Source organism: Arachis ipaensis, chromosome B8, assembly GCF_059453495.1.
Source record: "Arachis ipaensis isolate K30076 ecotype BB chromosome B8, ASM5945349v1, whole genome shotgun sequence".
In the NCBI taxonomy this organism is placed as follows: domain Eukaryota; kingdom Viridiplantae; phylum Streptophyta; class Magnoliopsida; order Fabales; family Fabaceae; genus Arachis; species Arachis ipaensis.
In genome coordinates, this window is record NC_142443.1 from 53,313,477 (window position 1) to 53,385,565 (window position 72,089).

Genomic DNA, 72,089 nt, shown 5'->3' on the forward strand with positions numbered 1-72,089 from the left:
TCTTACCCATTCTCTTTACTTTTTGCCATTTACTTTTATGTTCATTTCCCCAAATCCCCATTTAAGATTCTACAATTTACTTTCCGCCATTTATATTTTGCTCTTTAATTCCAGCATTTACACTTTCTGCTATTTACTTTCTCGCCATTTAATTTCCTGCCATTCTCAAATCAAATTCTGCTTAGCTCAACTAGAACATTCCTCCAATTAAAGTTGCTTGACCAATCAATCCCTGTGGGATTTGACCTCACTCTATTGTGAGTTTTTACTTGACGACAATTTGGTGCACTTACCGAGGGAAAATTATTGAGAGACAAGTTTCCGTGCATCAAGTTTATGGCGCCGTTGCCGGGGATTGATTTTGTATCAACAATGATTAAATTGGTGGATAACTAGATTGAGCAATTTTCTTTTGTTTGATTTAAATTCTGTTTGAGTAATTTACTTTCAGTTTTAGTTATTTCCTTCCTTTTACCCCTACCCGTTAGTGGTGTTCTCGTAGTTGTTACAATTTAGTTCACTAACCCACTAACTGTTTGATATATTACATCACTCACACTAACAGCATTTTTTTTAACAAAGAATACTCTCTATCTTCCTTTTGCTTTGGCCTTGTTGGTTATATGACAGGTAGAAGAAGCGGGGCTTCAACTTCCTTCGATTCCGAACCTGAGAGGACCTTCCTTAGACTAAGGAGGGAAGCAAGAGGAAAGGGAATTGTTGGTGCTGAGGAAGAGGAATAGTATTTTGAACCAGACATGGATGAGAATATGGAGAACCATCATGAAGAAGAGGCTCACAACCATGGTAGAGAAGGTCCAGCAAATCATGCTGGGTAAGAGAGAAGAGTTCTGGGATCTTACATCAATCCAAACCCAGGAAACTGTGGAAGTAGCATTCAAAAGCCAACCATACATGCCAATAACTTCGAACTAAAGCCACAGCTCATCACCCTTGTTCAGAACAAGTGTTCATTCGGAGGAAGTGTCCAAGAAGACCCCAATCAACATCTAACCACATTCCTGAGGATATGTGATACTGTGAAGTCTAATGGCGTTCATCCCGACACCTATAGACTGCTTTTGTTTCCCTTCTCACTCAAGGACAAAGCATCCAAATGGCTGGAATCCTTTCCGAAGGAGAGTTTAACAACCTGGGAAGATGTGGTGAACAAATTCTTGGCGAGATTCTGTCCTCCTCAACAGATCAACAAGTTGAGAGCCGAGGTACAGACCTTCAGGCAACAAGATGGTGAGACTCTATATGAAGCATGGGAGAGGTTTAAGGACTTGACAAGAAGGTGCCCACCAGATATGTTCAACGAATGGGTTCAGTTACACATCTTCTATGAGGGTCTTTCTTACGAATCAAAGAAGGCAGTAGACCACTCATCTGGGGGATCTCTGAACAAGAAGAAGACCATTGAAGAAGCCATAGATGTCATTGAGACTGTAGCTGAGAATGACTACTTCTATGCTTCTGAAAGAGGCAACACTAGAGGAGTAATGGAGCTAAATAATGTGGATGCACTGCTGGCCCAGAACAAGCTGTTACCAAGTAGCTGGCTGACCTTACCAAGAAGATGGAGAGGAACCAAGTAGCAGCAATCACCACCTCATCAGCAACTCAAGAAGGAGTAAATACAGAGGCAAAGGGTGATCAGGAACAAGCCAACTACATTGGAAACTCACCTAGGCAGACCCATGATCCATATTCCAAAACTTATAATCCTGGTTGGAGGTACCACCCAAACTTTGGGTGGGGAAATCAACAAGATCAAGGCTAAGATCAGAGACGCCACAACCCCAACAACAATACAGCTTACCAACATTCCACACAGAGATCATATCAGCACCCACCTAACAACACACCTCAACATCCATACCAAAGCCAAAATGGCCATTCTCATCCCTCCAACTCCAACTCACCATCATCCGAAGATAGACTCTCAAGGATTGAGACCCTACTTGAAGGCATATGTGAGGAACTCCAAGAGAACAAGGTGTTCAAGGAGGAGGTGCGAGCTAATATCAAAAACTAGAGAGACACCATTAAGAGGCTAGAATTTCAAGTGGGATACCTCTCTGAGAAGATTCCCAAATCTACTGACAGCTTTTCAAGTGACACAGAGAAAAACCCGAGAGGTGAAGCAAAGAAAGTAAGATGGGAAGACTGCAAGATGGTTACTATAAGTGATAAGGGGACTGAGGAAGAGCTGAACAAACCCTTCGAACACTCTGGAGATACTTCAGCAGAGAAGCAGGAAGAGGGTCACCAAGAAACCAAAATTATACAGAAGGAGATGCTGAAACTCTATGCACCTTTTCCCCAAAAACTCAAGGGTGGTGTAGAAAAGAGAATATACTCGAAATTTCTTGATATGTTTGCATCTCTTCATATGAACATACCATTCATCAAGGCTCTCCAACAAATGCCCTCATACATTAAGTGTATGAAAGAGCTGCTGACCAGGAAAGGCTCACTCAAAGGAGGGCAAACAATAGTATGAATAAGGAGTGCAGTGCTCTCATTCAACCAGAGTTGCCTACAAAAACAAAAGACCCAGGGAGTTTTCACATCCCCTGTGCCATAGGAGAAATAATGTTTGAAAAAAGACTCTGTGACCTGGGAGCAAGCATCAACTTAATGCCTTTATCCCTTATGAAGAAGCTGCATATCAATGAGCTAATGCCCACAGATGTAGTCATCAGGCTGGCTGACAAAACTCAAAAACAAGCAGTAGGAGTGGTTGAAAACGTGTTGGTAAAGGTTGGGAACTACTTCCTTCCCACAGACTTTGTCATATTGGAAATGGAAGAGAGTCACCTTCACCCAATCATATTGGGAAGACCATTTATAGCTACAGCTAGAGCGCTCATAGATGTGGAGTGAGGAGAGCTAATACTGAGGATACATGACGAACAACTCACATTCAATGTCTTCAAACCCTCACAAGAAGCAGATCAGGAAAGCAAGGAACCAAGGGGAGAGCACGACAAAGTACTGGTGGAAGAAACAAGTATTGAAGCATAAGCTGTACACCTGGAAATCCCTTTGGTTGATGAACAAGACAGCCAGCAGTTGTCACAGAAAAAGGAAAACCAGGAGGAACCTAAACCACCAGAGTCATATGAGACCAGCAACAAAATTTCTTAGGAAAAAGGGGTCACAAAGAGCAGGGCAACATCAAAAGGAACAAAGAAGAAGGCATCAAAGAGGTGGAGGAACAAGAAGATCCCTACAGAGGACTTCTCTCCAGGGGATAAAGTGATCTCAGCTTATTTCCCAGTTATCCCACCTCATCTCCCCACCATCCCATCTCAGCTACCTAAAGTTTTCACCATCAACAGGATTCTCTCCTTAGAACATGTGGAGATCCTTGATGAAGTCAATGGAGATAGATTTACTGCGAGGGGGGAAGATTTGAAGAATTACCAACCACCCTGACAAAGTCAGAACGTCAAGCTAGTGACGCTAAAGAAGCGCTTCATGGGAGGCAACCCATGTTTTATATGCTTTTAAGTAGTTAATAATGCAAGGTTCATGAATTCCAATTCAACTCTGACATATACTTGAATGAATCCTTTTATGCAACATATAGTGAAGAACAAGTTTGGTGTTCAAGGCACACTAAGAGGACATGAATGCAATTCATATCATGTCACTCTTAGAACCTTGAACAAAACTTTGTACACCACATGACCACAAACTAAGTTTGGTGTCACCAATGTTGCATACATGGACAATTCATTAGACAGTTGGTTTGCAGTCATGAATAGCACTTAGTTAGTTAGAAAAAAAACTTTAAAAAAATAGTTATCCCCTTTTGTTTTAAATTTTGCCGCCACTTTCCATAATTTCATTAATCACATCCCTTTTGTTTTGTAGGAGAATTCATGGGACAATTAAAAGAGGAAGGAACCGGTGGAGAGCATCCTTTTCGATGAAGGGAAATTCAAAACTGCATTCCATGAACTCGAATTCGAACAGATAAAGCTCAAAAAGATATTGCCTGAGTTAACATTCCAGTTTAACGAGGATAAGTACCCACAGATTCGAGAGAAGATTGAACAAAGGGGCTGGCAAAGGCTCACGAACCCGGAAGCAAGGATAAATGCAAACCTCATCAAAGAGTTCTATGCAAATGTGGTCAGAGAAGACAAAACCAAGGCCTACACCTTCAAAAGTTATGTGAGAGGAACAGAGGTGGACTTTAGCCCCAATGCCATAACAAGGACTCTTCAGCTGAAATCGCCACATTTTGACGAGCCCAGTTATCATGTAAGAATAAGTAATGGCCCCGACAATGATGAACTTGAAGAAATTGTGAACGATATGTGTGTTATAGGATCTGACTAGGAAAGGTATTCGGATAGGAGACCCCGGTTCATTAGGAGAGGAGACCTCATCTCGGAAGCCAAGGGATGGTTTGAGCTTGTGAGGAGATCTATCCTCCCAGCCGCAAACAATTTTGAGGTTAACACCACTCGAGCTACTATGGTACATTGCTTAATAAAGAGTGGAGGCATCAATGTGCACGAGATTATAGCTGAGGGGATTCAAGAGTCAGCCGAGAAGAATGATCCAGGTGCTAGACTTTGGTACCCAGCACCATCTTTAGACTGTGTACGAAAGCCAAGGTAGTCTTCGAGGACAGCAATCCAAGTTGGGTGAACCCTGGAAGGTCAGTCACGCTACAGCGAATAACTTATGTGGCACCCGCCCAACAACAAAGAAGGCCTTAAATAGGGAAAAGAACATCAAAAGAGGGACCTCACCAAGAAGAATCTCATCAAGAAGAATACCAGCAAGAAGAGTACTATGATCCAACCAACATCAACTTGAATCATATTCACGGAGCCATTGAGGAGCTAGCAAGGAGTTATATGGAGGGACAAGAACAACAATTGCACATTCAAGCCCAAAGGATAGATCGTTAAGAAGAACTGCTCTCTAATTAGATGGGTCAGCAGAGGGAGTGGCAGAAGCAACAAATGGAGCAGCAACAGGAGCAATACTCCCAGCTCACTCAAGCCATCAATCAAGTGACTGAAAGGCAAGAGCGTAAAGACAAACACCTTCAAGAACTCAACCAACGTCAGCTAGCTCAAACAAAAGCATTCAATGAGTTCAGCGTGCTCAATGAGGGACGACAACTACATAGGGAAGAGTTCAACATAAACACTCAAGCCAAGTTGAACTATATGTCTGGGCATATGCATAATTTGCACTCTACAATCCCTAGGTATGATACAGTCCAAAAAGATCTAACAGAACAAGAGGAAAGGAAGGTGAAACAGCAGAAGGAAACATTGAAAAAGAAGATGGAAGATACTGGCTTCTGGAAAAAGTTGATTGGAAAAAGCAAGGGAAGTGGGGGTTCAAGCACTCAAGAAAGACACAAAGAGGACAAACAAGAGGGAGAGCATGAGCACTCCCATGAGTAAAAGGTGGTGGAGTTCCGTCTTTGTTCCATCTTTTTCAAGTTTTAAATAAGGAAAATCATGTATGAAATAGAACATGCTTCCATGGTAATTTAGGATTTTAAATTCTACCTTTAAGTTTACTGCTTAGGTCTATTCTAGCTGTGCCAAATTATCTGCTGCATTTTCACCTTGCTTACTTGTATGCTTGTCCTTTGAAGTCAAATAAAAAGAGATGTTATGAAAGACCAGAGTGATGTTCAATTTGTGGATTAAAGTTCTTAAGCTTGTGGTGTAGTAATTACTTAGCTAAGTTGGTTTACCAACAAGGTAGGAAGGCAACTATCTGTTCTGAATCATATGCTTGAAACACACCCCATGAGACTAGCTACATAACAAGATCCTAATTAGAAAAAGAGAAAGAAAAATGAAAGTTGAGAAATAAAGAAAAAGGATAAGAAATAAGGCTAGGCACCAAGGGTTGAACCTTAAGGCATGTGTCTGTGGTGCTCCTGTGCAAAGGATATACTTGGATGAATAAGCTCTCAGAGGTGCCTTATCACTTGGTAACTTAGGTTAACTAACCCGGAATTATCAGCTGAAAGTCCACTATCAAGAGTAACCTTTGCTACAGAACACTTAGTAACCCAAAGAGGTACTAGACACCAAGGCCTCAAGTAAAAAAATAACAAACCATGTGCCTATGGCGTGTATGTATGGGGGAAAGAGACTTGAGGGAGTAAGTCCTTAGGGGTGTCTTAACACCCAGCACCTTGGACCAACTGGTTCGGGAGTGCTGGCTGAAAGCTTATCTTAAAGAGTCGCCCCCTTACAAAGCACCTAGTCTAAAGAACACAATCAAACCTTGAAAAGAAAAAGGGATCAATAAATAAAAGTCTCATAGGGTGCAATCAAGTGAGTATTCCAGGGCATGGTAAAGGTCTGAAAGCCAATAAAGGAATGAACCTAAGTTGCTATGCATGAAACCCCATAAAACCAAGGACATGACTTCCACAATAATGATTCATTTCTCTTGTCATTTCATTCATCATTCTTATGTTTCAGTACTTGCTTAGGGACAAGCAACCTTTAAGTTTGGTGTTGTGATGCCAGGGAATTTTGGTCAGTTTTACTGACCTTTTCTTTACTGTTTTAGGGTAGTTTCATGCATTTTCTTAGTTAATAAGCAAGTCTTGGGTAAATAATCACTTACATCTTGATTTCAAGCAAACATTATAAATTTCATGTGATTTTATGAGAATTATGCATGAATTGAATGACAAATTGGATAATTCATGTCTTATAACTTGGATTAGAGCTTTGATGCACTTTATTTGCTTGATTTCAGGACAAAGGAAGCAAGGAAGAGCCACGTTAGCAGCCACATTAATCTAATAAACATGACCTCTAATGTGGAATGGGAATAAACTTGCAACGTTAATGAGAAAAGTGATTGCCAATAACGCCTTTGAGACCATCATGGCCCACGTTAATTGTCACGTTAACTACATTAACGTGATAGTTAACATGGAGAAAAAGGGAGCTCCAGCGTTAGTGGTAAAAGTGAACACCACTAACGCTCTAAATTGGCAATTAGCTACGTTAAGAGTCATGTTAACTTAGTTAACGTGAACTCTAACGTGGAAAGGAAGACCATGCCAATGTTAGTGACACTCACCTTTATCACTAACGTTGGACTAAGCCCAATTGGCCACGTTAAGAGTCACGTTAACTACATTAACGTGAACTCTAACGTGGGAGGAGCAAGGAATCGCCAACGTTAGTGACACTCACGTTTGTCACTAATGTTGGACCAAGCCACTATGAGCCACGTTGGCTGCCACGTTAATTGCATTAACGTGGAAGCTAACGTGGAGGAAGGAATGATGAGCCAACGTTAGTGACACTCACTTTTGTCACTAACGTTAAAGATGGCTATCACCACAACGTTAGTGGCCACGTTAAGACAATTAACGTGAGGCACTAACGTGAGAAAGGGCGTTTGGAGCGTTAGTGACAAAGGTAAGTGTCACTAACGCTCTCGAGGCTAAGGCATGCCCACGTTAAGAGCCACGTTAGTTATACTAACGTGGACTCTAACGTGAGAAAAGGGGGGCTAAGAGCAACGTTATTGGCAAAGGTAAACGCCAATAACGCTTGCGATGGACTAAGAGTTAACGTTAGTGGTCACGTTAGTGCCACTAACGTTGAAGTTAATGTGAACCATCTTGGGCTAGGAACGTTAGTGAAAAAGGTGATCGTCACTAACGTTCTCGAACCCACATTTCATTTAACGTTAACGCCACTAACGTCCTAGCTAAATTCCATGCCTACTTCACACTTTCTCTGCAAGTAAAGCTGAGCCCACTAAAGATTCCAAACTGCTTCAAACTCAAGATCCAAAGGCCCATATCCAAAGACTTGAAGAGCCAACTAGAAGATCAGAAGAGTAGTATATATAGGAGTAGTTTTGAACTAGAGAAGGAGCTTTTGGGGCATTGGGAGAACTACTCTCTGTATAATTTTACTTTCTCTAGAACTTCTAGTTTTACTTTCAGAATGTATTCTCCATCTTTGCTTTTCATTCCCAGAGCTATGAACAACTAAACCCCTTTGATTGGGTTAGGGGGCTCTATTGTAATTTGATGGATCAATAATAGTTTTCATTATTCTTCTTCTTTCTTTTCTGTTGATTTTACTAGAAAGCTTTCAATCTTCATCTAATTGGGTAGTTGTCTTGGAAAAGAAGCTATTCATACTTGGATCTCTTCGGAACCTTGGAAGAGGAATGAAGAGATCATGCTAGAAATGCTTTCTCATGTTGGACCAAATTGGGGTTTGGATGGATATAGTGACATATAATCCTACCAACACTTTGATTTGGGAATACATGTGGTATAATCAGTGACCACTCTTCATCTCTTCTCATGAGCAATTAGACCAAGAAATTGGCTATTCATCAAGATTTGAGAGATTGAATTATTAAGGAATTGGGATTCAATCACTTAATATTTCCAAGGAGATCAATGAATGCATTGATTGAGGAAGAGATGACGCTAAACTTGATCCAGAGAATACAACATCTCCTGAACCCAATGAATCCCCCATTTCTGATCTTACCCATTCCCTTTACTTTCTGCCATTTACTTTTATGTTCATTTCCCCAAATCCCCATTTAAGATTCTGCAATTTACTTTCCGCCATTTATATTTTGCTTTTTAATTCCAGCATTTACACTTTCTGCTATTTACTTTCCCGCCATTTAATTTCCTGCCATTCTCAAATCAAATTCTGCTTAGCTCAACTATAACATTCCTCCAATTAAAGTTGCTTGACCAATCAATCCCTGTGGGATTCGACCTCACTCTATTGTGAGTTTTTACTTGACGACAATTCGGTATACTTGCCGAGGGAAAATTGTTGAGAGTTAAGTTTCCCTGCATCAATATGCTCTGAGTTCTTTTACTTGCAGGCCGAGCTTATCAAAGGCGGATTTGAACAATTATGTCTGCGGAGCTTTCTTGGTCTACCAGTGTTCGGTGGAGATTGGCATTGGCAAGTATTATGGTAACGACCACGGGGTCATCATACCCCGGGATGATGCCCGCGGCGTCTTCTTGAGTGAAGGTGATATTGGGGAGGTCGACCAACCTGTCTCCTCCTCCAACATGGTACACCTCCTTAAGGTGTCTCTTGCGTGACGACTTAGAGATCCCTCCTCCTACGAATCCCCCATTGATCATGTGAACATGCCTCTCAGGGGTGTGATGGGGATGTTTAGCTTGTCCGACCTCTTCATCCCTTCTTCTTTTCTTTGGTTCATCTGTTTTATTGGCCAGGAACATGTCTATTCTTCCTTCCCGGGATAGCTTTTCTATGACGTTCTTTAGGTCTTAGCATTCGTTGGTAGGGTGCCTGTAGACTCGGTGGTATTCGTAATACTCTGTCCGACTTCCTCCTCTTTTATGTTTAATTGGACGAGGGGGCGAGATCTTTTCAGTGTTACATATCTCTCTGTATACATCCACAAGGGACACTCTGAGCAGAGTATAGTTATGGTATTTTCTAGGTTTTTCAGTAGGCTGGTCTTCTTTTTTTCTGGACTCTTTATCCTTATCCCGAGGTGGGTAGGAGAATCCGGATTTTTAGGTTTCTCCTAGTCGAGAGTTCTCCTCCATATTAATATATTTTTCTGCCCTTTCTTGTACCTCGTTCAGATATGTTGGATGCTTTTTTGATATGGAGTGGCTAAAGGGTCCTTCTCTTAGGCCATTGATGAAACCCATGATGGCTGCCTCTGTAGGCAAACTTTGTATGTCTAGACATGCTTTGTTGAATCTTTCCATGTAACTGCGGAGGCTTTCCCGATCTCCTTGTTTAATTCCTAGCAAGCTTGGGGGCATGCTTAGCTTTGTCTTTCTAGATGGATAATCTAGCTAGGAACTTCTTGGCGAGGTCGTCGAAACTTGCTATTGACCTTGGCGGCAAGCTGTTGAACCACTTTATTGCCATCTTGGTCAAAGTGGTCGGGAAAGCTTTGCATCAGATTGCATCTGAGGCATCCGTGAGATACATCTAACTTCTAAATTGTTGAGATGATGGCTTGGATCAGACGTACCATCGTACAGAGTCATGTCAAGGGCTTTCATGATCTCCTTTGTGAACGGATCTTGGTCCTTGTGGGGACTTTCTTCGTGGCTGGATTGGGTGGTCTTAGTTTTGAGATCAGCTTCGAGCTTTAGGAGCTTATCCTCCAGCTCTCGGCATCGTCTTGTTTCTCTACGAAGGTCTCGCTCGACCTCCCACTGCCGGTCAGCTTCTTGCTCCAGTTGTTTAAGGCGATGCTATTGTTCTTGGATAGCTTCCAAGATTTCTTTGTTTGGGGGTTGTTTATCCCCCTTATTTTGAGGTGTATCTTTTGGCATGGCTTCAGTTTTCTTATGCGGATTCTGTCTTCCAAGCCAGAGTTATGATTGTTGTCAAGGTTATTATCCATGATGATGGGATGACTTCCAGGTTCCCGGCAACGGCAGCAATGTTTCGAGGGTTACCTGAAACTGAAGATCGATCTCGTATGATATCTGTTATTGTGGCTGGAGCTGTCATGTCTGACTTGTTGGATCTGGTGGTGCTGTTGATCCTTGATCACCGGAGGGTGGTGGTACCTGCAAGAGACTCCGATGCTTAAGTTAGCACGTGCTTTAGGCAGGTTTTTGTGTAGAATCAGAGTATGAGTTATACCTGGGTGCTCCAATGTATTTATAGTAGTGGGGAGGGACCTTGCTTTGAGATAAGTTAGTTATCTTATCTTATCTTTTGTGGGTGAGTCCCCTTATCTTTGGCCAGCCGCCTTTAAGTGTGCTGTGATCTTCTACTTTGGGCCTACTTGGGCCCTTATAGCAATTTGGCCGAGCTCTTTGGGAAGAGGTCGGTGTCGACCAACCTTTGTAAGAGGTCGGTCATTTTTGTCTTCATCCAACCTGGATCGTTTAGCTCGACTCATGCTATGAACACTTAGGCTAGTGACCCGTAGGATAGGATTGAATTAAATTGGTTGTTGGAATTGTTGTATGATGATGTATGATGATTTGATGATTTGGGTTGTCGATGAATTGAAATGTTGATGTTGATAGTATGGTATTGAGGATTGAGACTGAAATGGATTATAATGATTGTTGGAGATGATGGAATGGAATTTGATTAATGTGTTGATTTAAAAAGAAAAAAATGAATGTATTGTTATGTGTTTGATAATGGAAATTGATGAATGTGGTTGGTAGAGGGATGATTATAGTGTTATATATTTGATATTGAGGTTGAGGATATTGAAGGGTGAATGAAAAATTTGGTATGAATGGTAGATTGTGACACAAAGGGTGAGGTGTGAGGTAAATTGGAGTTGGTATGGTTTCGGTTTGATTTTTGGTTGAAATATTTTGAAAGTTGAGGTTTGGCAAAATTCTGCATAATCTATTTTCTGGCAGCAGCTTCGGATGCTTTTTGGGAATGATCTAATCATCAAAATTGCATGGGATTAATTTTTCTCGAATCTTTTGATGTGTAGAAAAATTCTGAAAAATTTGGTTAAAGTTTAGCAGTTGGATGAGGAGATATAAATTTTTGAAGTTTGTTACTTTAAAACTGATTTTCTGCTGCTACACAATCAAACCAGCAACTTTCCAAGCCTATATCTCCCAATCCTGACCATAATTTTGAGTGGGACCAAACGGAAATTGAGACTTGGACTGTTTTCTTGTTTGTGTCAAAATTTTAGACTATTATAAATTTTGTAGAAGGAGTTGTGCTCGTTATAAAAATAGAGCTCTTAGCTTTTTTGACAGCAAAACTAGTTTTTGAAAGTAAACTTGTAATCAGTATAACTCTCTCCAGAAAAATGATTTTTCTATGAGACTTTGACTGATTTAAATCTCTATAGTCTAGTTTATTTCTGAAAAATTTCAGATACATCAAATGAAAATATGATTTTTGGTGGATTTTCTAAGAACACGGTAGCTTGCTGTCTTAATGCAGAGATTTCAAACTTAAAATTAGTTTTTGCAAGAGAAATGGTTTTTCTTTTTTATTTTATTCAACTAAACTATTTCAACTGGGTTTGAATCTATAGGATACTTCTGTTTTGAGTCTAGAGACAGAGAATTAGGCTTGTAAACTTATGTGATACCTATTTAAGACTTTTGGCTCATTTTTGGATATCAAAACGTAGAGAAGGTCCTAAGTGATTTTAACTTGGTAATTTGATAAAAAGTTAGAAAATGGAGGCTTAGGTTTCGGGTGTACTGAGAATGGGTATGGTGGAGTGAGAAAGGAGGATGGTGCTGGAATTAAGGAACTGATGAACTATGAGTCCAGAATGGAATTGCTTATGATGAACTTGAGAAATATGACTGTTTAAGGGTATTGATGGAAGAGATGATGGTTATGATGAGTTGAGGACTCCTAAAATGAAATGATGATCTTGATGAATGTTAAGAGTGTGCCAGGCACTATATCCTTGGAATGATTTTTGATGAGTTATATGTTGGTGTTGTTTTTCCTTCTCTGCCGCAAGAGTGTGCCAGCCACTATATCCTCGGATGGAGCATGCAAGTGTGCCAGGCACTATATTCTCGAAACGATAGTGTGTCAGGCACTATATCCTAGGAACAAAAGCGTGCTAGGCGCTATATCCTCGGACGTGGCAGAAAGGTGACATCCGAAAGGATGTGTTGGGTTGGCATTCATAGACCGACAAGTGATATCACAAGCCAATAGGATAGGCATTCATCATGTGCATTTTCTATCTGTTTGTATGCTTTGCAGACTTGATATTGTTTGCCTATATGTATAACATGTCTAATTACTACTTGAGTTATATGCTTTACATGCTTCTACCTGTGATTACTTGCATTGTATATAATTGTGTCTTTTGCTGGGATTGAGGAGGTTCGGAAAGCGGTGGCAATGGGATCGCATGGAGGATAAGTTGGTGAAGGCTGTGAGACAGTGGTGTTTGATTAGAATAGAAATTCCTTAAGATAGAGTACCCTATCTATTTATGTTAAAATATATATGATACTTATTTGTTTTTAGTATGCCTTAAGATTGAATCTTGTGATGGATATAAAGTCTAGGATTGCCTTTGGCGTCCTGGGGTCTTATATCTTACATCACTGGGCAATATTACCATACTGAGAACCTCCGGTTCTCATACCATATTTCTGTTGTGTTTTTCAGATGCAGGTCATAACCCACCTTGGTGAGTTGCTTTGATGGTGACAGGAGCGGAGGATATCTATCTGTTTTGAAGTCTTTTGATCTCTTTTGTATATGTCTCTCATCTTTTGTATTTTGCTTTGCCTCGAGGCTTGAATTTGAGAGAACAAAACTTGTATAAGCTGTTTTTACTGTCTTGTTTCATGTATGGTCTGTATATGGCTAGCCGGCTTAAACTCCGTGAGCCGTAGCTAGATCCTTATGATATTATACTATGATATTTTGATATAAGTTATATCTATTTCTTGTGCTTTAAGTTAGTTGCTCCGTTTATATGTTTTGCGCTTTTCATATCCTAACTTTGAGCTATATCCTTCATTGGGCTTCTAGATTATATTAATTCTTTCTACATATTATATGTATGAGCTTAGAACTGTCGTAATCTCTGATTATCCTTTGCTTTACGACGCGAGGTAAAGCTTAGGCTAATTAGGGTGTTACACATGAGACAAAATGGAATTGTCTCTTAAATTTTTAGCCACTGCAGTTTCTGGTTCAGCTTGTCTAGAATTTCCATTTTCATGATTTTGTATAGTTTCATCATCCTTTTGAGCTTGATTACCTACATCACGGTCTTTCAAAACACTTTTCACCAAGTTAGTATCACAAAATGTAACATGTATAGACTCCTCAATTATCCTAACTTCTTGATGATAAACTCTATATGCTTTACTAGTTGTGGAGTATCCTACAAATAAACACTCATACACCTTTGGATCAAATTTCCCTAAATTATCTTTGTTATTAAGAACAAAACATTTGCAACCAAAGATGTGCAAGTAATCCAAGTTTGGTGGGTAACCTTTCTAAAGTTCATAAGGAGTTTTCTTCAAAAATTTTCTTATGAAAGTTCTATTCAAAATGTGGCAAGCTGTGTTAATCGCTTTAGCCCAAAGGAATTTTGGAATATTGCTCTCACAAAGCATAGCTCTTGTCATTTCTTGAATGCTTCTATTTTTTCTTTCCACAACAGCATTTTGTTGTCGTGTGCTTGGACAAGAGAAGTTGTGAGATATTCCAAATTCTTTACAAAAGGATTCAAATAAATGGTTTTCAAATTCGGTTCCATGATCACTTCTTATGGAAGAGATCTTTAAATCCTTTTCATTTTGAATTTTCTTGAAAAAGATTTCAAAGGCCGAAAAGGCTTCATTTTTGTGAGCAAGAAATAAAACCCAACCAAACCTAGAATAGTCATCCACAATCACTAAACCATAATGTGTACCACCTACTCTTTGAGTTCTTGTTGGACCAAATAAATCAATATGTAGCAATTCAAGTAGCCTTTTAGTAGTGATGTCTTTCTTTGACTTAAATGAACTTTTTATTTGTTTTCCCATTTGGCAAGCATCACAAGTGATGTCTTTGTCAAACCTTATCAAAGCAAGACCTCTTACTAAACCTTTCTTTATAAGTTTGTTTATTTAAACATACTTGCATGACCCATTCTCTTGTGCCATAGCCACTTTTCAGATTCTTTAGAATGAAAACAAGCTACATTTTGATCCTTTAGTTCATCAAGGATAAGTCCATACACATTATTACAATACTTAGCAACAAAAAGTACTTCATTTGTATTTTTATTCACCACACAGCATTCAAATCTTTTGAAAGTCACTAAATATCCTAGATTACAAAGTTGAGTTATACTCAAAAGGTTGTGCCTCAAGCCATTTACCAAAAAAGACATCATCAATGAAAGTGGAGTGATTATTACCTACTTTTCCAACATCAACTATTTTACCTTTTCTATCATCTCCAAAGGTTACAAAACCTCCATCATACTTGTTTAGTTTGATAAAGAAAGTTAACCTTCCAGTCATGTGCCTTGAGCATCCTCTATCCAAGTATCACATATCCCTTTTGTTCTTGGATGCTAGGAAAATCTACAATAAAAACTTCAAGTTACCTTAGGTATCCAAATTAATTTGGATCCTTTGAAGTTAATCCATCTTGGTTACCCAAGTGCATTGAAATCACACACAACATTATAAATTTGGTTTCCCACAATTATTTTTTCAATGAAGCATTGTGAATATGAGTGACCAAATTTCTTACAGTTAAAGCAATGATTTTCTGGTGCATATTGCTGACATTGAGGTGATTTATTTTGCTGGAAATGATTAAAGGACTAAAATTTTCTGGTTTTTGGAAGAGGTGCATTTCTTTTGACAAACTGATTTTTGTTGTAATTGTTCCTCTTTGCAAAAGCATTCCAACCAGAATTCTTGAAAGTTTTTGGACTTTTCGAATATGAGGTTTTGTTGTAAAATGGTGGTTTTTTTAAAGCAACCTCATTATTCGAAATGTATCCCAGACCTGACCTATTTGATGTAGGTACGGTTCTTGATGGTGGCTCATTTTCACTAGTGTAAAATTCATCAAATTCCTCCTCATGTGTGGGAGTGATGAGCGGATAATTTATACACTTTTTGGCATTGTTTTTAGTAGGATCTAGTTACTTTTAGGGATGTTTTTATTAGTTTTTATGTTAAATTCACATTTCTAGACTTTACTATGAGTTTGTGTGTTTTTCTGTGATTTCAGGTATCTTCTGGCTGAAATTGAGGGACTTGAGCAAAAATCAGATTCAGAGGTTGAAGAAGGACTGCTGATACTGTTGGATTCTGACCTCCCTGCACTCAAAGTGAATTTTCTAGAGCTACAGAACTCAAAATGGCACGCTTCCAATTGCGTTGGAAAGTAGACATCCAGGGCTTTCCAGAAATATATAATAGTTTATACTTTGGCCGAGTTTAGATGATGCAAAAGGGTGTTGAACGCCAGTTCTACGCTGCAGTCTGGAGTTAAACGCCAGAAACACGTCACGAACCAGCGTTGAACGCCAAAAACACATTACAACTTGGCGTTCAACTCCAAGAATGACCTCTGCACGTGTAAACTTCAAGCTCAGCCCAAGCACACACCAAGTGGGCCCCGGAAGTGGATTTATGCATCAATTACTTACTTCTGTAAACCCTAGTAACTAGTTTAGTATAAATAGGACTTTTTACTATTGTATTTGCATCTTCGGATCATCTGGGGACGTCTAGTTCTTAGATCATAGGGGCTGGCCTCTCGGCCATGCCTGAACCTTTCACTTATGTATTTTTCAATGGTAGAGTTTCTACACTCCATAGATTAAGGTGTGGAGCTCTGCTGTTCCTCATGAATTAATGCAAAGTACTACTGTTTTCTATTCAATTCAACTTATTCCGCGTCTAAGATATCCATTCACACCCAAGAACATGATGAATGTGATGATTATGTGACGCTCATCATCATTCTCACTCATGAACGCGTGCCTGATAAACACTTCCGTTCTACATGCAAAAAAGCTAGAATGAGTATCTCTTAGATATCTAATACAGGGGACCGAGTCCGAGTTATTAGTATCTTCGTGGTATAAGTTAGAACCCATGGATGGCCATTCCTGAGATCCGAAAAGTCTAAACCTTGTCTGTGGTATTCCGAGTAGGATCTGGGAAGGGATGGCTATGACGAACTTAAAACTCGCGAGTGCTGGGCATAGTGACAAACGCAAAAGGAGGGTGAATCCTATTCCAGCATGATCGAGAACCTCCAGATGATTAACCATGCCATGACAGAGCATTTGGACCATTTTCACAGAGAGGATGGGATGTAGCCATTGACAACGGTGATGCCCTTACAGAAATCTTGCCATGGAAAGGAGTAGGACTGATTGGATGAAGACAGCAGGAAAGCAGAAGCTTAGAAGAACGAAGGTATCTCTATACGCTTATCTAAAATTCTCACCAATGAATTACATAATTATTTCTATCTTTATTTTCTATTTATTTATTATAATTCGAAAACTCCATAACCATTCGATATCCGCCTGACTGAGATTTACAAGGTGACCATAGCTTGCTTCATACCGACAATCTCCGTGGGATCGACCCTTACTCACGTAAGGTTTTATTACTTGGACGACCCAGTGCACTTGCTGGTTAGTTGTACGAAGTTGTGAAGTTATGTTTGGACCATGGTATTGTGCACCAGTTATTGGCGCCATTGCCAGGGAGAGAACGAACAATAAATTTTACAACCTCAGAGTAACAATTTCACATACCAAGTTTTTGGCGCCGTTGCCGGGGATTGTTCGAGTTTGGACAACTGACGGTTCATCTTGTTGCTCAGATTAGGTAATTTTCTTTTTGTTTTATTTTCAAAAATTTTTCAAAAATCTTTCAAAAATTTCTCATCTGTTTTCAAAAATTATTCTAAAATTTTTTTAAGAATGAATTCTAGTGTTTGATGAAGCATGTTGAAGCCTGACTGGCTGTAAAGTCATGTCTAAATTCATTTGGACTGGGGCTTCCAACCCAACATTATCAAGAGCAAGCTAGTTGTTGCTAATCTACCTGCTGCTGTTCCTGATCCACCTGATTTACATGCTAAAGCTTGACTGGCTATTAAGCCATGTCTAACCCTCAGATTGGAGCTTTAGACTAAGAGTGCAAGATTCCTGGAATTCACATTAAAAATTTTGGAATCCTTATTTTTCTTTTTCACATTAATTTTCTGATGAGCGGATAATTTATACGCTTTTTGGCATTGTTTTTAGTATGTTTTTAGTATGATCTAGTTACTTTTAGGGATGTTTTCATTAGTTTTTATGTTAAATTCACATTTCTGGACTTTACTATGATTTTGTGTGTTTTTCTGTGATTTCAGGTATTTTCTGGCTGAAATTGAGGGACTTGAGCAGAAATCAGATTCAGAGGTTGAAGAAGGACTGCTGATGCTGTTGGATTCTGACCTCCCAGCACTCAAAATGGATTTTCTGGAGCTACCGAATTCAAAATGGCGCGCTTCCAATTGCGTTGGAAAGTAGACATCTAGGGCTTTCCAACAATATATAATAGTCCATACTTTGGCCAAGAATAGATGACGCAAACGGGCGTTCAACGCCAGCTCTCTGCCCAATTCTGGCGTCCAGCGCCAGAAAAGGATCCAAAACCAGAGTTGAACGCCCAAACTGGCACAAATACTGGCGTTCAACTCCACAAATGGCCTCTACATGTGCAACACTCAAGCTCAGCCCAAGCACACACCAAGTGGGCCCCGGAAGTGGATTTATGCATCAATTACTTACTTCTGTAAACCCTAGTAGCTAGTTTATTATAAATAGGACATTTTACTATTGTATTAGACATCCTGGATCCTGGATTGTATTTTGATCCTGTGATCACGTTTTGGGGGCTGGCCTCTCGGCCATGCCTGGACCTTTCACTTATGTATTTTTAACGGTAGAGTGTACACTCCATAGATTAAGGTGTGGAGCTCTGCTGTTCCTCAAAGATTAATGCAAAGTACTACTGTTTTCTGTTCAATTCATCTTATTTCGCTTCTAAGATATTCATTCGCTTTTCAACCTGAATGTGATGAACGTGACAATCATCATCATTCCCTATGAATGCGTGCTTGACAACCACTTCCGTTTTACCTTCGACTGAATGAGTATCTCTTAGATCTCTTAACCAGAATCTTCGTGGTGTAAGCTAGAATGATGGCGGCATTCAAGAGAATCCGGAATGTCTAAACCTTGTCTGTGGTATTCCGAGTAGGATTCAATGATTGAATGACTGTGACGAGCTTCAAACTCGCGATTGCCGGGCGTAGTGACAGACGCAAAAGGATAGTAAATCCTATTCCAGCATGATCGAGAACCGACAGATGAATAGTCGTGCTGTGACAGGGTGCGTTGACCATTTTCACTGAGAGGATAGGATGAAACCATTGACAAGGGTGATGCCTCCAGACGATTAGCCGTGCCGTGACAGGGCATTTGGATCATTTTCCCGAGAGAAGACCGAAAGTAGCCATTGACAATGGTGATGTATCACATAAAGCCAGCCATGAAAAGGAGTAAGATTGATTGGATGAAGATAGCAGGAAAGCAGAGATTCAGAGGAACGAAAGCATCTCCATACGCTTATCTGAAATTCTCACCAATGATTTACATAAGTATTTCTATCCGTTATTGTTTATCTTTTAATTATCTAATCCAATCACATTTAACCCTACCTGACTGAGATTTGCAAGGTGACCATAGCTTGCTTCATACCAACAATCTCCGTGGGATTCGACCCTTACTCACGTAAGGTATTACTTGAACGACCCAGTGCACTTGCTGGTTAGTTGTACGAAGTTGTGAACCATGGTATTGGCATCATGTTTTTGGCGCCATTACCAGGAAAAGAAAGAGCGATGAATTTTACATAATTAAAGTGTAAATCACAATTTCTGCGCACCATGTTTTTGGCGCCGTTGCCGGGGATTGTTCGAGTTTGGACAACTGACGGTTCATCCTGTTGCTCAGATTAGGTAATTTTCTTTTTGTTTTCTTTTCAAAAATTTTCTCCTGTGTTTTCGAAAAAAAAATTTTAAAATAAAAATGTATTCAAAAATTTTATAATTTTATTCAAAATTTTTAAAGAATGAATTCTAGTGTTTCATGAAGCATGTGAAGCCTGGCTGGCTGTAAAGCCATGTCTAAATTCTTTTGGACTGAGGCTTCCACTCATAAGTATATGAAGTTGGATGAAATATCAGCTGTTGTATACATGAGAGGTATCTATGTTTGTTGAAGCTTGGCTGGCCATTGAGCCATGTCTAATGTTTTGGACCGGAGCTTTCATTGAAAGCTTGGCTGGCTAGTGAGCCATGTCTAATTCCTGGACTGAAGCTTTAGACTAAGAATGCAAGATTCCTGGAATTCATATTAAAAATTTTGGAATCCTTATTTTTCGTTTTCATAATAATTTTTGAAAAAAAATACAAAAAAAAAAAATTAGAAAATCAAAAAATCAAAAATATTTTGTGTTTCTTGTTTGAGTCTTGAGTCATGTTATAAGTTTGGTGTCAATTGCATGTGCATCTTGCATTTTTCAAAAAAAATTCATGCATTCATAGTGTTCTTCATGATCTTCAAGTTGTTCTTGGTAAGTCTTCTTGTTTGATCTTTGCATTTGCATGTTTTGTGTCTTTTCTTGTTTTTCATATGCATTCTTGAATTCTTAGTGCCTAAGCATTAAAGAATTCTAAGTTTGGTGTCTTGCATGTTTTCTTTGCATTAAAAATTTTTCAAAAATGTGTTCTTGATGTTCATCATGATCTTCATAGTGTTCTTGGTGTTCATCTTGACATTCATAGCATTCTTGCATGCATTCATTGTTTTGATCTAAAAATTTCATGCATTGCATAATTTTCATGTTTTTCCTCTCATTATAAAATTTCAAAAATAAAAAAAAAATATCTTTTCCTTTTTCTCTCTTAAAATTTCGAAAATTAGATTTGACTTTTTCAAAAATTTTTAAAATCTATTTGTTTTTATGAGTCAAATCAAATTTTCAATTTAAAAATCTTACCTTTTTCAAAATCTTTTTCAAAAATCAAATCTTTTTCATTTTTCTTAGTTATTTTCGAAAATTCAAAAATATTTTTCAAAAATCTTTTTCTTAATTTTATATCATAATTTTCGAAAATAACAATAACAATTAATGTTTTGATTCAAAAATTTCAAGTTTGTTACTTGCTTGTTAAGAAAGATTCAAACTTTGAGTTTTAGAATCATATCTTGTGATTTCTTGTGAATCAAGTCATTAATTGTAATTTTAAAAATCAAATCTTTTTCAAAACTAATTTCAATCATATCTTTTCAAAAATATCTTCTTATCTCACCTTTTCCAAAAATTTGATTTCAAAATATCTTTTCTAACTTCCTAACTTCTTATCTTTTCAAAAATTGTTTCAACTAACTAACTAACTTTTTGTTTGTTTCTTATCTTTTTCAAAACTACCTAACTAACTCTCTCTCTCTATTTTCGAAAATATCTTCCCCCTTTTTCAAAAATTTCTTTTTAATTAACTAATTATTTTAATCTTTGATTTTAAAAATTTTTGAAAATTACTAACATTTTTCAAAAACCATTTCCGAAAATCACTAACTCCTTTTCAAAAATTATTTTCGAAAATTTTCTTCTCTCTCATATCCTTCTATTTATTTATTCATCTACTAACATCTCTCCCTTACTCAAAAAAAAAAAGGATCTCTATTATTATTATTTTGTGCCCTCTTCTTTGTCATATGAGCAGGAGCAAGGACAAGAATATCCAGAACCTGAAAGGACTCTGAAGAAGAAACTAAGAGAAGCTGAATTACAACAAACCACCAAGCACCTGTCAGAAATTATCAAACAGGAAGAGGATATGGCAGCCGAAAATAATAATAATGCAAGGAGAATGCTTGGTGACTTTACTGCACCTAATTCTAATTTACATGGAAGAAGCATCTCCATTCCTGCCATTGGAGCAAACAACTTTGAGCTGAAACCTCAATTAGTTTCTCTAATGCAGCAGAACTGCAAGTTTCATGGACTTCCATCTGAAGATCCTTTTCAGTTCTTAACTGAATTCTTGCAGATATGTGATACTGTTAAGACTAATGGAGTAGATCCTGAAGTCTACAGGCTCATGCTTTTCCCTTTTGCTGTAAGAGACAGAGCTAGAGTATGGTTGGACTCTCAACCTAAGGATAGCCTGAACTCTTGGGATAAGCTGGTCACGGCTTTCTTAGCCAAGTTCTTTCCTCCTCAAAAGCTGAGCAAGCTTAGAGTGGATGTTCAAACCTTCAGACAGAAAGAAGGTGAATCCCTCTATGAAGCTTGGGAAAGATACAAACAGTTGACCAAAAAGTGTCCTTCTGACATGCTTTCAGAATGGACCATCCTGGATATATTCTATGATGGTCTGTCTAAGTTATCTAAGATGTCATTGGATACTTCTGCAGGTGGATCCATTCACCTAAAGAAAATGCCTGCAGAAGCTCAAGAACTCATTGACATGATTGCTAATAACCAGTTCATGTACACTTCTGAGAGGAATCCTATGAGTAATGGGACGCCTATGAAGAAGGGAGTTCTTGAAGTTTATACTCTGAATGCCATATTCGCTCAGAACAAAATACTGACTCAGCAAGTCAATATGATTTCTCAGAGTCTGAATGGAATGCAAGCTGCATCCAACAGTACTCAAGAGGCATCTTCTGAAGAAGAAGCTTACGATCCTGAGAACCCTGCAATAGCAGAGGTAAATTACATGGGTGAACCATATGGAAACACCTATAATCCATCATGGAGAAATCATCCAAATCTCTCATGGAAGGATCAAAGGCCTCAACAAGGCTTTAATAATGGTGGAAGAAACAGGTTTAGCAATAGCAAGCCTTTTCCATCATCCACTCAGCAACAGACAGAGAACTCTGAACAAAGTACCTCTAATTTAGCAAACTTAGTCTCTGATCTATCCAAGGCCACTGCAAGTTTCATGAATGAGACAAGGTCTTCCATTCAAAATTTGGAAGCACAAGTTGGCCAGCTGAGTAAAAGGATCACTGAAATCCCTCCTAGTACTCTCCCAAGCAATACAGAAGAGAATCCAAAAGGAGAGTGCAAGGCCATTGACATAAGCACCATGGCCGAACCTGTAAGGGAAGGAGAGGATGTGAATCCTAAGGAGGAAGACCTCCTGGGACGTCCAGTGATCAATAAGGAGCTTCACTCTGAGGAACAAAAAGAATCTGAGACTCATCTAGAGACCATAGAGATTCCATTAAACCTCCTTATGCCATTCATGAGCTCTGATGAGTATTCCTCTTCTGAAGAGAATGAGGAGGTTACTGAAGAGCAAACTGCCAAGTTTCTTGGTGCAATCATGAAGCTGAATGCCAAATTATTTGGTATTGAGACTTGGGAAGATGAACCTCCCTTGTTCACCAATGAACTAAGTGATCTGGATCAACTGGCATTGCCTCAGAAGAAACAGGATCGTGGAAAGTTCATAATACATTGTACCATAGGCACCATGATCTTTAAGGCTCTGTGTGACCTTGGTTCAGGAATAAACCTCATGCCCCTCTCTGTAATAGAGAAACTGGGAATCTATGAGGTGCAAGCTGCTAAAATCTCATTAGAAATGGTAGACAATTCAAGAAAACAAGCTTATGGACAAGTAGAGGACGTGTTAGTAAAGGTTGAAGGCCTTTACATCTCTGCTGATTTCATAGTCCTGGATACTGGAAAGGAAGAGGATGAATCCATCATCCTAGGAAGACCTTTCCTAGCCACAGCAAGAGTTGTGATTGATGTGGACAGAGGAGAATTAATCCATCAATTGAATGAAGACAACCTTGTGTTTACAACTCAAGGATCTCTCTCTGCATCCATGGAGAGGAAGCATAAAAAGCTTCTCTCAAAGCAGAGTCAAACAAAGCCCCCACAGTCAAACTCTAAGTTTGGTGTTGGGAGGCCACAACCAAACTCTATGTTTGGTGTTGAACTCCCATATCCAAACTCTAAGTTTGGTGTTGGAGAGTCTCAACAAAGCTCTACACATCTGTGAGGCTCCATGAGAGCCCACTGTCAAGCTATTGACATTAAAGAAGCGCTTGTTGGGAGGCAACCCAATTTCTATTTATCTAACTATATTTTTCTTAGTTATATGTCTTTATAGGTTCATGATCATGTGGAGTCACAAAATAAACAAAAAAAATAAAAAATGGAATCAAAAATAGCAGAAGAAAAATCACACCCTGGAGGAGCATCTGTCTGGCGTTCAACGCCAGAACAGAGCATGGTTCTGGCGCTGAACGCCCAAAATGGGCAGCATCTTGGCGCTGAACGCCCAGAACAAGCACGGTTCTGGCGTTCAACGCCAGAAATGGCAATAAATGGGCGTTGAACGCCCAAAATGGGCACCAACCTGGCGCTGAACGCCTAGAGTTGTGTGCAAGGGCATTTTTCATGCCTAAATTGGTGCAGGGATGTAAATGCCTTGACACCTCAAGATCTGTGGACCTCACAGGATCACCTCAGGATCTGTGGACCCCACAGGATCCCCACCTACTTCCACTCACTTCTTCTCACCCTCTCTCTCTCCATTCATGGTCATCCCTTCTGTTTTCCATTTACCATTCACATCCATACACCCACCTATCTTCAAAATTCAACATCTCTTTCCCACCCAATCCCACCCATATGGCCAAATATACACATCCCTCCATCTCCTCCATATCTTCTTCTTCTTCTTCTATTCTTTCTTCTTTTGCTCGAGGGCGAGCAACATTCTAAGTTTGGTGTGGTAAAAGCATAGCTTTTTTGTTTTTCCATAACCATTAATGGCACCTAAGGCCAGAGAAACCTCAAGAAAGAGGAAAGATTCATCTCAAGGGTCTATAGCTCAGTGGTAGAACATGTGGCTGCAAATCAAGAGATCCCTGAGATACCTCAGGGGATGCACTTCCCTCCACATAAATATTGGGAGAAAATCAACACCTCCCTAGGAGAATTAAGTCCCAACATGGGACAACTAAGGATGGAACATCAAGAGCACTCCATCATCCTTCATGAAATAAGAGAAGATCAAAAAGCAATGAGGGAGGAGCAACAAAGACAAGGAAGAGACATAGAAGAGCTCAAGGACATCATTGGTTCCTCAAGAAGGAAACGCCACCATCACTAAGGTGAATTCATTCCTTGTTCTTATTTCTTCTGTTTTTCGTTTTCTATGTGATGTGCTTATCTATGTTTGTGTCTTCATTACATGATCATTAGTAGTTAGTAACTATGCCTTAAAGTTATGAATGTCCTATGAATCCATCACCTCTCTTAAATGAAAAATGTTTTAATTCAAAAGAACAAGAAGTACATGAGTTTTGAATTTATCCTTGAACTTAGTTTAATTATATTGATGTGGTGACAATGCTTCTTATTTTCTGAATGAATGCTTGAACAGTGCATATGTCTTTTGAAGTTGTTGTTTAAGAATGTTAAATATGTTGGCTCTTGAAAGAATGATGACTAGGAGACATGTTATTTGATAATCTGAAAAATCATAAAAATAATTCTTGAAGCAAGAAAAAGCAGCAAAGAACAAAGCTTGCAGGAAAAAAAATAGCGAAAAAAAATAGAAAGAAAAAGAAAAAGCAAGCAGAAAAAGCCAAAAGCTCTTAAAACCAAGAGGCAAGAACAAAAAGCCAATAACCCTTAAAACCAAAAGGAAAGGGCAAATAAAAAGGATCCCAAGGCTTTGAGCATCAGTGCATAGGAGGGCCTACAAGAATAAAATTCTGGCCTAAGCGGCTAAACCAAGCTGTCCCTAACCATGTGCTTGTGGTGTGTAGGTGTCAAGTGAAAACTTGAGACTGAGCGGTTAAAGTCAAGGTCCAAAGCAAAAAAAGAGTGTGCTTAAGAACCCTAGACACCTCTAATTGGGGACTTTAGCAAAGCTGAGTCACAATCTGAAAAGGTTCACCTAATTATGTGTCTGTGACATTTATGTATCCGGTGGTAATACTGAAAAACAAAGTGCTTTGGGCCACGACCAAGACTCATAAAATAGCTGTGTTCAAGAATCATCAAACTGAACTAGGAGAGTCAATAACACTATCTGAACTCTGAGTTCCTATAGATGCCAATCATTCTGAACCTCAATGGATAAAGTGAGATGCCAAAACTATTCAAGAGGCAAAAAGCTATAAGTCCCGCTCATATGATTGAAGCTATGTTTCATTGATAGTTTGGAATTTATAGTATATTCTCTTCTTTTTATCCTATTTGATTTTCAGTTGCTTGGGGACAAGCAACAATTTAAGTTTGGTGTTGTGATGAGCGGATAATTTATACGCTTTTTGGCATTGTTTTTAGTATGTTTTTAGTAGGATCTAGTTACTTTTAGGGATGTTTTCATTAGTTTTTATGTTAAATTCACATTTCTGGACTTTACTATGAGTTTGTGTGTTTTTCTGTGATTTCAAGTATTTTCTGGCTGAAATTGAGGGACTTGAGAAGAAATCATATTCAGAGGTTGAAGAAGGACTGCTGATGCTGTTGGATTCTGACCTCCCTGCACTCAAAATGGATTTTCTGGAGGTACATAACTCAAAATGGCGCGCTTCTAATTGCTTTGAAAATTAGACATCCAGGGCTTTCCAGCAATATATAATAGTCCATACTTTGACCAAGAATAGACGACGCAAACTGGCGTTCAACGCCAGCTCTCTGCCCAATTCTGGCGTCCAACTCCAGAAAAGGATCCAAAACCAGAGTTGAACGCCCAAACTGGCACAAATACTGGCGTTCAACTCCACAAATGGCCTCTACACGTGCAACACTCAAGCTCAGCCCAAGCACACACCATGTGGGCCCCGGAAGTGGATTTATGCATCAATTACTTACTTCTGTAAACCCTAGTAGCTAGTTTATTATAAATAGGACATTTTACTATTGTATTAGACATCCTGGATCCTGGACTGTATTTTGATCCTGTGATCATGTTTTGGGGGCTGGCCTCTCGGCCATGCCTGGACCTTTCACTTATGTATTTTTAACGGTAGAGTTTCTACACTCCATAGATTAAGGTGTGGATCTCTGCTGTTCCTCAAAGATTAATGCAAAGTACTACTGTTTTCTATTCAATTCATCTTATTTCGCTTCTAAGATATTCATTCGCTCTTCAACCTGAATGTGATGAACGTGACAATCATCATCATTCCCTATGAACGCGTGCCTGACAACCACTTCCGTTCTACCTTCGACTGAATGAGTATCTCTTAGATCTCTTAACCAGAATCTTCGTGGTGTAAGCTAGAATGATGGCGGCATTCAAGAGAATCCGGAAGGTCTAAACCTTGTCTGTGGTATTCCGAGTAGGATTCAATGATTGAATGACTGTGACGAGCTTCAAACTCGCGATTGCCGGGCGTAGTGACAGACGCAAAAGGATAGTAAATCCTATTCCAGCATGATCGAGAACCGACAGATGAATAGCCGTGCTATGACAGGGTGCGTTGACCATTTTCACTGAGAGGATAGGATGAAACCATTGACAAGGGTGATGCCTCCAGACGATTAGCCGTGCCGTGACAGGGCATTTGGATCATTTTCCCGAGAGAAGACCGAAAGTAGCCATTGACAATGGTGATGTATCACATAAAGCCAGCCATGGAAAGGAGTAAGACTGATTGGATGAAGATAGCAGGAAAGCAGAGGTTCAGAGGAACGAAAGCATCTCCAAACGCTTATCTGAAATTCTCACCAATGATTTACATAAGTATTTCTATCCCTTATTGTTTATCTTTTAATTATCTAATCCAATCACATTTAACCCTACCTGACTGAGATTTGCAAGGTGACCATAGCTTGCTTCATACCAACAATCTCCGTGGGATTCGACCCTTACTCACGTAAGGTATTACTTGGACGACCCAGTGCACTTGCTGGTTAGTTGTGCGAAGTTGTGAACCATGGTATTGGCATCATGTTTTTGGCGCCATTACCAGGGAAAGAAAGAGCGATGAATTTTACATAATTAAAGTGTAAATCACAATTTCTGCGCACCATTTTCGAAAAATCCAAAAAAAATCATAAAATCATAAAAATAAAAAATATTTTGTGTTTCTTGTTTGAGTCTTGAGTCAATTTCAAGTTTGGTGTCAATTGCATTTTTTCTAAAAATTCTCTGCATTTTTCGAAAATTCATGCATTCATGCATTCATAGTGTTCTTCATGATCTTCAAGTTGTTCTTGGCCAGTCTTCTTGTTTGATCTTCATATTTTCTTGTTTTGTGTCTTTTCTTGTTTTTCATATGCATTCTTGCATTCATAGTGTCTATACATGAAAAATTTCTAAGTTTGATGTCTTGCATGTTTTTCTTTTCTTAAAAATTTTTCAAAAATAAGTTCTTGGTGTTCATCTTGACATTCATAGCATTCTTGCATGCATTCATTGTTTTGATCCATAACTTTCATGCATTGAGTCTTTTTCATGTTTTTCTCTTTCATCATTGAAAATTCAAAAATAAAAAAAAATTATATCTTTCCCTTTTTCACTCATAAATTTCGAAAATTTGGATTGACTTTTTCAAAAATTTTTAAAATCTAGTTGTTCTTATGAGTCAAATCAAATTTTCAATTTAAAAATCTTATCTTTTTTAAAAATCAAATCTTTTTCATTTTTTTATTTATTTTCGAAAATTTTAAAAATATTTTTCAAAAATCTTTTTCTTAATTTTATCTCATAATTTTCGAAAATATCTTCAACAATTAATGTTTTGATTCAAAAATTTCAAGTTTGTTACTTACTTGTTAAGAAAGATTCAAACTTTAAGTTCTAGAATCATATCTTGTGATTTCTTGTGAATCAAGTCATTAATTGTGATTTTAAAAATCAAATCTTTTTTCAAAACTAATTTTAATCATATCTTTTCAAAAATATCTTTTTATCCTATCTTTTTCAAAATCATATCTTTTTAAAACATATCTTTTTCAAAAAAATTTTATTTTAAAAATATCTTTTTTAACTTCTTATCTTCTTATCTTTTCAAAATTGATTTTCAAAATTTGTTTCAACTAACTAACTAACTTTTTGTTTGTTTCTTATCTTTTTCAAAACTACCTAACTAACTCTCTCTCTCTAATTTTCGAAAATATCTTCCCTCTTTTTCAAAAATTCTTTTTAATTAACTAATTGTTTCAAATTTTAATTTTAATTTTCGAAAATCACTAACCATTTTTCAAAAATAATTTTCGAAATTCCTCTTTCTCTCTCATCTCCTTCTATTTATTTATTCATCTACTAACACTTCTCTCCCATCCAAAAATTCGAACACTACCTCCCTCTCTGTGTTCGAGTTTTTTCTTCCCTTCTTTACATTACATTCTTTTCTTCTTCTACTCACACAGGGGAACCTCTATACTCTAGTAAAAAGGATCCCTATTATTATTATTTTTATGTTCCCTCTTTTTCATATGAGCAGGAGCAAGGACAAGAATATTCTTGTTGAAGCAGACCCTGAACCTGAAAGGACTCTGAAAAGGAAACTAAGAGAAGCTAAAATACAACAATCCAGAGATAACCTTACAGAAATTTTTGAACAGGAAGAGGAGATGGCAGCTGAAAATAATAATAATGCAAGAAGGATGCTTGGTGACTTTACTGCACCTAATTCTAATTTACATGGAAGAAGCATCTCCATCCCTGCCATTGGAGCAAACAACTTTGAGCTGAAACCTCAATTAGTTTCTCTAATGCAGCAAAACTGTAAGTTTCATGGACTTCCATCTGAAGATCCTTTTTAGTTCTTAACTGAATTCTTGCAGATCTGTGATACTGTTAAGACTAATGGAGTAGATCCTGAAGTCTACAGGCTCAAGCTTTTCCCGTTTGCTGTAAGAGACAGAGCTAGAATATGGTTGGATTCTCAACCTAAAAATAGCCTGAACTCTTGGGATAAGCTGGTCACGGCTTTCTTAGCCAAGTTCTTTCCTCCTCAAAAGCTAAGTAAGCTTAGAGTGGATGTTCAAACCTTTAGACAGAAAGAAGGTGAATCCCTCTATGAAGCTTAGGAGAGATATAAGCAACTGACCAAAAAGTGTCCTTCTGACATGCTTTCAGAATGGACCATCTTGGATATATTCTATGATGGTCTGTCTGAATTAGCTAAGATGCCATTAGATACTTCTGCAGGTGGATCCATCCACCTAAAGAAAATGCCTGCAGAAGCTCAAGAACTCATTGACATGGTTGCTAATAACCAGTTCATGTACACTTCTGAGAGGAATCCTGTGAGTAATGGGACGCCTCAAAAGAAGGGAGTTCTTGAATTGATACTCTGAAAGCCATATTGGCTCAGAATAAAATATTGACTCAGCAAGTCAATATGATTTCTCAGAGTCTGAATGGAATACAAGCTGCATCCAACAGTACTCAAGAGGCATTTTCTGAAGAAGAAGCTTATAATCCTGAGAACCCTACAATAGCAGAGGTAAATTATATGGGTGAACCATATGGAAACACCTATAATCCCTCATGGAGAAATCAGCCAAATCTCTCATGGAAGGATCAACAAAAGCCTCAACAAGGCTTTAATAATGGTGGAAGAAATAGGTTTAATAATAGTAAACCTTTTCCATCATCCACTCAGCCACAGACAGAGAACTCTGAACAAAATACCTCTTATTTAGCAAACTTAGTCTCTGATCTATCTAAGGCCACTGTAAATTTCAAGAATGAAACAAGGTCCTCCATTAGAAATTTGGAGGCACAAGTGGGCCAGCTAAGTAAAAAGATCACTGAAACCCCTCCTAATGCTTTCCCAAGCAATACAGAAGAAAATCCAAAAGGAGAGCGCAAGGCCATTGATATAACCATTATGGCCGAATCCAAGAAGGAAGGGGAGGACGTGAATCCCAAGGAGGAAGACCTCCTGGGACGTCCAGTGATCAACAAGGAGTTTCCCTTTGAGTAACCAAAGGACTCTGAGGCTCATTTAGAGACCATAGAGATTCCATTAAACCTCCTTACGCCCTTCATGAGCTCTGATGAGTATTCTTCTTCTGAAAAGAATGAGGATGTTACTGAAGAGCAAGTTGCCAAGTTCCTTGGTGCAATCATGAAGCTGAATGCCAATTTATTTGGTAATGAGACTTGGGGAGATGAACCTCCCCTGTTCACCAATGAACTAAATGCATTGGATCAACTGAGATTGCCTCAGAAGAAACAGGATCCTGGAAAGTTCCTAATACCTTGTACCATAGGCACCATGACCTTTGAGAAGGCTCTATGTGACCTGGGGTCAGGAATAAACCTTATGCCACTCTTTGTAATGGAGAAACTGGGAATCTTTGAGGTACAAGCTGCTAAAATCTGATTAGAGATGGCAGATAATTCCAGAAAACAGGCTTATGGACAAGTAGAGGACATATTAGTAAAGGTTGAAGGCCTTTACATCCCTGCTGATTTCATAATCCTAGATACTGGGGAGGATAAGGATGAATCCATCATCCTTGGAAGACCCTTCCTAGCCACAGCAAGAGCTGTGATTGATGTTAACAGAGGTGAACTAGTCCTTCAATTGAATGAGGACTCCCTTGAGTTTAAAACTCAAGGACATCCTTCTGTAAACATGGAAAAGAGGCACAATAAGCTTCTCTCAAAACAGAGTCAACCAGAGCCCCCACAGTCAAACTCTAAGTTTGGTGTTGGGGAGTCTCAACAATGCTCTGAACATCTGTGAGGCTCCATGAGAGCCCACTGTCAAGCTATTGACATTAAAGAAGCGCTTGTTGGGAGGCAACCCAATTTTTATTTATCTAATTTTAATTTATTTTTATTTTTATTTCATGTTTTATTAGGTTCATGATCATGTGGAGTCACAAAATAAATAGAAAAATTGAAAACAGAATCAAAAACAGCAGAAGAAAAATCACACCCTGGAGGAGGATCTTACTGGCGTTTAAACGCCAGTAAGGAGCATCTGTCTGGCGTTCAATGCCAGAACAGAGCATGTTTCTGGCATTGAACACCAGAAACAAGCAGCATCCTGGCATTCAGACGCCAGAAATGCACACTGAGGAAGAGCTGGCGCTGAACGCCAGAAACAAGCATCTGGGTGCTGAACGCCCAGAACAAGCATCAATTCGGCGTTTAAATGCTAGAATTGCATGCAAAGGCATTTCACATGCCTAATTGGTGCAGGGATGCAAATCCTTGACACCTCAGGATCTGTGGACCCCACAGGATCCCCACCTACCACCACTCACTCTCTTCCCTCTTCTCAATGTTCATCCTCTCTTCCCAATAAACACTCTTCCCCAAAACTCTTCACCAATCACCTCAATCTCTCTTTCCTATCACCACTTCACCACTCACATCCATCCACTCTTCCCCATAAACCTACCTCATAAACTCCACCTACCTTCAAAATTCAAAATCAATTTCCCACCCAAACCCACCCTATATGGCCGAAATTAACCCCCTCCCCTCCCTATATAAAGCCCTCCATTCTTCCTCATTTTCACACAACACAACCCTCTCTTCTCCTTCTTGGCCGAATCCACCTCTCCCTCCTCTCCTCCATATTTTCTTCTTCTTCTTCATCTATTCTTTCTTCTCTTGCTCGAGGGCGAGCAATATTCTAAGTTTGGTGTGGTAAAAGCATAAGCTTTTTGTTTTTCCATTACCATTGATGGCACCTAAGACCGGAGAATCCTCTAGAAAAGGGAAAGGGAAGACAAAAGCTTCCACCTCCGAGTCATGGGAGATGGAAAGATTCATCTCCAAAGCCCATCAAGACCACTTCTATGATGTTGTGGCCAAGAAGAAGGTGATCCCTGAGGTCCCTTTCAAGCTCAAGAGAAATGAGTATCTGGAGATCCGACATGAAATCCAAAGAAGAGGTTGGGAAGTTCTAACAAATCCCATCCAACAAGTCGGTATCCTAATGGTTCAAGAGTTCTATGCTAATGCATGGATCACTAGGAACCATGATCAAAGTAAGAACCCGAACCCAAAGAATTATCTCACCATGGTTTGGGGGAAATACTTAGATTTCAGTCCGGAAAATGTGAGGTTGGCGTTTGACTTGCCTATGATGCAAGGAGATGCACGCCCCTACACTAGAAGGGTCAACTTTGATCAAAGGTTGGACCAAGTCCTCATGGACATATGTGTGGAAGGAGCTCAATGGAAGATTGACTCAAAAGGTAAACCGGTTCAACATAGAAGACTGGGCCTTAAGCCTGTGGCTAGAGGATGGTTGGAGTTCATCCAACGCTCCATCATCCCCACTAGCAACCGATCTGAAGTTATTGTGGATCGGGCCATCATGATTCATAGCATCATGATTGGTGAGGAAGTAGAAGTTCATGAAGTCATCACCCTTGAACTCTATAAAATAGCCGAAAAGTCCTCCCCCTTGGCAAGGCTAGCTTTCCCTCATCTTATTTGCCATCTATGTTACTCAGCTAGAGCTTTCATAGAAGGAGACATTCCCATTGAGGAAGAGAAGCCCATCACTAAGAAAAGGATGGAGCAAACAAGAGAGCCCACTCATGGAGCTCAAGAAACACGTGAGGAAGCTCACCATCAAGAAATCCCTGAGATACCTCAAGGGATGCACTTTCCTCCACAGAATTTTTGGGAGCAAATCAACACCTCTCTAGGAGAATTAAGTTCCAACATGGGACAATTAAGGGTGGAACATCAAGAGCACTCCATCATCTTTCATGAAATTAGAGAAGATCAAAGAGCAATGAGGGAGGAGCAACAAAGACAAGGAAGAGACATAGAAGAGCTCAAGGACATCATTGGTTCCTCAAGAAGGAAACGCCACCATCACTAAGGTGGACTCATTCCTTGTTCTTAGATTTTCTGTTTTTCGTTTTCTTATGTTAAATGTTTATCTATGTTTGTGTCTTTATTACATGATCATTAGTGTCTAAGTATCTATGCCTTAAATTAGTGAATATGAATCCATCACCTCTCTTAAATGAAAAATGTTTTTAATTCAAAAGAACAAGAAGTACATGAGTTTCGAATTTATCCTTGAACTTAGTTTAATTACTTTGATGTGGAGACAATGCTTTTTGTTTTCTGAATGAATGCTTGAACAGTGCATATGTCTTTTGAAGTTGTTGTTCATGAATGTTAAATATGTTGGCTCTTGAAAGAATGATGACAAGGATGTTATTTGATAATCTGAAAAATCATAAAAATGATTCTTGAAGCAAGAAAAAGCAGTGAATACAAAAGCTTGCAGAAAAAAATGGCAAAAAAAAAATGGAAAAAGAGAAAGCAAGCAGAAAAAGCCAAAAGCTCTTAAAACCAAGAGGCAAGAGCAAAAAGCCAATAACCCTTAAAACCAAAAGGCAAGGGTAAATAAAAAGGATCCCAAGGCTTTGAGCATCAGTGGATAGGAGGGCCTAAAGGAATAAAATCCCGGCCTAAGCGGCTAAACCAAGCTGTCCCTAACCATGTGCTTGTGGCGTGAAGGTGTCAAGTGAAAACTTGAGACTGAGCGGTTAAAGTCAAGGTCCAAAGCAAAAAAAGAGTGTGCTTGAGAACCCTGGACACCTCTAATTGGGGACTCTAGCAAAGCTGAGTCACAATCTGAAAAGGTTCACTCAATTATGTGTCTGTGGCATTTATGTATCCGGTGGTAATACTGGAAAACAAAGTGCTTAGGGCCACGGCCAAGACTCATAAAGTAGCTGTGTTCAAGAATCAACATACTGAACTAGGAGAATCAATAACACTATCTGAACTCTGAGTTCCTATAGATGCCAATCATTCTGAACCTCAATGGATAAAGTGAGATGCCAAAATTATTCAAGAGGCAAAAAGCTACAAGTCCCGCTCATCTTATTGGAGCTATGTTTCATTGATAGTTTGGAATTTATAGTATATTCTATTCTTTTTATCCTATTTGATTTTCATTTTCTTGGGGACAAGCAACAATTTAAGTTTGGTGTTGTGATGAGCGGATAATTTATACGCTTTTTAGCATTGTTTTTAGTATGTTTTTAGTAGGATCTAGTTACTTTTAGGGATGTTTTTATTAGTTTTTATGTTAAATTCACATTTCTGGACTTTACTATGAGTTTGTGTGTTTTTCTATGACTTCAGGTATTTTCTGGCTGAAATTGAGGGACTTGAGCAAAAATCAGATTCAGAGGTTGAAGAAGGACTGCTGATGCTGTTGGATTCTGACCTCCCTGCACTCAAAGTAGATTTTCTGGAGCTACAGAACTCAAAATGGCACGCTTCTAATTGCGTTGGAAAGCAGACATCCAGGGCTTTCCAGCAATATATAATAGTCCATACTTTGGCCGAGTTTAGACGACGCAAAAGGGCGTTGAACGCCATTTCTACGCTACAGTCTGGAGTTAAACGCTAGAAACACATCACAAACCAGAGTTGAACGCCAAAAATATGTTACAACTTGGCGTTCAACTCCAAGAATGACCTCTGCACGTGTAAACTTCAAGCTCAGCCCAAGCACACACCAAGTGGGCTCCGGAAGTGGATTTATGCATCAATTACTTACTTCTGTAAACCCTAGTAACTAGTTTAGTATAAATAGGACTTTTTACTATTGTATTTGCATCTTCGGATCATCTGGGGACGTCTAGTTCTTAGATCATAGGGGCTGGCCTCTCGGCCATGCCTGAACCTTTCACTTATGTATTTTTCAACGGTAGAGTTTCTACACTCCATAGATTAAGGTGTGGAGCTCTGCTGTTCCTCATGATTTAATGCAAAGTACTACTGTTTTCTATTCAATTCAACTTATTCTGCTTCTAAGATATCCATTCGCACCCGAGAACATGATGAATATGATGATTATGTGACACTCATCATCATTCTCACTCATGAATGCGTGCCTGACAAACACTTCCGTTCTACATGCAAACAAGCTAGAATGAATATCTCTTAGATATCTGATACAGGGGACTGAGTCCGAGTTATTAGTGTCTTCGTGGTATAAGTTAGAACCCATGGATGGCCATTCCTGAGTGATGCACGGAAAACTTGTCTCTTAACAAATTTCCTTCGGCAAGTGTACCGAATTTGTCGTCTAGTAAAAACTCACAATAGAGTAAGGTCGAATCCCACAAGGATTGATTGATCAAGTAACTTTAATTAGAGGAATGTTCTAGTTGAGCGAATCTAGGATTTGAGTTTAGAATTGCAGAAAATAAAATGGTGGGAAGGTAAATGACAGAAAAAGTAAATGCTAGAATTAAAGAACTGAAAGTAAATTACTGAAGTAAATTGCAGAATTGTAAATGGGAATGGGGGAATTGCTCATGAAAGTAAATGACAGAAAATAAAAAGAATGGGTAAGATTAGAAATGGGGAGTTCATTGGGCTTAGGATATGTTGCATTCTCCGGATCAATTTCATTTTTATCTTTTCCTCAATCAATGCACTCATTGATCTCCTTGGCAATCTTAAGTGATTGAATTACAATTTCTTGTAATTCAATCTCTCAAATCTTGATCAATAGCCAATTCCTTGGTCAATTGCTCATGAGAAGAGATAAAGTATGGTCACTAATTATACCACATGCATTTCCCAAATCAAGTGTTGAGAGGATTATAGTCACATATCCATCCAAACCCAATTTGGTCCAGCATGAGAAAGCATTTCTAGCTTGATCTCTTCATTCCTCTTTCAAGGTTCAGAAGAGATCCAAGTATGAATAGCTTCTTTTCCAAGATAACTACCCAATTGGATGAAGATCGAAAGCTTTCAAGTAAAATCAAGAGAAAAGATAGAAGAAGAATAATGAAAACTAGTATTGATTCATCAAATTACAACAGAGCTCCCTAACCCAATGAAATGGATTTAGTTGTTCATAGCTCTGGAAAATGAAAACAAAGATGGAGAATACATGATGAAACTAGAAGTGCAGAGAAAGTAAAATACAGAGAGTAATTCTATGCCAAGAGGCTCCCTATATTTTTCCAACTCACAAAATAATTCAAAGTTACTCCTATATATACTACTCTTCTACTCTTCTAGTTGGTTCTTCAAGTCTTGGGTCTAGGCCTTTGGATCTTGAGTTTGAAGTAGTTATCTTCTTCGTTGGGCTTGGCTTTACTTGCAGAGAGAAATTGTGAAGTGGGTAGAGACTTTAGCTCAGGACGTTAGTGGTGTTAACGTTCAGTGAAAATATGGGTTCGAGAATGTTAGTGACATTCAACTTTTTCACTAACGTTCCTTACCCAAGTAAGAGCCACGTTAACCTCAACATTAGTGGCACAAACGTTGTCACTAACATTGCCTCTTTGTCCTTCGAGCACGTTATTGGGACTCAACTTTCCCAATAATGTTGAGAAGCCTCCCCCTTCCCAACGTTAGAGTCCACATTAACTTAGTTAACGTGGCTCTTTTAACGTAGGCTTGCCAACCTTCGAGAACGTTAGGGACACTTAACATTGTCACTAACGTTCCAACGTGCCCCTTAGCTCCCACGTTAGAGTCCACGTTAACTAGGTTAACGTGGCTTCTAACGTGGCCTATGCTAGCCATCTCCAACGTTAGTGACAAAGTTGAGTGTCACTAACGTTGGTTCAACATTCCCTTATCCACATTAGCTTCTACGTTAACTAAGTTAACGTGGGAGTTAACGTGGCTCGTGGGGGCATTTGTGGGCTCCTTCCAATGTTAGTGACAATGTTGGGTGTCACTAACGTTGGCGTCACCTCCTTTCTTCACGTTAGCTTCCACGTTAACTAGGTTAACGTGGGAGTTAACGTGGCCTAGTGTGACTTGGCCAACGTTAGTGATAATGTTGAATATCACTAACGTTGGCTTCCCTCCTTTCTTCTTAACGTTAGAGACCACGTTAACTAAGTTAACGTGGTGACTAACGTGGCCACTCATGAGCTTGGTCCAACGTTAGTGATAATGTTAAGTGTCACTAACGTTGGCTCCATTTCCTTTCTTCCACGTTAGAGTTCAAGTTTACTTAGTTAACGTGACTCTTAACGTGGGCAATGATGGCTTCGAGAGCGTTATTGGCAATCACTTTTCTCATTAACTTTTTAAGTTACTCCCATTCCACGTTAGTGTTAACGTTAGTGTAACTAACGTAGCCACTAATGTGGTTCTTCTTTGCTTCCTGTGTCCTGAAATCAAGCAATAAAGTGCATCAAAGTTCTAGTCCAAGTCATGGGAAATGTAACATCCAATTTGTCCTTAAATTCATGAAAAATCCTCATGAAATCATGTAAAGTGCACAATGTATGCTTGAATCAAGATGTAAGTGAATATCTACCCAAAACTAGCTTATTTCCTAAGGAAATGCATGAAACTACCCTAAAAATAGTAAAGAAAAGGTCAGTGAAACTGGCCAAAATGCCCTGGCATCACAACACCAAACTTAAAGCTTGCTTGTCCCTAAGCAAGTACTGGAACAAGAGAATGATGAATGGAATGCCAAGAGAAATGACTCATTCTTGTGGAAGTCATGTCCCTGGTTTTATGGTGGTTTCATGCATAGCAACTTAGGTTCATTCCTGGCTTTCAGACCTTTATCATGTCCTAGAATACTCACTGTGATTGCATCCCATGAAACTTTTATTTATTGATCCTTTTGTTGTTATTTCAGGGCTTATTTGTGTTCTTAGGCTAAACGTTCTGTAAAGGGGCAACTCTTTAAAATAAGCTTTCAGCCAACACTCCCGAACCAGTTGGTTCAAGGTGCTAGGTGTTGAAGCACCCCTAAGGACTTACTTGCTCAAGTCTCTCCCCCATACATACACACCACAGGCACATAGTTTATTTATTTTCTTTTCTTGAGACCTTGGTGTCCAACACCTCTTTGGGTTACTAAATGCTCTGTAGTGAGGGTTACTCTTGATAGTGGATTTTCAGCTGATAATCCCGAGTTAGTTAACCCAAGTTACCAAGTGATAAGGCACCCCTAAGAGCTTATTCATCCAAGTAGATCCCTCACACAGGAGCACCACAGACACATGCCTCAAGATTAAAAACCATCGGTGCCTAGCCTTATTGCTTGTTCTTTTTCTTTTATTCCTCAACTTTGATTGTTCTTTCCTTTTTTCTTATTAGGATCTTCTTATTTAACTAGTCTCATGGGGTGTGTTTCAAGAATAGCATTCCTGACAGATAGTTGTCTTCCCACCTTATGGTTGAACCAACTTATCTAACTTATGACTATACCACAAACTCATGAACTTACTCCATAGTATGAACTCCTCTCTGGTCTTTAAAAACACACATTCTCTTTTCATTTGATTTAAAGGAACAAGCATACAAATAAGCAAAGTAAGGATGTAGTGACATAGAGACCAGCAAACATAGACCTATTCAACAAAAACTTAAAAGACAGACTTTAAAAAGGTTTCGACTATGAGTAACTATTAATCAAAAGTGCATTCAGACTTCCAATTTTCAACAATTCTGAGTATAATGGAATTAAGTAACAATGCAACCTTCGGGTGATGATTTCTAGTTGCCCTCTTTCTTTGTCATCATCCTAGTGCTTGCTACTTCGCTTCCTTGGGTGAAGGTGCACCATTTTCTCATAAGATTCCTGCAAAGTTATTGGAAGTTGCTTGTCCCCAAAGCACTTGAGACATAGTTAGCTTGCATGTATGCTTGTGGCTTCTGAACTTAATTTGGTGTGTGAACACCAAACTTAGTTCCTTGCCCAGTACAAAACATTGCATATATGCAGAGAACCTCATATCTTGTTGTTAACAAAACAATTATTACTAAACTCTAACTACATCTAAGTGGTTTTCCTTGATTGGTTGGAGCTAGCAATGTGTTTTGGGAGTGGGGTGTAATTCTAACTAATGTCTTTGGTGGAACACCAAACTTAGAATCACACTTTCACTCTTGAATTGTTTTGGTGTGGAACACCAAACTTAGCTCCTCGCAATACAGGGGAAACAACTTATGATCCTTATTGAAATAAAGATGAAAAGGAAACTACCTGAGGTTGGGTTGCCTCCCAACAGAGCGCTCTTTTATCATCGCTAGCTCAACGGTTCCTCCTTTACTTGAGATGGTAATTTACTCTGGGGTTTTCCCCCATGTTGCCCAGATAATGCTTGAGTCTTTGTCCGTTCACTATAAAAGTCCTCTCTGAACCTTCATCCATGATTTCGATGTGTCCATATGGCGAAACTTTTGTGACAAGAAAAGGTCCGGACCACCTTGATTTGTGTTTTCCTGGGAATAGTCTCAATTTGGAATTGTAAAGGAGTACTTGTTGCCCCTTTTCGAAGCTCATGGGTGTAAGATGCAGGTCATGTCTTCTCTTTGCCTTCTCTTTATACATCTTGGTATTTTCATAGGCTTGTGACCTTAATTCCTCCATCTCTTACAGCTGCAAGATTCTCTTTGCACCAGCAGCAATGCTGTCAAAATTTAGTATCTTGATAGCCCAGAGAGCTTTGTGTTCCAGTTCCAGTGGTAAATGACAAGCTTTCCCAAACACTAGTTGATATGGGGACATTCCAAGTGGTGTTTTGAATGCTGTTCTGTATGCCCAAAGAGCATCATCCAACTTCTTCGACCAATCCTTTCTTGATGCATCCACAGTCTTTTCCAGAATCCTCTTTAGCTCTCTGTTGGATATCTCGGTTTGTCCACTTGTTTGGGGATGGTAAGATGTGGCTACCTTGTGTTTTACCCCATATCGTAGGAGAAGAGCTTCTAGTGGTCTGTTACAAAAATGGCTCCCTCCATCACTGATGAGTGCTCGTGGGACACTAAACCGGCTAAAGATATTCTTCTTGAGGAAGTTCATGACTACCCTGTTATCATTTGTTGGGGTTGCAATAGCCTCTATCCACTTGGAAACAGAGTCTACTGCTACCAAGATGTACTTGTTTGCATATGAGGTTGGGAATGGTCCCATGAAATCGATTCCCCACACATCAAACAATTCCAGTTCCAATATGAAATTTTGTGGCATCTCATTTCATTTGGGCAAGTTTCCAGATCGTTGGCATTCATTGCAGCTCTTTACTAGTTCTTTGGCATCCTTAAAAAGGGTGGGCCAAAAGAATCCGCTTTGTAACACCTTAGCTGCAGTTCTATCCCCTCCAAAGTGGCCTCCATAGCATGAGCCGTGGCAATTCCATAGGACCTCTCATCCCTCTTCTTCTGAAACACATCTTCTAAGGATTCCATCTGAACACTTCTTGAATAGATATGGCTCATCCCAGACAAAGTACTTTGCATCATTCATGAGCTTCCTTTTTTGATGTTTATTGATCTCTGGAGGCAATGCCCCAGTTGCCTTGAAGTTGGCAATGTCTGCGAACCATGGTGCTTTGTGAACTATCATCAACTGTTCATCAGGGAAAAACTCGTTCACACTTGTATCAGGTGTTCCACCTTTATCATAAGGAATCCTGGATAGGTGATCTGTTACCTTGTTCTCCACTCCTTTCTTGTCTCTGATTTCAATATTGAATTCCTGCAGCAATAAGATCCATCTTATTAGTCTTGGTTTTGATTCTTGCTTGGCAAACAAATATTTAAGTGCTGTGTGATCTGTAAAAACAATCACTTTAGCACCAATGAGGTATGATCTAAACTTGTCAAATGCAAAAACTATTGCTAGTAACTCCTTCTCAGTAGTGGTATCATTTCTTTGAGTATCATTAAGGACTTTGCTAACATAGTATATCACATGGACTAAGTTGTCTTTCCTCTGTCCTAACACTGCCCCAACTGCAAAATCAGATGCATCACACATCAACTCAAACGGTAAATTCCAATCAGGTGGGGAAATGATAGGAGCAGAGGACAACCTCATTTTCAAATTTTCAAAGGCTAACATGCATGTTTCATCAAAGATAAATGGTGTATCAGATACAAGGAGATTGCTTAAGGGCTTGGCTATCTTTGAAAAATCTTTAATAAACCTTCTGTAAAAACCAGCATGCCCCAAAAAGCTCCTAATTTCCCTGACATCATTGGGTGGAGGCAGTTTTTCAATAAGTTCTACTTTAGCTCTGTCAACCTCAATGCCTTGGTTAGAAACTTTGTGACCAAGGACTATTCCTCCTGTCACCATAAAGTGACATTTCTCCCAGTTCAAAACCAAATTGGTCTCTTGGCATCTTTTCAATACCAAGGCGAGGTGATGTAGGCAACTAGGGAAGGAATCTCCGAATACCGAGAAATCATCCATAAAAACTTCAATGAATTTTTCTATCATATCTGAAAAGATAGAAAGCATGCAGCGTTGGAAAGTTGCAGGTGCATTACATAGCCCAAATGGCATGCGCCTGTAGGCAAACACTCCATATGGGCAAGTGAATGAGGTTTTCTCTTGATCTCTGGGATCAACCACTATTTGGTTATATCCTGAATAACCGTCGAGAAAACAATAATATCGTGCGCTGCAAGTCTTTCCAACATCTGATCCATGAATGGAAGGGGGGAAATGATCTTTTCGTGTAGCCTCGTTGAGCTTCCTGTAGTATATGCACATCCGCCATCCTGTGACTGTCCTTGTAGGAATTAGTTCGTTCTTCTCATTGGGAACCACGGTAATTCCTCCTTTTTTGGGACGACATGCACGGGGCTAACCCAGGGGCTGTCTGAGATTGGGTAAATTACCCCCCCTTGCCACAACTTCATAACTTCCTTCTGTACCACTTCCTTCATGATTGGGTTCAACCTCCTTTGGGATTGAATGGATGGTTTGGCATCTTCTTCCAGCAGTATCTTGTGCATACATATGGCTGAACTTATCCCCTTCAGGTCAGCAAGTGTCCAACCAATGGCATCCTTGTGCTGTTGCAGTACTTTGATCAGTTCATCCTCTTGATCTTTGCTGAGGCATGAGCTTATGATCACTGGGTAATTTTTATTTTCTCCTAAGTATGCATATTTGAGAGTGGGTGGTAGTGCTTTGAGTTCAAGTTTGGGTGCTTCTGACTTTTCGTTCTCTTCCTTTGGTGCACCTAGTATGCCAATTTCTGTTGTTGCAACCTCTTCATTTGATGTACACTCTTCTTCTATTATTCTTTTGGGCTCTTCAGACTCTTCTTTTTCAAAACTCTCCTGCACCTCCTCTTCAAGTGAGTCCAACCTCATACATTCCCCCAGTTGTTCTTGTGGGTAACTCATGGCCTAGAACACATTGATTGTCATCTTTTCATTGTGTAATCTCAGGGTGAGATCACCTTTTTGGACATCAATGACCGCTCCAGCAGTGGCCAAGAACGGCCTTCCCAAGATAATTGAGGTCTTGGCTTCTTCCTGCATGTCCAGCACTACGAAGTCTGCTGGGAATATGAAGTCTCCCACTTTCACCAGCAAATCTTCTACTACGCCATGAGGGAATTTGAACGATCTGTCTGCCAACTGTAAGGCCATTTTTGTTGGTTTAGCCTCCTCTATCTTCATCTTCCTCATCATAGCTACTGACATCAAGTTGATGCTGGCTCCTAAGTCACAAAGAGCCTTTTCCACTGTGATTTCCCCTATAATACAAGGGATCTGAAAACTCCCAGGATCTTTCAATTTCTAGGGCAGTTTGTGCTGAATGATAGCACTACATTCTTCGGTTAATATCACAGTCTCATTATTCTTCCAGCTTCTCTTCTTAGTCATAAGCTCCTTCAAGAACTTGGCGTAGAGTGGCATTTGTTCTATTGCTTCAGCAAAGGGTATGTTGATTTGCAGTTTCTTGAAGATTTCCAAAAATCTCGAAAACTGATTGTCATCTCCTTTTTTCTTTAATTGCTGAGGGTATGGGACTCTTGGGGCGTCTGGCTTCAGCACTTTTTCCCCTTTTTGTGAATTCAAAGTGGGAACTCGAGCTTCGTCCTGCTCTTCTTCCTCTTTATTTGAGTCCTCTTTTTGTGGTTTCTGGGGGGTTTCCTTCAGTTCCTTCCCACTCCTAAGGGTGATAGCCTGACACTCCTCCCTTTGTGTTGAGCTAGTCTTGCTGTGAAGGTTGTGGTGGGAAATTTGCTTGAATAAGTAGCCAATTTGTGTCCCAAGTTTTTTGATGGCAGCATCCTGATTCTGCATATTGGACATCACCTCTTCTCGGAATGCTTTACTATCTTGAATCTCTTTGCCTATGCCTTCAAGTAGATTCTCAATCCTTGAGATTCTTTCATCAAATAATGATAGGTCAGGCTGAGGAGGGTTATTCTGGCCTTGATATGAATGTGGAGAGGTGTTGTTATGGGGGTGTTGATATGGTCTAGATGTGAAGTGTTGGTGGGCTGCATTGTTTGGATTTGGGCATCTTTGATCAAGGCTTTGGTCTTGTTAATTTTCCCACCCAAAGTTTGGGTGATTCCTCCATCCAGGGTTGTAGGTCTTGGAGTATGGATCATGGTTTTGCCTAGGTGAATTCCTAATGTAGTTGGCTTGCTCCTGACTACCCTCTGCTTCTTCATTCACTCCTTCTTGGGTTGTTGATGAAGTGGAGATTGCTGCTACTTGGTTCCTCTCCATCTTCTTGGTGAGGTCAGCCAGCTGCTGGGTAATGAGCTTGTTTTGGGCCAGCAGAGCATCTACATTGTTTACCTCCATTACTCCTCTTGTGTTCCCTCTTTCGGAAGCATAGAAGTAGTCGTTCTCTGCTACAGTTTCAATGACATCTATGGCCTCCTCAATGGTCTTCTTCTTGTTTAAAGATCCTCCGGATGAATGGTCTACAGCCTTCTTTGACTCATAAGAGAGCCCTAGCTGCACCCATTCATTAAACATATCGGGTGGGCACCTCCTTGTTAGGTCTTTAAACCTCTCCCATGATTCATATAGAGTCTCACCATCTTGTTGCCTGAAAGTTTGGACCTCAGCTCTCAGCCTATTGATTTGTTGAGGAGGGTAAAATCTTGCTAAGAATTTGTTCACCACATCTTCCCAAGTTGTCAAGCTCTCCCTTAGGAAAGACTCCAGCCACTTGGCTGCCTTATCCTTGAGTGAGAATGGAAATAAGAGTAGTCTATAGGCATCAGGATAAATACCATTAGACTTCATTGTGTCACATATTCTCAGGAAGGTGGTTAGATGTTGATTGGGGTCCTCTTGGACACTTCCTCCGAACGAACAGTTGTTCTTAACAAGGGTGATGAGCTGTGGTTTTAGTTCAAAATTGTTGGCATGGATGGTTGGCTTTTGAATGCTACTTCCACAGTTTCCTGGGTTTGGATTGATGTAAGAGCCTAAAACTCTTCTATCCTCCCCAGCATGCTTTGCTCGACCTCTTCCGCCATGGTTGTGAGCCTCTTCCTCACGATGGTTTTCCATGTTTTCTTCCATGTTTGGTTCAAAGTATTCCTCAAAGTGTTCCTCCTCTTCTTCAGCACCAACTACACGTTTTTCTCTTGCCTCCCTCTTTAGTCTAAGGAAGGTTCTCTCAGGTTCAGAATCAAAGGAAGTTGAAGCCCCGCTTCTTCTCCCTGCCATACAACCAACAAGTACAAGCAAAGAGAATAGGTGCAGAAAGTATATCTGTCAAAATTACTGTTAGTGTGAGTGATGCAATATATCAAACAGTTAGTGGGTTAGTGAGATGAATAGTAAATAACAAAGAAAAAATAGGGGGAAGGGAAGAAATTAACTAAAACAGGAAGTAGATGACTCAAACAGAAAATTAAATCAAACAAAAATAAAATGCTCAATCTAGTTATCCTCCAATCTAATCATTGTTGATGCACAATCAATCCCCGACAACGGCGCCATAAACTTGATGCACGGAAAACTTGTCTCTTAACAAATTTCCTTCGGTAAGTGTAACGAATTTGTCGTCAAGTAAAAACTCACAATAGAGTGAGGTCGAATCCCACAAGGGTTGATTGATCAAGCAACTTTAATTAGAGGAATGTTCTAGTTGAGCGAATCCAGGATTTGAGTTTAGAATTACAGAAAATAAAATGGCGGGAAGGTAAATGACAGAAAAAGTAAAAGCTAGAATTAAAGAACTGAAAGTAAATTATTGAAGTAAATTGCAGAATTGTAAATGGGAATGGAGGAATTGCTCATGAAAGTAAATGACAGAAAATAAAAAGAATGGGTAAGATCAGAAATGGGGAGTTCATTAGGCTTAGGAGATGTTGCATTCTCCGGATCAATTTTATTTTCATCTCTTCCTCAATCAATGCACTCATTGATCTCCTTGGCAATCTTAAGTGATTGAATTACAATTTCTTGTAATTCAACTCACAAATCTTGATCAATAGCCAATTCCTTGGTCAATTGCTCATGAGAAGAGATGAAGTATGGTCACCGATTATACTACATGCATTTCCCAAATCAAGTGTTGAGAGGATTATAGTCACATATCCATCCAAACCCAATTTGGTCCAGCATGAGAAAGCATTTCTAGCTTGATCTCTTCATTCCTTTTTCAAGGTTCAGAAGAGATCCAAGTATGAATAGCTTCTTTTCCAAGATAACTACCCAATTGGATGAAGATCGAAAGCTTTCAAGTAAAATCAAGAGAAAAGATAGAAGAATAATGAAAACTAGTATTGATCCATCAAATTACAACAGAGCTCCCTAACCCAATGAAATGAGTTTAGTTGTTCATAGCTCTGGAAAATGAAAACAAAGATGGAAAATACATGATGAAACTAGAAGTGCAGAGAAAGTAAAATATAGAGAGTAATTCTATGCCAAGAGGCTCCCTATATTTTTCCAACTCACAAAATAATTCAAAGTTACTCCTATATATACTACTCTTCTACTCTTCTAGTTGGTTCTTCAAGTCTTGGGTCTGGGCCTTTGGATCTTGAGTTTGAAGCAGTTATCTTCTTCATTGGGCTTGGCTTTACTTGCAGAGAGAAATTGTGAAGTGGGCAGAGACTTTAGCTCAGGACGTTAGTGGTGTTAACGTTCAGTGAAAATATGGGTTTGAGAACGTTAGTGACATTCAACTTTTTCACTAACGTTCCTTACCCAAGTAAGAGCCACGTTAACCTCAACGTTAGTGGCACAAACGTTGCCACTAACGTTGCCTCTTTGTCCTTCGAGCACGTTATTGGGACTCAACTTTTCCAATAACGTTGAGAAGCCTCCCCCTTCCCAACATTAGAGTCCACGTTAACTTAGTTAACGTGGCTCTTTTAACGTAGGCTTGCCAACCTTCGAGAACGTTAGTGACACTTAACATTGTCACTAACGTTCCAATGTGCCCCTTAGCTCCCACGTTAGAGTCCACGTTAACTAGGTTAACGTGGCTTCTAACGTGGCCTATGCTAGCCATCTCCAACGTTAGTGACAAAGTTGAGTGTCACTAACGTTGGTTCAACATTCCCTTATCCACGTTAGCTTCCACGTTAACTAAGTTAACGTGGGAGTTAACGTGGCTCATGGTGGCATGTGTGGGCTCCTTCCAACGTTAGTGACAATGTTAGGTGTCACTAACGTTGGCGTCACCTCCCTTCTTTACGTTAGCTTCCACGTTAACTAGGTTAACGTGGGAGTTAACGTGGCCTAGTGTGACTTGGCCAACGTTAGTGATAATGTTGAATATCACTAACGTTGGCTTCCCCCCTTTCTTCTTAACGTTAGAGGCCACGTTAACTAAGTTAACGTGGTGACTAACATGGCCACTCATGAGCTTGGTCCAACATTAGTGATAATGTTAAGTGTCACTAACGTTGGCTCCATTTCCTTTCTTCCACGTTAAAGTTCACGTTTACTTAGTTAACGTGACTCTTAACGTGGGAAATGATGGCTTCGAGAGCGTTATTGGCAATCACTTTTCTCATTAACTTTGCAAGTTACTCCCATTCCACGTTAGTGTTAACGTTAGTGTAACTGACGTAGCCACTAATGTGGTTCTTCTTTTCTTCCTTTGTCCTGAAATCAAGCAATAAAGTGCATCAAAGTTCTAGTCCAAGTCATGGGAAATGCAACATCCAATTTGTCCTTAAATTCATGCAAAATCCTCATGAAATCATGTAAAGTGCACAATGTATGCTTGAATCAAGATGTAAGTGAATATCTACCCAAAACTAGCTTATTTCCTAAGGAAATGCATGAAACTACCCTAAAAACAATAAAGAAAAGGTCAGTAAAGCTGGCCAAAATGCCCTGGCATCACTGAGATCCGGAAAGTCTAAACCTTGTCTGTGGTATTCCGAGTAGGATCTGGGAAAGGATGGCTGTGACGAACTTTAAACTCACGAGTGTTGGGCATAGTGACAGACGCAAAAGGAGGGTGAATCCTATTCCAACATGATCGAGAACCTCCAGATGATTAGCCATGCCGTGACAGAGCATTTGGACCATTTTCACAGAGAGGATGGGATGTAGCCATTGACAACGGTGATGCCCTTACAGAAAGCTTGCCATGGAAAGGAGTAGGACTGATTGGATGAAGACAGCAGGAAAGCAGAAGTTCAGAAGAACGAAGGCATCTCTATACGCTTATCTGAAATTCTCACCAATGAATTACATAAGTATTTCTATCTTTATTTTCTATTTATTTATTATAATTCGAAAACTCCATAACCATTCGATATCCGCCTGACTGAGATTTACAAGGTGACCATAGCTTGCTTCATACCAACAATCTCCGTGGGATCGACCCTTACTCACGTAAGGTTTTATTACTTGGATGACCCAGTGCACTTGCTGGTTAGTTGTGCGAAGTTGTGAAGTTATGTTTGGACCATGGTATTGTGCACCAGTTATTGGCACCATTGCCAGGGAGAGAACGAACAACAAATTTTACAATCTCAGAGTAACAATTTCGCATACCAGAGAGCATATCCAAGACCAGGTTTGTTGGAATTGAATTTAGTTTTTGATGAAGAAGCCACAAATTTCATGGAGGAATCATTAAAAACTGCACTCTCTTTGGTTACGTAACTTAAACCAGATTTTTCAAATAATGGTCTTTGACTTGCAAGTAATTTGTCCAAGTTACTAGAACTTTGAGCAAATTTTGCTAAGTCACCATTCAGCCTTTTAATAATTTTCTTTAGTCTTTCATTTAAAGCAATAAGCTCTTGAGAACGATCCACAATATGCTTTTCTTTTAATTTTTCAAGTTGAGATTTTAGAAATCTGTTTTCTTCAATATTATCGAAAGCACATTCAGTTTCCTTCACTTTTTCTTTCAAAAAATCATTTTCAGCTTTCAACATATCTTTTTCAGATTTGCATTTTGTGTATTTTTCCAACAATTTTGAAGTATTTAATGTAAGATCCTCAATTATAACATGTAAATCATCTATGGACAAGTCATAATAATTTATCTCATCAAGATGATCATTAACAGGCATGAAGCAGATTTTATCTTCACCTTCAGAATCTTCTTCCTCATTAGAGTCATTCTCAAGATCCTCCCAAGCTTCCATGAGCACTCTCTTCTTTTCTTTCTTCCCTTTGTCCTCCTTCTTGAGCTTTGGACAGTTGAACTTAAAATGTCCAGCCTCCTTGCAATTGTGATAATTCACCTTGCTCAAGTCCATCTTGTGTTCCTTTGAGCTTGAACCCTTATACTTGCCTTTGTTCTTCATCATCCTTCTAAATCTCCTAACAAAAAATATGAGTTCATCACCTGAAATACCATCACTAGACTCACTCTCTTTTGATTCTATTTTTGACTTGAGGGCTATTCCCTTTTTCTTTGAGTCTGGGTTTGTGTGTCTGGCTTCATAGGCAATGAGTTTTCCTCTCAGCTCATCATAGGTTATAGGGCTTAGGTTATTGCTCTCGGCTAGGACAGTGGCAGTAGTTTCCCATTCTTTTGTGAGGCTTCTAAGGAGTTTTCTCACTAGGGTTTGTTCTGAGTAGTTTGTACCCATAGCATCAAGGTTGTTGATTATGATTGAGAATCTATCAAACACTTCATCAATGCTTTCTCCATCCTTTATATTGAACATCTCGTACTCTTTTCGCAGCATATCAATCCTCGTTTCTTTGACTTGTTTAGCACCTTCGTGTGTAACCTAGAGTTTTTCCCAGATTTCTTTGCCTGTCTTGCATCTAGACACCTTTCGGTACTCTTCAAAGTTGATAGCACAGTGAAAAAGGTTGATGGTTTTAGCATTCAGCTTCATCTTCTTGTTGTCGTCTTCATTCCATTCAGCTTATTCTTTTGGAGTTACCACTCCATCAACACTTGTTTTTGTTGGAATCTTGGGATCGCTCATAACAATCTTCCATATGTTGTAGTCAATGGATTGGATGAAGATCCTCATCCTCTCTTTCCAGTAGGCATAGTTCTTCCCGTTGAAGAAGGGAGGCCTATTGTTTGACTGGCCTTCAGTTAGAGTGTAGGCAACCGTGGTTGTGCCCAAGTTGTTTGCCATTGGACCTTTGATCCAAGCGGTGAAGCTTAATTCTTGAGACCTACCAATTGAAGGTTGTAGAAAGCTTGATTCTTTTACTTTAATGAAATAACTCTTTTAAAATAAACCTGCAATCTGAGCAGCAGAAAATTTATGAGACAATTCCATTTTATCTCATGAATATCAGAAAACAAAATAGAGCAGGGAAGAGAGAAGTTGACTGAAAGAGCGAAACTCTCGTGCGATCTAGAATTTTCTAAAAATAAATTCCCGTTGTGAGAATAGCTTCTAGACCGACAAGAATTCCTTCCTTACAAAAGTTTTGTTTATCACTTAAGCAAACCCAATAAAATTGATAACCGAGTATTCAAACCCCGGGTCGTCTTCTCAAGGAATTGCAGGGAAGTATGATTTATTATTGGTTATGGAAAAGGTAGAGTTTTGGGTTTTTAAAATAAAGAACAAGTAATTTAAATGGCAGGGAAAATAAATTAATGATTAATAAAACTCTGGGCAAGGTATGAAAATTCAGAAGTCCTATCCTAGTTATCCTTATCGATGGTGATGAGAATTGAGTTTTAATCCCACTTAGTTAACCTTTACTAGAACAAAGGAAAGTCAAGTGGACTAATTAGTCTGATCCTCAAGTCCTAGCCAACTCCTAAGGAAAGACTAGAGTTAATGGAATTCAATTCAATTAGCAAAAATAACAATTATCAACCACGATGAGTTTGATTACTCAAGAGTTTCCAGTTAATCAATTAAAGCCAAGAATATAAAAAGCTAAATATAAATCATAAATTTGAAGTACCTCAAATTATATTAAATAAAACATTCAAATCTAAATACAAAGAATTCATAAGCCAAATTGGTAACATGAGTCAGATATGAATAAAAGCATTAGAATAAATAGAAATATAAAAGAAATATTGAACCTGAGAAGAAGTTGAAATAATAAGTTGAAATATTAAGAAATCCTAATTCCTTTAAGAGGAATCCTAATCCTAAATCCTAAATCCTAAGAGAGAGAAGAGAACCTCTCTCTCTAAAAACTACATCTAAATTCTAAAACTATGTATCAATGTATGTTGTATGAGTTGTCTGATGAATGGATGCATTCTTCCAATTTTATAGCCTCTAATCTATTTTTCTGGGCCGAGAACTGGGTCAGAAACAGCCCAGAATTCGCTGGTTTCGAATTCAAACACGCTGGTTTTTTGGCCACTGCAATGCATCTGCGTAGATCACGCATTCGCGTCACTTATTGTCAGGGCAACTATGGCAAATTATATATCAAATTGAAGCTCCGGACGTTAGCTTTCCATTGCAACTAAAACCGCATCATTTGGACCTCTGTAGCTCAATTTATGGTCGTTTTAGTGCGAGAGGGTCAGGGTGATAGCTTTGCAGTTCCTTCAACTTCTTGTATTCCTTCCACTTTTGCATGCTTCCTTTCCATCCTCTAAGCCATTCCTGCCCTGTAATTTCTGAAGACACTTAATACACATATCAAGGCATCGAATGGTAATAAGTGAAGATTAATATTAGCAAATATAAGGCCAAAGAAGCATGTTTTCAATCATAGCACAAAATCAGGAAGGGAAACGTAAACTCATGCAAATCATATGAATAAGTGTATGAAAGATTGATAAAATCCACTCAATTGAGCACAAGATAAACCATAAAATAGTGATTTATCAACCTCCCCACACTTAAACATTAGCATGTCCTCATGCTAAGCTCAAGAGAAGCTATAAAGGAGTGAAGAGGAATGGTAAAATGTATGAAATGCAATCCTATCTATATGAATGCAACTAAATGTGAAATGCTTCTACCTACATGGTTAAAAATAAATAAGTTCTCCAAGACAAACATAAATCAAATTCCACTAATTCAAACCATACAGTAAAAACAAGTAAACTTGTAAGAAGATAGCTCATGAAAGTAGGGAATATAGAATCAAGCATTGAACCCTTACTGGTAGTGTATATCACTCTAACTCTCAAGTGTCTAGGATCAATCACTCTACTCTTCCCTTTCTCAACTTTGTTCTTCATCTAACCAATCAACAAATATTTAGTATACCAATGCAAACATCATGAGGTCTTTTCAGAGTTGTAATGGGGCTGAGGTAAAGGATATATATATATATATATATATATATATATATATATATATATATATATATAATAAGTGAGCTAACAAAGTAAATCCTTGATTAGTCTAAGATCTCACCTAACATATACATACTTTATATAATTTAAAATGCTTTACCTAGCTACCCAAAATTTTTCTCACTTTTGTATTACATGCTCATGTATCAAACATATTTTTGAATTTTGTCCCATGTGCATTGATTCTTTTTATTTTGTATTTGGGGTAATATTATTTTTCTCTCTTTTTTTTTTTGTATCCCCTTATTTAATTACTTAATATTTTTTTCAATGCACATGGTAATTTAATTATTTTGATTTCACATGAGCATGGTTCCCAAATTTTCAAATAACTTATTCAATTTAATTTCCTTTTTTTTCTATCATCCCATGTTCCCATAAAATTCCCCATACTTAAATTATACACAATATCTATCTTAAGCTAACTAAGGATTCAACTTGAGATTTTTATTTTATTTTTCTGCTTAAGGCTAGTAATGTGGTTATGGAATAGAGGGGGTTAAAAAGCTCAAAGTGGCTAACAAGGGTGACATAAAAGGGTAGGCTTATTTGGGATAAGTGAGTGAAAACAAGTAATGGACTCAATCATATGCAAGCATGTAAATACACTAAATAATGGACATATAGAGTGGAACAAGGTAAAGATTACAATCATAGGCAAGAAAACACACAAGGAAAAATATTATGGTTAAATAGGGTAACCATGTAATTAAGCTCAAATCTCACGGGTTGTGTGTTCTTAGCTTTTTAAACTATGTTCCGATTACAACTTCAAACAAGTTTTAACAGAAAAAAATTTTCAATTTAAATTAGTGAAATACTATAAAAATTTCTTGAAAAAGAAAATATTACTTCAACCAAGTGGTAAAATATGCACAAAATCAAATAAACATGCAATCAAACATGCAAATGCAATAATGAACAAACAAAGAAAATAAAATAATGGTGTTGGAAAGAAGAAAATAGCTAACCCATAGAGATCGGTATCAACCTCCCCACACTTAAAGATTGCACCGTCCTCGGTGCATGCTAAGATGTGCAGGGGGATGGGTTGCGAGCTATAACTGCTGTTATTTCTCTAAAGATTGTGCAGACGGACTGGCTTGTCTCCCCATTAAGAGGCTTTTCCTCTCCCTTCGTGGTGGCCATCCTGAAAGAAGAGGGAAAAGAAGAAAAGTAATCCAAAAATAAAGATAGAAAATAAATAAAATATGGGTGTTAATACCAGATAATAAGGGTCTCAATTACATGGTAGCTACAATATGCAAGTGAAAAAAAATAGTAGAAGTACATGGCAAATCAAGAGTGCAAAAATTTGCAACAATGGGGAAGAGAGTGGGTAAGGAAAGATAATATAAATTCATGTCAATGCAAAAGTAATACAGGTATAAAAGATTGGCATTGATTTAAATAATATTATCTAACCAGAATAACACAAGTCACTAAGCACCCAAAATAATTCAAGAGAAGATGCAACAGTTAAATAAAAAAATTTTAACACCAAAGGAAAAATAATTAATTTAGAAAAGAGAATAAAAATATGCACAAAATTAAGATGCAATGAATGAAATATGCAAATAAATTAAGTAAAATAAAATGAAAGATAAGAAGAATGGGAGGGGAAAGAAGGGAAGAAGGAGTAAGTAAGAAACACTACAAGAAAATAAAACATTTGTAACAAAAAATTTGTATCAAATTTAAAATTGTTACAAAAAAATAGTATTTTGTAATAATAATTAGTGATTGTTACAAAAGGATAATGTTTTGTAACAACCTGTTTTATCTTATTACAAATTATGTTAGTTTTTGTAACGAGATGGTGTTTTATTACAAAATATTATAATATTTTGTAACAAAAAAAAAATAAGTTGCAAAAATTCAAAATATTTTGTAACAAAATATTTTTTTTGTTTCAAAAATTCTAATTGTTTTGTAACAAAAGAACTTTCTGTTTCAAAAACTCCAGTTATTTTGTAACAAAAAATTAATTTGTCACAAAATTTAATATTGTTTGTAACAAGTTAATTATTTGTCCCAAAATATAAGTATATTTTATAACAAATTTTTTTTTGAAAGTTTTAAATACTTTAAGAGTAAAAAAAATGTGTATATATTTTTTTTAAATAATTTTATTTTATTTCAAAAATTAAAATTGTTTATATAGTGTGTAAGATGTAAAAATTTTAGAAGATCTTATTAAGAGCTAATTTAGATTTATTTATCATTAAGTATTTTAATCTCTGAAATTAAGATAATTAAAATAAATTCTGATTAATTGAGTTTAAAATAATTTAAGATTTTATCTGATTTTATAATTATTGAATTATTTTTTATATTTAAATTATAAAATTTAGCAAATGTAAAATAATAAGAACTTTATATGATTTGGTTTAAATATTTTAGATTTTGAAATTTAATATTTTAATTTTTATAAACAAAGAAAATTAATTATATTATCTCTAATACTTTAATTAGAATATTTTATTAAAATTAATTTGTAAATTTATGATTAAATAATATTTTTTTAAAGATAAAAAAAATTAATTGTATTATCATATATTTTTAATTAGAGTAATTTATTGAAAATCAATAAGTATTTTTATATCACAAATAATATTTTAAAATTTAGAGATTAAGTTAGTTTTTCAAATATTAATATTTTATACTCTAATTTTATTAAAAATATTTTACTCAAATTAAACCCAAAATCCCTAATTTTATACACAAATCCTAACTCCTTTTACCCCGCCGTTTTACTGCCATTCACCACCGCCATTCGTTCCCAAAAATCCAATACTACTTCTGAAAACAAATGAAAAGAAAGAAAGAAAGAAAGAAAGAAAGAAAGAAACAGAGGGAGCGAAGAGGAGAAATGGGGAAAAGAAAAGGAGAAAAGGAGAGGAAGTGAGGGGGAGTTGCGCCGGCGGCACTAAACCCACTGTCGCCGTTGATGTCGCCGAGGGAAGGAGGACCGCGACCGTCACAAGGAGTCCTGTCGACGTCATCCTCGCGAGCTATCACCACCTCGCCGTCCCTAAGTTGCAACGCCGTAGAGCTAGTCTCGCCGCCATCGCCGTTCGCGCCCCATCGCCACCGCTGATCTGCTGCCGAGCGATAGATCCACGAAGAGAGAAAGAGAGGGAGCTCGCGCTGCCTTATCACGCATCAGATCCGCCGTTCGCCGTCGCCGCCTCTGTTCCGTCGTCATCTCTTCTCGCAAGCAAGTCTTTTTCCCTTTCTCTTCCTCTTTGCCTCCAATTAATTATATTCATTACTCAATTTCCTTGTTTCTACAGCAAAATGTTGACGAGGCTGCAGAGAAACTTAGGGCTAAAGGATGCGCCTCTTGAAGATGAGGAAATTGAAGGTTGGACTTGTTTGCCAATTTCATTATTCTAAATAAATTTGCCCAGACTTCTTCATTGCAAATACAATCTGTTTTAAAATGGATAGTTTTTTTAGTCTTCCTATGTTTTCCTGATAATGCAACACAGGGTCCTGAATCTTGATAATGTAAACTTTATTTTTAATTGATCCAATGTTAAGTACTGTTGTTGTGTGCTTGTTAATACCACCAATACTTACTGATTTTAATTGTTCATTGCTTAGTCATGGTGATTATTTTAATTATTGAATGCCAATGATATTTTTTCTTATAAATGATAATGAGTAATGGTTTGGGGTTTGTCTTGAAGCCTGAAACTTAATTGAACTGATTGTATTTGCCCACCTATCTGCAGTGGCTGAAGATGATGCTTCCTTGGTCAAGCAAATTGGCCAGAGTTTCTGGTATTCTAAAATAGAGGTATATTCCTCTTCTTATATTCATGAATAGTCAGTTTTATTCCTTGTTAACATACATGCATCATCTATGTATGGAAGACTAAACATAGATCGAATCCATTTTCTTATCAAGACAAGAAGGGAGGAACAAATCTAAGCTGCTCATGACGAAGCCATGTTTGGTGCTTCAGCACTTCCCCCTCCTACTAGTACTGACAGTGAGCCTGAAAGGGAGAATGAGAAAGAAGTTGATAAAAAAGCTGTTGTTACAAGCCTCTTAAGTGAAACGGTAAGTGGTTTCACTGCAGACTTATGTGGATAAGCATGATGAGTCATTTAAGTAATCCTTGTATTTGTGTGTGCATTTGTTGTTGAATAATTTCTCACATTAAGTTGTTATTGCTGCTCTATACTTGCTGTTGGTTGCTGCTGATTTTTCCCCCTCATTGCTTGCTTATTGAATGATTGTTAAATTCAATGAGAAAGGAAATGCTGCTGAGTTATTGTTGTTTGTGTTGGAATAGATGATGGTTGCTGAACTGAGATTGGTTTTATTGATAAATCTGTTGCTGAAATCGTGTAGTTTGGCTTGATTGATTTTCTGTTGAATTAATGGATAAATTGCTGTGCCCCTGCTGCTTGCAAGTGTAATGGTTATTGACTTAAATGAATAGAATGCTGCCTGAATCCATTACCTTTGTTCATTTTACTATTTTGAATGCTGTATGATGGGCCATTGATTGCTGTTCTGCTGAGTGCTGCTCTGCTTCTTGCTGGTTGGATTAGTTTTAATTGTTTCCTCATGTTTTCTTGCTGGAATTAGCTTATTTACTTCCTTCCTATGAATTCATTATGATTTTTTGTGTTTTTAACTATCAAGCAATTCATATTGAATTTGAATTGATTGATTGAAATTGTGAAATAGGCAAATTTACTGCTGAAATGCTACCGGAATTTATCTTAAGTTGTTTTCAATATTCATCTTTGATTCAATTAATTGATTGAGTTGGTATTTAATTGCTTTTAGTTTTCAACTGTTGCTAAGCTCAATTGATTGATTATCCGGCTAAGTGCTTCACTGTTTTGGTTGTTGGAAGCTGGAAGCTTTGGGTTTTGTTATTCACTATTTGGTTGTTGTCCTATTTGGTTGCTCAATTAAACTGCATTGTGTTGTTTGAGCAAACAAGTTCTATTTGACGAATTTGTGTCAAAATAGACCCTTGTTTGCTACATGATTTCTGATTGCCTCAAGATATTTCTTTTGACTATGCACCTAACTTTTTGTTTCGGATTTTCTTATTTATAGGAGTGCTGAAATGGTGACATGCTACTTTGAAGGCTCAAGAATATTTTGATTCATAGAGACACTAATCTATGTTAGAACTTTTAACTTTTGGTTGAACTTGTGCAAGACATATAACTTGTAGAACTAATCAATGTACTCACTAATGTTATTTTGTTCTAAAACAATTTTAGTTAAATGAGGCATGTTTGAATTATGTATGTTTTTACATATTATATAAATGTAGACTTGCGTAATAAAATAGTTAATATATTAGTTAATTAAAAAAATATTACAAAATAATTATTTTACTTTTGTAACTAAAGAAAAAAAATGTTACAAAATCAAGTTACATTTTTTAACAAAATTTTTTGATCGGAAAAAATAGATTGTCATGAAAAATACCTTGAAGATCAAAATTTGTTACCACTTTTGTAATGGCTTCTGGTTTTTTGTATTAGAAAAAATTATTAAAAAATATCATATTGAATTGTAACAGTTCCATTTTTCGTTACAAAAACTTTTTGTAACGGGACTTACTGCAACGGCCCATTTTTTTGTTACAAAAAACTTTTGTTTCGAAATTTCGACGTTTTGTAACAATTTTTTTGTTACAAATACACCTTTTCCTTGTAGTGAAAGGAAGGAGGAAAAATTAGGATTGGGGAAGAAAAGATAAGATTTTGGCGCTGATTTGGATAACCTGTGCAGCGCAGGCAATGCGAGTGCGTGGGTTACGCGTTCGCGCGGATAGCGCTTCTAGGAAGTGACGCGGACGCGTGGGTCACGTGTTCGCGTGGAGTGATTTGTGCCATTAGCGTGAGGGCAGCCTCGAAGTCACGCAACTCTCTGTTTTAAATGTATTTTGCCAAAAATCTGGGTGACGCGGTAGCGTGGTTGACGCGATCGCGTGGATGGACATATTTGCAAAACGACGCGGACGCGTGGGCACGCGTTCGCGTGGGGGACGCGTTCACGTGGTAAGGCTTGTGCTTCTAGACCGTTCCAGGGAAGTATGATTTATTATTGGTTATGGAAAAGGTAGAATTTTGGGTTTTTAAAATAAAGAACAAGTAATTTAAATAGCTGGGAAAATAAATTAATGATTAATAAAACTCTTGGCAAGGTATGAAAATTCGGAAGTCCTATCTTAGTTATCCTTATCGATGGTGATGAGAATTGAGTTTTAATCCCACTTAGTTAACCTTTACTAGAACAAAGGAAAGTCAAGTGGACTAATTAGTCTGATCCTCAAGTCCTAGCCAACTCCTAAGGAAAGACTAGAGTTAGTGGAATTCAATGCAATTAGCAAAAATAACAATTATCAACCATGATGAGTTTGATAACTCAAGAGTTTCCAGTTAATCAATTAAAGTCAAGAATATATAAAGCTAAATGTAAATCATAAATCTGAAGTACCTCAAATTATATTAAATAAAACATTCAAATCTAAATACGAAGAATTCATAAGCCAAATTGGTAACATGAGTCAGATACGAATAAAAGCATTAGAATAAATAGAAATATAAAAGAAATATTGAACCTGAGAAGAAGTTGAAATAATAAGTTGAAATAATAAGAAATCCTAATTCCTTTAAGAGGAATCCTAATCCTAAATTCTAAATCCTAAGAGAGAGGAGATAACCTCTCTCTCTAAAAACTACATCTAAATTCCAAAACTATGTATGAGTGTATGCTTTATGAGTTATCTGATGAATGGATGTATTATTCCACTTTATAGCCTCTAATTTGTGTTTTCTGGGCCGAGAACTGGGTCAGAAACAGCCCAGAATTCGCTGGTTTCGAATTCAAACACGCTGGTTTTTTTGCCACTGCGACGCGTCCGCGTGGATCATACGTTCGCGTCACTTATCGTCAAGGAAACTATGGAAAATTATATATTAAATCGAAACCCCGGACGTTAGCTTTCCAACACAACTGGAACCGCATCATTTGGACCTCTGTAGCTTAAGTTATGGTTGTTTTAGTGCGAGAGGGTCAAGCTGACAGCTTTGCAGTTTCTTCAACTTCTTGTATTCCTTCCACTTTTGCATGCTTCCTTTCCATCCTCTATGCCATTCCTGCCCTGTAATCTCTGAAGACACTTAACACACATATCAAGGAATCGAATGGTAATAAGCGAAGATTAATATTAGCAAATATAAGGCCAAAGAAGCATGTTTTCAATCATAGCACAAAATCAAGAAGGGAAACGTAAACTCATGCAAATCATATGAATAAGTGTATGAAAGATTGATAAAATCCACTCAATTGAGCAAAAGATAAACCATAAAATAGTGGTTTATCAACCTCCCCACACTTAAACATTAGCATGTCCTCATGCTATGCCCAAGAGAAGCTATAAAGGAGTGAAGAGGCATGGTAAAATGTATGAAATGCAATCCTATCTATAAGAATGCAACTAAATGTGAAATGCTTCTACCTAATTGGTTAAAAATAAATAAGTTCTCCAAGACAAACATAAATCAAATTCCACTAATTCAAACCATACAGTAAAAACAAGTAAACTTGTAAGAAGATAGCTCATGAAAGCAGGAAATATAGAATCAAGCATTGAACCCTTACTGGTAGTGTATATCACTCTAACTCTCAAGTGTCTAGGGTCAATCACTCTACTCTTCCCTAGTCATGCTTTCTCAACCTTGTTCTTCATCTAACCAATCAACAAATATTTAGTATACCAATGCAAACATCATGAGGTCTTTTTAGGATTGTAATGGGGCTGAGGTAAAGGTAAGGATATATATATATAAGGCTAAGTGAGCTAACAAAGTGAATCCTTGATTAGTCTAAGATCTCACCTAACATATACATACTTTATATAATTTAAAATGCTTTACCTAGCTACCCAAAAATTTTCCCACTTTTGTATTACATGCTCATGTATCAAACTTATTTTTGAATTTTGTCCCATGTGCATTGATTCTTTTTATTTTGCATTTGGGGTAATATTATTTTTCTCTCTTTTTTTTTGTATCCCCTTATTTAATTACTTAATATTTTTTTTCAATGCACATGGTAATTTAATTATTTTGATTTCACATGAGCATGCTTCCCAAATTTTCAAATAACTTATTCAATTTAATTCCCTTTTTTTTTTTCTATCATCCCATGTTCCCATAAAATTTCCCATACTTAAATTATACACAATATCTATCTTAAGCTAACCAAGGATTCAACTTGGAATTTTTATTTTGTTTTTCTGCTTAAGGCTAGTAATGTGGTTATGGAATAGAGGGGGGTTAAAAAGCTCAAAGTGGCTAACAAGGGTGACATAAAAGTGTAGGCTTATTTGGGATAAGTGAGTGAAAATAAGTAATGGCCTCAATCATATGCAAGCATGTAAATACACTAAATAATGGACATATAGAGTGGAACAAGGTAAAGATTACAATCATAGGCAAGAAAACACACAAGGAAAAATATTATGGTTAAATAGGGTAACCATGTAATTAAGCTCAAATCTCACGGGTTGTGTGTTCTTATCTTTTTAAACTATGTTCCAAATACAACTTCAAACAAGTTTTAACAGAAAAAAAATTTTCAATTTAAATTAGTGAAATACTATAAAAATTTCTTGAAAAAGAAAATATTACTTCAACCAAGTGGTAAAATATGCACAAAATCAAATAAACATGCAATCAAACATGCAAATGCAATAATAAACAAACAAAGAAAATAAAACAACGGTGTTGTAAAGAAGAAAATAGCTAACCCATAGAGATCGATATCGACCTCCCCACACTTAAATATTGCACCGTCCTCGGTGCATACTAAGATGTGCAAGTAGATGGGTTGCGAGCTATAACCGCTGTTATTTCTCTAAAGATTGTGCAGACGGACTGGCTTGTCTCCCCATTAAGAGGCTTTTCCTCTTCCTTCGTGGTGGCCATCCTGAAAGAAGAGGGAAAAGAAGAAAAGTAACCCAAAAATAAAGGTAAAAAATAAATAAAATATGGGTGTTAATGCCAGATAATAAGGGTCTCAATTACATGGTAGCTACAACATGTAAGTGAAAAAAAATAGTAGAAGTACATGGCAAATCAAGAGTGTAAAAATTTGCAACAATGGGGAAGAGAGTGGGTAAGAAAAGATAATATAAATTCATGTCAATGCAAAAATAATACAGGTATAAAAGATTGGCATTGATTTAAATAATATTACCTAACCAGAATAACACAAGTCACTAAGCACCCAAAATAATTCAAGAGAAGATGCAACAGTTAAAAAAGAAAATTTTAACACCAAAGGAAAAACAATTAATTTGGAAAAGAAAATAAAAATATGCACAAAATTAAGATGCAATGAATGAAATATGCAAATAAATTAAGTAAAATAAAATGAAAGATAAGAAGAATGGGAGGGGAAAGAAGGGAAGAAGAAGTAAGTAAGAAAGGAGGGAGGAAAAATTAGGATTGGGGAAGAAAAGATAAGATTTTGGCGCTGATTTGGATAAGCTGTGCAGCGCAGGCGACGCGAGCGCGTGGGTTACGCGTTCGCGCGGATAGCGCTTCTAGGAAGTGACGCGGACGCGTGGGTCACGCGTTCGCGTGGAGTGATTCTTGCCATTAGTGCGAGGGCAGCCTCGCGGTCGTGCAACTCTCTGTTTTAAATGCATTTTGCCAAAAATCTGGGTGACGCGGTAGCGTGGTTGACGCGATCGCGTGGATGGCCATATTTGCAAAATGATGCGGATGCATGGGGCACGCGTTCGCGTGGTAAGGCTTGTGCTTCTAGCACCGTTCCAGCCCCATTCCAACCTAACTTGCTGCTAAACACCCGTTTACGTCGATTTTACAGGGCCACGCGTTCGCATGGGTGACGTGGGCGCGTGGGAGGCATTTTTACCACATGATGCGGATGCGTCAGCGACGCGGTCGCGTGGATCAATTTGTGCCAAAGGCACGCCTCCAGCCACGCTCTCGCGTGACTCTCTGTTCAATTCTCTTTTCTTCAAAACGTGCTGGTGACGCGGACGCGTCAGCGACGCTGCCGCGTCGCGTGCGTGTTTTTTTTTTAATAATGCAATGCTAATATGAATGTTATGCATGATTCCAGGTCCAATCGAAACTCAAAAACAAACAAAACAGACTAGAATTAAAACTAAAAAAGGGACGATCATACCATGGTGGGTTGTCTCCCACCTAGCACTTTTAGTTAAAGTCCTTAAGTTGGACATTTGGTGAGCTCCCTGTTATGGTGGCTTGTGCTTGAACTCGTCTTGAAACTTCCACCAATGTTTGGACTTCCAATAAGCTCTATCAATACCAAGTAAATTCCTCAAGCTTTGATGGAGTTCTTCACAAGCTTTGAGCTCCCAAAATTGATCCTCATATATTCCTGGATCCCAAATCTTGTTTCTACACCCGTCTTCAAGTTGATTATCATGATTCCATCTGGGTGGTTCAGCCTTAGAATTCTCACTGAAGCGTCCAAACAACTTCCCAGACCCATTCAATTGAGCTCTACACCAACCTTTGCGTTTAAACTTAAAGCTTCCAACCATAATGAACCTTGCAGGACAATTCTTACCACTGACCATCTTCCTCTTACTCTTAATGCCATAAAGAGCTCTAAGTTGACCATCCGTCTCCAGTAGCCCATATTCAACTGGGAAGGTAAAGGTGAAGGATAAGAATTTTACCCACTTGAACGTTGTGTTGGACGGTAATGGCCTTGGGAGAGGTGTTTCTAATGAACTTGCAAGCTCCACTCCCTTGTGCTCTTCTCTAACAACTTCCACCTCCTTGTAAGCTTCTTCAATTTCAACCTCTTCCTCTTGGTAGCTTTCTTCTAATTCAATCTCCTCTTCACTACTTTCCAAGGGCATGGGAAGTTGTGCTTCTTCTTCTTGAATCTCCATCTCTTGATCGACTTCTTCCAAGTCCTTTACCAACCATGACATGCCTTGTAGGTTGTACACCCTCGTCAACATCAAATGCAACCGTCTTGGAAGGAGGTTCTATAACCTGACTTTCCCATGGAGGTTCAGCATCTCCTAAATCTTCAACCATTTTTTCCTCTGCAACTATTATGGCTTCCTCCACTTGTTCCAATACAAAGCCATGTTCCTCATTGTCCACCGAATTTTCTAGGGTCTCCTTCATGCTACGCTCTTCTTTTGATTTTCCACATGCAACCATGGGAGTACTTTGAGTACTCAGATGTTGGGAAGCTATTATATTTACTACCTCGGTTAAGGCAGTAGTGAGTTCCAGTACGCCCATTTGCATCTTCGCTTGCCCTTGAAGAAGAACACGAAGGGTGTCATCCATTGGAGATTGGGGTGGATATGAGGGTTCATTGGTTGGGAGAGAGGGCTCATAATACGGAGGTGGTTCTTCTTGATAAGGATATGGAGATGGTGAATATTAAGGTGGTGGTTCTAGGGAGTAAGTGGATTGGAGTTGGGGTGGATATGGGTTAGGGTCATCTGGAGGTGTTTGGTTGTAAGGGGCTTGTGAGTATGGTGGTTCAAAGCTATGTTGAGGAGGTGGGTCATAGGTATATGATGGGGGTCCACCATATCTATTGTCTTGGTATGCACCTCAGAATGGCTCTTGACTATAGCAGTTAGGTGGGTGTTGGTTGTTGCGAAAGGGTCCACTATAACAATTGTTTTGGCATGCATTGTAGGATGGTCTTTGTCTGTGATATTGTGGAAGGTGTTGCTGCCAGAAGGGTTGATCAGATCCTCGTGGCTCCTTCCATCTCTAATTGTTTTGACCTTGATGCATGTTCCTGTTATAATTTCCATTCCTTGCAACAACATTGGAACCAAACTCAAAGCGACGGGGATGAGAACTCATAGTAACTAAAAAAAATTAAAAAAAATAAATAAACAAGCAAAGAAAAATAAAATAAAATTAAATAAATAAGAGAAAAGATTTGAAATTTGAAAATTGAAATTTGAAATTTGAAATTTGAATTTGAAATAAGAGAAGATAAGATTTTTAAAAAAGATATCATTTTTTTGAAAAAATTTGAATTTTGAAATTTAAAACTAAGATAAGATAAGATGAAAAAAATTTTAAAATAAAAATCTGAATATTTTTTTTCGAAAAAATCAATTTAAAAGTAAATATTTACAATAACCAATAATAAGGCACACGTTTGCAATTTTCCGGTAACGGCGCCATTTTTGAAAGAGCGAAACTCTCGCGCGATCTAGAATTTTCTAAAAATAAATTCCCGTTGTGAGTATAGCTTCTAGACCGACAAGAATTCCTTCCTTACAAAAGTTTTGTTTATCACTTAAGCAAACCCAATAAAATTGATAACCGAGTATTCAAATCTCGGGTCGTCTTCTCAAGGAATTGCAGGGAAGTATGATTTATTATTGGTTATGGAAAAGGTAGAATTTTGGGTTAAAATAAAGAACAAGTAATTTAAATGGCAGGGAAAATAAATTAATGATTAATAAAACTCTTGGCAAGGTATGAAAATTCGGAAGTCCTATCCTAGTTATCCTTATCGATGGTGATGAGAATTGAGTTTTAATCCCACTTAGTTAACCTTTACTAGAACAAAGGAAAGTCAAGTGGACTAATTAGTCTGATCCTCAAGTCCTAGCCAACTCCTAAGGAAAGACTAGAGTTAGTGGAATTCAATTCAATTAGCAAAAATAACAATTATCAACCACGATGAGTTTGATAACTCAAGAGTTTCCAGTTAATCAATTAAAGCCAAGAATATAAAAAGCTAAATATAAATCATAAATCTGAAGTACCTCAAATTATATTAAATAAAACATTCAAATATAAATACGAAGAATTCATAAGCCAAATTGGTAACATGAGTCAGATACGAATAAAAGCATTAGAATAAATAAAAATATAAAAGAAATATTGAACCTGAGAAGAAGTTGAAATAATAAGTTGAAATAATAAGAAATTCTAATTCCTTTAAGAGGAATCCTAATCCTAAATCCTAAATCCTAAGAGAGAGGAGAGAACCTCTCTCTCTAAAAACTACATCTAAATTCTAAAACTATGTATGAATGTATGTTGTATGAGTTGTCTGATGAATGGATGCATTTTCCCACTTTATAGCCTCTAATCTGTGTTTTCTGGACCGAGAACTGGGTCAGAAACAGCCCAGAATTCGCTAGTTTCGAATTCAAACACGCTGGTTTTTTCGCCACTGCGACACGTCCGCGTGGATCACACGTTCGCGTTACTTATCATCAGGGAAACTATGGAAAATTATATATCAAATGAAGCCCTGGACGTTAGCTTTCCAACGCAACTGAAACCGCATCATTTGGACCTCTGTAGTTCAAGTTATGGTCATTTTAGTGCTAGAGGGTCAAGCTGACAACTTTGCAGTTCCTTCAACTTCTTGTATTCCTTCCACTTTTGCATGCTTCCTTTCCATCCTCTAAGCCATTCCTGCCCTGTAATCTCTGAAGACACTTAACACACATATCAAGGCATCAAATGGTAATAAGAGAAGATTAATATTAGCAAATATAAGGCCAAAGAAGCATGTTTTCAATCATAGCACAAAATCAGGAAGAGAAACGTAAACTCATGCAAATCATATGAGTAAGTGTATGAAAGATTGATAAAATCCACTCAATTGAGCACAAGATAAATCATAAAATAGTAGTTTATCATTGACACCATCATGTTTCCTGATTCTGTTGCCTTGTGCAATGCAACCTACGTCCAGTCTCCAGCACAACTGTGGTAGAATTTCCACTATAGTTAATGTATTACATACACCAATTCCACAAGATTGACTCAATCCTTTCACACTCAAGTTCTAACCTAACTTGACTTGGTTATGCTAATACCTAACTCTTCACTCTTAGTGCTAACCCAACTAAGAAAGGGGTACCTCACAGGTACAAGATACAAGGCACAGACTTAACCTAAAGAAATCTGAAATAACTCTAGGCTTTTCACTCATGTGTATCTCTCTGCCTTTTTTCTCTCTTAGGCTCTTTCAATGACTCTCTCATTCAGCCTTTTACCTCAAGAAATTACAGAAAGATAAACATTAAAAAAAATTACAATCTGTAAAACATGAAGGAGATTGATGCTTCAACAGTCTTTTTGCTATGTGATAAACCAGATTTGCTAGCCTCTGATTCAGTTCTTCATTCTGGCAAAATGCTCATTTGACTAGGAAGCACTGTCCAAGTAGATGAAATTCTTCAAAGAGCTCTTCTTAGAACATACACCTCAAGAATACTGGTTTTCTCTCCTTGGCTTCTGAATGGTGAACCAACTTCTTTTGTATCTCCTTGCATGTTGCTGTGTTGCTCTCCCTAGGTCAACTCTCGAGCTTTGTACTTCACCAACTCACCTCATCACCTTTTTCCCATTAATCATCAAAATAGGAACTTTGGTTCTGACCTTCTCTTGTTGACCGAAAGCCACAGAACAGTAGAAATAGATAACTTCAATGGTAAACCTAGATCTTGGCTATTGAAAAACAACTTGGTCCCCAAGACACACTTATGACCGTAGATGCATAGTAGTGAAGAGCAGAGATCATCTTTCCCATGTAACCCATAATGGATAGGCAGAACATTGAAGATGAAGAAAAGAAGATATGATGCATGTATAAGGAAATGAAATCACCTTTTAGCTTCTGACTTCTTGATGCAGTTTAATGTGGGTGATTAGACTTCAACCTTTTGTTTAACCTTCTCTTTCTTGCTTCTTTGGTGAACAACTTAGGGAATAAGCTTTCTTTTTTCTTTTTCTGAGTTCTGACTGAATAGGAAAAATTGTACGTTGCTTTTGGTGAGATTAAATTGGAAGGATTTGAATGATAAAAGCAATCGGGCTTAGATCGGGTTTGATTTGCTTAGCTCGTCTTATTCATTTTGCTTTACTCCTTGGAGAATTCAGCTTGAGAGGGATGACTTGGGCTTGGATTATATTCACTTACCATTCAGCCCTTTTTGAATTCCTTGCTCAATCAATTTGGCTTTAAGTGAGTTATAGCTTGTTTATGTTTCTGGTTTGATTTCCATCCTATTGGGCTGCTTCTTTCTTTCTTTTTGGCCTGTAACAATTAACCAAAATCAATTAAAACTAATTGGATAATTAGCCCAATAATCTAACGTTTATCATCATCAATTATGTTAGTTAATTTCTTAACTCAACAGAGTTTTATGCTAACATGACATACCATGAGGGTAGTGTTCAGTCTTATGTCAAGGGCAGAGACATTGTGCTAAATAATGAAACCATCAGTGATTCACTAAAATACACTGATGTTGGGGCTTGTGCTTATACTTTTGTTAAGTGGGATGAAGGAGTTGGTATCTCTTTAATAATGCTTTGGCTCATATCTGTGAACATGTTTCCTTGATTGATGGCATTACCCCTACTCACAAAGCCCTAGGATATGAACGTGCTCAGTTGCACCGAATTGTGAATCACATCATACTTCCTTAAAATGGTTCATATCAAAGAGTATCTTATACTGACACTCTTGTTTTGTATTCCCTACTCACTAAAACAGAAATTTCTTTTGCTTATTTGATGGTAAGATACATATTTGACTCTGTTAGAAGTGAGAAAGACAAAGCCCTTTCTTATGGCATGTTTCTAACTTGTATTTTTGGCATTTTGGTGTTGACTTGTCCAATGAGGATTATGAAAATAGACATTCATATCTAAAGAGAGGTGGTGCAGTGAAACAGCAAAAAGGACTAACTTGTTCTGAGAGAGTGGTTCTAGATGATGAAGATGATGAGTTCATTCTTGAGGAATCCCTCCTCCTTCCACTGAGGGCACTTCCATCTCCTCTGGACAAAAATCTGCTCTATTTAATCTTGTTCGAGATGTAGTCCAAGAGTTTGTCTTCCAATCCAATCACATGATTGCCATGAGTAAGGAACAAAGGAAGCTAGCAAGCAAGCATGAGAATTTTCTCCGAAAATCAAAGGATAGAGTGGCTGTATTCATGAAGTTCATTAATAATATTCAACAAGATGAAGATCATGCCACTGATGCTGAAGAGGAAGCTAATTCGGAGGGAACTGGTTCAGATGCCTAGATTTGTCTCATGAAGCTGCTGCTCTCTCCTCACTTTTTGTCTCATGAAAATTGTTTCTCTTGTGTTTTTTTAACTACTTTCTGTTATTTTGGATGACTGTAATACTTTAACTACTGCTGCATTCACTTTAAATTAATTTGGTATTTTAGACTGTGCATTAACATTTTTTGCAGGTTATATGGTGCGGTTTTTACTTGAATTTGCCTATTTTTCACCCTTGATGACAAAAGGGGGAGTAATAGAGCATGAGTAGCAGGATTGTGAATATTTGATTATTTTCTGGAATGTTAAATGTTGCTGCTATAATGTTGTTGGCATGAAAATTTGATTTGCAAATTTTGCTACTGCTGTGATTTTTTTGAAAACTGGAAACTTGCTTTTTATGACATGTTGAATATTGGGCTGGTTTGGTGTTGCTTGTTGTTTAAACTCCCTTAGTCAAAGTTGAATTATATGCAGCTCCTTATTGTACTCTCTATAAGTATAATGTAAACAGGAACAAAAAGAAGAGCATAAATCTAGGGGGAGCTACTCTTGAAAAGGAAAGGGGGAGCAACATAAAAGCAAATGACAAAAATCAAAGGGAGTTCCTAAACCTTACTCAAATTCATTTTTTTTATTGTTTTAATTATGTTTGTCATCAATGGGCAGATTGTTGAGTTAAGAAATTAACTAAATTAATTAATGATGACAAACATTATTTTTGGGTAATTATCTAATTAATGTTAATTATTTTTTATTAAGTGTTGCAAGCCAAAAATCAATAAACAACAGTAGCCCAATTGGATAAAAATAAAAACAAGGCTGGTGGGCTACAAATCAATAGAAGCCCAAAGAAAACAAAGCAAGGAATCAACGGGCTGAAATAAAAAGATCCGATCCAAGCCCGATAGCAAGCAATTCCCCCTCTTTTGCTTTCACCAAAAGCAACGTTCACTTTTTCCCTCTTGGTAAGAAATCAGAGAAGTGAGAGAGAGCTTAGTTCCTAAGCTAGTCACTGAAGAAGAAAGAAAGAGAAGGTTAAGTAAGAAAGGTTGAGGTCTAATCAAACCAAATCAAACCAAATCAAGCTAAGGTAGATGTCAAAGGTAACATATTTCCTCTTGCATGCATTTTGCTTTCTTCTCCTCTTCCCAACTCTCTGCCAGTCCGAAATGGGATACATGAGAAAGATAATCTCTTTTCTACAATGTTGTGCATCTACGGTCATATGTGTGTCTTAGGGACCTAGTGTTTCAATGGCCAAGATCTGGGTTTACCATTGAGAATATCTGTTTCTGCTGTCATGTGGCTTTCGGTCAACAAGAGAAGGTCAGAACCAAAGTTCCTATTTTGAGGATTATTGAAAAAAAATGAGATGGTGAGTTGGTGAAGCACAAAGCTCGAGAGTTGACCTAGGAGAGAGCAACTCAACAACATGCAAGGAGATACAAAAGAAGTTTTCTCACCATTTTGAAGCCAAGGAGAGATAACCAGTATTTTGAGGTTCATGTTCTAAGAAGAGTTCTTTGAAGAGGTTCAACAACTTGGACAGTGCTTCCTAGTCAAAAGAGCATTCCGCCAGAATGAGGAACTAAATCAGAGGCAAGCAAATCTAGTTTATCACATAGCAAAGAGGCTGTTGAAGTATCAATCTCCTTCATGTTCTACAGATTGTAATTTTCTTTTTAATGTTTATCTTTTTGTAATTTCTTCAAGTAAAAGGCTGAATGAGAGAGTCATTGAAAAAGCCTAAGAGTGGAAAAAGGCAGAGAGATACACATGAGTGAAAAGCCTAGAGTTATTTTAGATTTCTTTAGGTTGATTCTGTGTCTTGAATCTTGTACCAATGAGGTACCCCTTTCTTAGTTGGGTGAGCACTAAGAGTGAATAGTTAGGTATTAGCATAACCAAGTCAAGTTAGGTTAGAACTTGAGTGTGAAAGGATTGTGTCAATCATGTGGAATTGGTGTATGTAATACTTTAACTATAGTGGAAATTCCACCACTGTTGTGGTGGAGACTGGACGTAGGTTGCATTGTACGAGGCAACCGAACTAGGATACATGTCGGTGTCAGCTTCTTTTTTCCCTGCACTGTTCTATTTTCTGATATTCTTGAGACAAAATAAAATTGTCTCATAAATTTTCCGCTGCTGAGTTCAAACAGATTCAAATTGCAAGTTTGCTTTAAAAGGGTTATTTCATTAAAGTAAAAGAAGGTCATAGATTCAACCTCCCCTTCTCTAAGCCTTCTACAACCTTCACTCTGAATCATTCAAATTATTTCCAGTATCAAATTATTTCAAAATCAAATAAATACCAATATTAAATCTTTTTCCAAAATCAACCGACTCCAATAGCAAATCATTAACAACAACCAACCACACATCTTATACCATATACACAATCCATCAATAATTCATTCAGTTCATTCCTATCTTAAGGTCTTCTAGCCAAAGTTTTCATGTGACATTAAACATTAACTACGAGAAACCAAACCCATACCTTGATCGATTCCTCCTTAAGCTCAGAACACCTTAAAAACCTCTCATTTCACAAGCTCAAAGCTTTCAAACGTCAATTCCTCAAACTTAATCACCTAGATTTTGTTTCAATTCGCCCAATTAAACTTCAAATCAACAAGAACACAATCTAATTCACACTAATTATCATAGGATTCACTAATTCAATAATTCATTAGGGTTTAACAGTTTCTTACCTTACCCACGAATCAATTGGACAAAACCTAGTGATTATCCGCTGCTAGAGTTCACCTAAACCATCAAAATCATTCAATTCTTCAATACCCAAACCTTAAAATCACGAAATTTAGGAGAGAGATAATTGGGAAAGAAATAATAATTTCTTACCACTTTGTTCAGATAGAATTGAAGAGAATTTCGAGACAAACACGTGGTCGTTGACGGCTTGTCAATTGGAACTCCGAAATGAAAGTTATGGACGATTGAATTTTTGGAGACGTTAGGATTAGGTTTTATCGTGATTTTTCTTTCTCTACGTGCTTCCGGTGAAGCTATGGGCAAGAAAGGTTGGTAGTTAAGGTAATGTAAGTGGGCCTTGGGCTCGGTTTGGGCCGGTTTGACCGGTTCGGTTCGTTGGCCTAATTTTGGACAAAAATCTTTAAAATTAGTGTTAAAATTCATATTTTTAATGTTTCTACTTCTCTAAATTATAAAAATTGATATTCCTAATTTTTTAATAAAGATTAATTTATTGACGAATTATTTATTAATTTCGCAGAGTTTACACGCTGTACAAGAACCGCGTATATGGGATCGGGTCGTTCTTTGCCAGTAGCCTCCGCACATCCACATTGAGGCGTCGTCAGGCTCCACCACTAGTCGAGCCGTCGAGCCCAAGGAAAGTATGGATTTGAGGTTTGGTGCACGAATTGTGAATCACACTTTTCACAACGCGTACCACTAACCAGCAAGTGCACTGGGTCGTCCAAGTAATACCTCACGTGAGTAAGGGTCGAATCCCACGGAGATTGTTGGTTTGAAGCAATCTATGGTTATCTTGTAAATCTTAGTCAGGAAGTCAATTATGTTTATCAGTTGAATTGCGAATAAACAATAGAGCATGGATTAAAGGTTACTTGTTATGCAGTAATGGAGAATATGTTGGAGTTTTGGAGATGCTTTGTCTTCTGGATCTCTGCTTTCCTCTGTCTTCTTGTTCACACACGCACGTCCTCCTATGGCAAGCTGTGTGTTGGTGGATCACCGTTGTCAATGGCTACCTTCCATCCTTCCAGTGAAAACTACGCTCACGCGCTCTGTCACAGCACGGCTAATCACCGGTTGGTTCTCGATCCGGTTGGAATAGGATTTACTATCCTTTTGCGTCTGTCACTAACGCCCAGCCTTCAAGAGTTTGAAGCTCGTCACAGTCATTCAATCCTTGAATCCTACTCGGAATACCACAGACAAGGTTTAGACTTTTCGGATTCTCATGAATGCCGCCATCAGTTCTAGCTTATAC

At 38.0% G+C, this 72,089-nt stretch overlaps 3 non-coding genes across 3 annotated transcripts; all 3 read right to left on the reverse strand.

Annotated features, from left to right (window-relative positions):
• Positions 1–1,211: 1,211 nt before the first annotated feature.
• Positions 1,212–1,318, reverse strand: LOC148548116 (small nucleolar RNA R71). Its single transcript, XR_015897951.1, has one exon. It is a non-coding gene; the product is annotated as a small nucleolar RNA R71 (small nucleolar RNA).
• A 20,509-nt stretch (positions 1,319–21,827) lies between these two features.
• On the reverse strand, positions 21,828–21,935 carry LOC148548117 (small nucleolar RNA R71). The gene has a single exon (XR_015897864.1). It is a non-coding gene; the product is annotated as a small nucleolar RNA R71 (small nucleolar RNA).
• A 7,625-nt stretch (positions 21,936–29,560) lies between these two features.
• Positions 29,561–29,668, reverse strand: LOC148548118 (small nucleolar RNA R71). Its single transcript, XR_015897981.1, has one exon. It is a non-coding gene; the product is annotated as a small nucleolar RNA R71 (small nucleolar RNA).
• Between the last annotated feature and the right edge of the window lie 42,421 nt (positions 29,669–72,089).